Consider the following 72089-nt stretch of genomic DNA (forward strand, 5'->3'; position numbering starts at 1 on the left):
AGCCGCTGAAGCTGGGTAAAGTTTTTTTTTCATCGTGGTAGTTCTCTTGCATTTTGATTGTGGTACGAGAAACACGCGGTTTTCCATTTTGATTTGATTAATAAACACAACGTAGGAATTATTCGAGAAACTAGAAGCGATAGTTTCCAGAGGCAGTTCGTGAACGAAACAATAGTTTTTGGATTTAAAGGCTGCGAACAGTTGATGACTATTAAAATATGTCGAAACCATTTTATAAGTTCTGTTTCTATTTGCAAAATATCGCTAAATTTTTCTATGTTTGAAAAAGCCCGACGACAAACATTTCCCCTCGTACTATTTCCACCCATCTACCTTGGTTCATGTACTTTAACACCAAATTCCTTGTAAATCTTTTCCAATACAATTTGTTTCGACTATTGTACATGTTTTTATAATTTGTAGTAAGCTTCCGTATTTTTAACTTCAATTCTGTACGAAATGAGAGGCAAGCATTCGAAAAATCTCATCCAACAGTGCAGTGTAGTGGTATATAATTCATAAGATAAATTCTCAGGATTTGGAATAAATCCATTTTCTAAGTGCTCTACACTGTTCATTTTTTTGGTTTTGCACCATATACACAACATGTTTGCGTATACATAGTGTCGGTTAAATATGCCAAAAAATTTCCATCAATTCAACTCATGTAAAATGAATAATTTACCGTCACATAACTTGCTTCATTTAGCTGAATTGTATAAGGAACTAACCTGGTAATTTGGCTTTTGATTTAATCTACTGTTTGCAGTGGCGGATCAAGGATACTAGAGGCCCTAAGCGGTAGCAATTTTGAGGCCCCCAAAAACAAAAAAGTGTATGTTGTTTTTGGGATCAATCAAAATTGGAGCGCGAAGAGCTTTTTTTATTACTATTGCTATATTACTACAATACCACATATTCTACATTCGTAATTTCTCATTATCGCATTATCTCAAAGCAAATTTATACCACATACAATGTTATATTTCATTATTACAAATAATCCTAAGCGATACAGGAATAATAAACTTTATATTTAAAATTTCTTTGTGAAATATGCTTTTTTCTGGACTTTTTTCTTGCAAAGTCATCTATTATAGTTGAAGAATCAATAGAATCCATTAGCTCTTGCTCTATGTAAAGAATGGTCAAATTGTTAAGCTTTTCTTCTCCAATTGTGCTTCGCAAATAATTTTTCACTCTTTTTAAAACTGAAAATGAACGTTCACCTGATGCGTTGGACAAAGGTAATGTTAAAAATATCTTAATTAATATTTCTACGTTTGGAAAAGTACATGGCATATTTCTAGCTATTTTATATATGTCCATTATATTTACATTTTTGTTATAATTAGTTCTACTCTCATCTTCTCGTATTAATTCAGTAAAGTGTTTCAATTCTGCCTCTAATGTAGGGCCATCAATATCATTTTTATACACATATTTTTAAAGTATTCTAAAGCCTTGCTCTTGTCTTCCAAAGAAATGTGACGATCGAAAAAAAATCTAAAAGGTTCTAAAGCTTCCTTGCATCTTTGGGCACGCGTGGATAGTCCTTGTCTTAGGTTGTCGCATATTACATTGAAAGTATTGATTTTAAAATTCCGTTCAAATGATTGTTCGATTGCATTATCTTTGTCATATAGATTTATTTTACGGCGTTTCACAGAACGTTCTTCCTCGTCAGCCGCTATTTGAGTATACAAATTAAATGCTTCCTGTTCGATGATGTCAAATTCATCACGAAATGTCTGTAAAAATTGATCTAGCGATTTAAGTAACTTCGAACCTTTGAATAATTCACATTCTACAGATTGTAGCGATTTACTAGTAGCATTGAATCGCTGCAAAATATTGTTTCAGAGAATGGTCATTAGGATTGTTTCATATTTTTCCATTTCTGATATAAATGATTTTGCTTCTGTTTTTGTCACATTATTTTCGTCTTCAGAATTTACGATTACTTTTAATGATTTTAAAATACTATTGAAACCATTTCTTAATGCCAATACTGCATCAGCTCTGGCTGACCACCTCGTATCTGAAATTTTTTAAAGTGTTACTGGTTGACTATTCTTATCGTTTTTTAAATTGATCATTAAAAGATTCCAACGATGTGTTGACACAGCAAAAAAAGAAAATAATTTTTGTACAAGCATGAAAAAATGAACTGCAGTTGTACCGCTGTCCGCTACACAATTACCAACTAAATTTAAAGAGTGGTTTGCACAAGGTATAAATAGAGCACTTGCAGAATGTTTTCGTATGCGCGCTTGCAAGCCTGTGTATTTACCTGCCATACTCGCTGCATTATCAAACGATTGTCCACGACAATTCTTAATGTCGAATCCAAAGGATTGTAATGTTTTTAAAACTTGCTGTTCTAAATAGTTGTGTTTTTCTATTGGAATAAAACCCAAAAATCTTTCTTCAATATTAGGTGGAATCGCATACGGATTTGTTTATTTAACCATGGTTTAATCTGCCGTCTAGCGTTCATTTTGGATGAACCGCGTTCATTTGTCATTCATTTGTGTCAAATTAAACCATGGTTTAAAACTAAACAAACGATTGTCACGCACCCTAGGGTTCTGCGGGTAAAAGTTTCGAGCAGTATAATAAACCATGGTTTCTGGCATCGCATACGCTCTGACTTCAGCGTTGACGATGGTTTATTATATGATGTGTCTAGGGTAGTTGTTTAATAAACAAATCTTCCGCGCAAGATATTTTATTGCAAAATATCAATAAGGAAGTCGATATTTTTGTGGAACTAGGCACAATAATATACATTCTTAACATTGGAATGGATGAAAAAGGTTTAATAAAAAAGTAAAAATACAAATAAATACCGGTTGCAAACGAGTGTTTAAAGAACATTCGGCAATTTAACACCTAAGTTACTATGGTTAGGACTAGTCAACGTGCATCTTTTACATATTTATTAGCTAATCGAAAGCACGTGAGTTTTTTTTTTAAACAGTTGGATGGATTATGGGGGTAAACCAAATAGGGTATTCCCAGTCTTCAGCGAACCGGACCATATCCGGTTGTATGAACGAAGGCAAAAAATGGCGTATTCCATCTAATTTTTCTAAAAAAAAGAGGAAACGGAAAATTGAGAGATATGTACGTAATATATTTTAGCATTTTCTTATAATTTGAATGCAGTTTCCAGTTGAGCCAAATGCCTTGCTTCGATACGAATCAGTCGATATAATTTTCTACGATATGGAAATCCACTAGAATAGTTTCTGTGTCATGAATTAGTGGCAGATGATTTATTTTGCATTAATTCCCGTTGTAAAATTTCCCACCACTTGTACACAAACCGAAGCAAATGGCAGAATGGCCAATGTTTATTCGAATTACACAAGGTAAAAGATTTCACAGGTTTGTGTTTTCCATATCGTGTTGTTATTTTTTCATTTGTAGTTAATGAAAATGTACCAATGCCAAGAAAACAACTAGAGAAAATTTTAAACAATAAAGAAAAACAAAGAAGTTGTTTTTATTATTAAAAATTGATTTGAAAACGTTCAGAATAACATTTTAAATTGTTTGTAATCAAAGCGCAAAGTAGGCTTTGTATCAAAATTGCATCCAATGGTTTAACATTTAACCATGGTCAATTGAAACAGTACGCGATACCAAATTCGAGCGGCTAAAATAGACCATCGCTTGATTTAAGCCATGGTTAAAAATTAAACAAATTCGTATGCGATTCCACCTATTGTTCGATTCGGATACATATCGCACGACAAAAGTCAGTTGATCAAGATGTGCAATATCTGGCGTAGAATCAATTATAATGCTGTAGTATTGAGCTAATTTTATCTCTTCAATAATTTTCATTCTAACTGAGTTTCCAAGAAGATCAACAAAATCGTCGCATATTTGATGTGATAAATAATTTACGTGACCTTTTCCCTGACTTGCATACTTGTCAATGTGTTGTCTTAAGAATTGATCATACTCGCTTAAATAATCTAAGCAAGATAGATAATTTCCTTTGTGTTTTGAATCAAGGTCCTCATTATGGCCACGAAATCCTAGTCCTAACCGACTTAATAATTTTATTGTTGATAATATTCGCTTCAGCACTTCTCGCCAGTATCTTGTTTCTGTTTCCTTTTGTTGTTCTAATACAGTATCAATCCGGTTTAGTGTTTGAGATCGTTTATATAAAATACACATCGAACTCATGTGTTCCTTGGATGATTCATGTTTGGAAAGAAGAAGAGTGATTGAACGCTAATTGTTCAAACCATGAATATATGTTGAATTTAAATTTAAAAACATTTTGCACGGATAGCAATATACTTTTTTACTCGTTTTCGAAAACTTTAGCTATACACGTTTTTCAACCATTCCATTCGGCTTTTTTCTATAAAAATGGTTTTCTGTCAAGCCTCTTGAATAAACCACCCCTTTATCACTGTAGACAGATTTGATATTCTTGATGCTACCTAAGTTTTTAGGCTTATTTTGCAATACGTAATCAATTGCTTCTGCTGATAATATTCTTGGCCATAAAGCTATGTCCTTTAGATAGCAAAAATCGCTCTCAGCTTGTTTATCTTGAAGCATTATTCCCATATCACTTGCATTGAACTGCTCACCCACTTTATTTGCATCGACGAAATGTGTAGTTTCTTCACTTTCTTGCGCCCGTGTTAATCCAGATGTAATTTTAACACATATTCCTAATTAATCAAACAAAAATGTAAATAAATATGTGAATAATACACTATGTTCATTAGAATCTCTACAGCTGGTGCTCGTGGGTTGTGTGTTTTGGCTGTTTTGGTTGACGTCGTTGTTGTTAGGTTGCTGTAGATTTGTTTTCAAATAAGTCTTCACTAAAAACTTTTACAAAGAGTTTTCCTGGGTTTTGATAAACTCCTGGGTTTTTTTAATTTTTCGACGCTTTTCAGAACCACTTTCGAAACGCTTCATTTTTTGATCAAAAACGACAAATAGTCGTTCCTATTATAATTGAGTAATAACGAGCACGTCTTTAAGTAAACTGACAAGTTGCAAGCTCACGACACGACTGAGCGTTGTTGCGAATGATTTAGGTTTTTGAGAATCATATCGAACGGAACCGCTCGTTGGCATAACGAAACAAATTTGCAGAGTTGGAGAGAAGTGAAATAGCTTTAATTTCATTTTAACTTTCAATAACATGAGTCGATGGCTTGACTTCGGATTCACACGAATTAGCCCTGAATGTGTTCCATAAGCGTATCAAAGTTGCTTTCAACTTCGCTCGCTTACCGTGTGTTTCCGATGAATACAAGTGTTTTATAAGTGTTCTGTTTTCATATTGTCATCTCAGTAGGCAGTGCTGTTTTTTCACTAGCTCTCTTTACTTTGTTTCGTAGTCTCATGTTCACGTTTCGTTTATTGTTCGTAATAAAAATCGGATAGTAAAGACAATGTGATATGTTTTGTTGGTGATAGCAGCTTGAAAAATTTAGGTACAATCGCTACTTCGAGGCCCCCTATCAGCTCGAGGCCCCCCGCGGCCGCTTACTTTGCGTACCGCTTGATCCGCCCCTGACTGTTTTTATAACCTTTTCTTTTGAATCTTTCGCAAACTTGATCACAATTGGCCTGCAAAACCTAACACTTTGGGATATCAAGTTTTTCCAGATGATATCTGAATCGTCACTAATGAACGAAAGACGGATTGGCGTTAATGCCGATACTAGTAATTCACTGTCTGATGCAGTATTTTCTCCATGAAACGGTTGATTGTAAATGCTGTGTCCACTAGATCAATCAATGCCCTACGAGCACAATAATACGACACAAAGAAGATGAAAAGTGCCGCATGATTTCTGCTTTTTGTATTTCAATTATTCTATACGCAGTTTGATTGATGCTTACGGTTTGATGCTTACTTTACTTTCAATGAACTCTAGCGCATACTTAATGTTTTCCTTGCAAGAAGCATTGTTTTTCAAAACGTTTATGATATCAAAACGTATACGATATGTAAGGGTGCAAACAGAACAAAGTGTTAGTGTAGGGTACATTATTCCGAGCAATTTTGGCTATAAAAAGATGGATTTGAGAGCTGTAGAACAAGTAAAAGCGACCTGATACATTCAAAGCCAACCAAACCAAATTTTATTCTTTGCCAGTGACTTGGCTTGTCTTTCCCCTTTTACGTGATGGTCAACCACTACCGTGCTTCACATTTTTCATTTAATGAGAATTTCAAATATTTCTTACCACACATGATGCTGCATATGGCATAATGGAGACGCCTAGTAGGTGATAAACTATAAGCTTCACATGCTAAGTTCAAAAACACAGGTAAAGTTCGCGCGTATATGCAAAAAAAATATCATTTATTGTTACAAAACATTCTAGACTATAAGTGGGTATGCAAAATATTACAATCTTTTCCAATCCTTAGCGATGGCGTAAGGTTAAAAACAGAAAATTGAAAAATGTTCTAGGAGTTTTGCAAAACAATTCTTTATATTTTGTGACATTCAATTTCAATTTACTTAAACCGTCAACAATTTTAAAGCAGGTTAATATACCTTTCCAAAACTGTGCTTGAAATTCGATTCCGGCCATTATTATAGGAGTTACAGACCTTCAGAGTTGATGAATTTTTTTCAATTTTTCACGCAATATTTTCACAAATCTTGACTTTGACATGCTGTTTCTCAGAATCTGGAAGAACAAAGGCTCTAGTTTTTGGGTCATTTCTTAGTTTCATCTTGTAGTTTAAGAAAACATATTTCATTTTTCTGAAATCCATAAATGAATTTTTGATTTTTATCCCGGCTTTGCTCCATCGTGCGCTGATGATCTAGGGACTTACAGGGATCCAGATCAATTGTGCCTGCAGTGGACGGGAGATGGAGTGAGACAGGACGTACACTCCGTTGGATTGAAGGCGAGTGTTTCGGGAGTGTTGCCATCAGCAATGACGCATGCACTGCCGAAAGTCCTCATGGTGCAAAGCGTTTCACTTCGTAGGCGGTCCGTTTACGTTGAAGGGTCGCCGAAACAATGGAAACACACAGCGGTTTATGATCGAGCGACGCTCGATGACGGTAACTGCCGCTTAGGCACGGTAGTTACTAAAAAAGAAGGAGAATTAGAGTTGGTTGCGGAAGGGCCCCGGCTGAGTTGTACGATGTACGGACCCACACAGTTGAGCCCTACCAGTTCTCCGCGATGCTTCTACAGCATCTGCTGCAACTAGTGTTGGGTCGTGTGCTACTGTGCTACCCAACACACACAGCACAGTAAAGTGTGGCATCACACACGAAACAGAAAATAATGGTAGTACCACAGTAAAGTTTTACCAAATAATACAGTCATAACGTTATACCAATAATTTGTTTTAACCGTTCTTTGGTTCCTTGGTGTACCAATTCCATAACTACCATAGGATACGAATACATTTTCCAGTATTTCTAATTTTGAACATCGTTATTACATATTCCTAATATTTGAGGATATTTTAATTGGGAGGACGGAAACGATACGAACTGTCAGATTTCTCGTCGCGGTCCCATACAAAAGGTAAACAACATCTTTGAAAAAAGCGAAAAAATGGCTAGCCGCGTCGTTTCGTTTCCGCGCATCGTCTCGACACGTAGGTGGTGTCGTTTTGGATCGTTGAGACGGCCAGCCTTTTTTTCGCTTTTTTCAAAGTGTTGTTTACCTTTTGTATGGGACCGCGACGAGAAATCTGACAGTTCGTATCGTTTCCGTCCTCCCAATTAAAATACCCTCAATTATTAGGGCTTCTTACGATTCTCGAACAACTCGCTCATCACACGGAAACCGCCGACTCGAACGTTAGAGAAAATTGCATTAAGGCTGATTCGCACGTCGGCAAGTGGCAAGTTGCCGCGTACCTACCCCGTGCGAATCAGGACCTAGCAAGTAGCAAGTGGCAAGCAGCTACTTGCCACTGGAATAGAACCGAGTCTATTTTTCGGGCAAGTAGCTGGCTGTATTGGTTGACAACTCGTGAGTTACAGGTTGTCAAACAAAAACTGTTTCATTTTCGCCATTTTTAGAGGATAATTTACAACCTATGTTACAGAAATGTTATTTTATTGCATCAATGTGTCGTGATCTCCACGAAACATTTCTATATTTTTATTCTAAACTCCAAATTCGACAATATTTTACTCGCTTCTTTTCTTTTTTTTTTTTAATCTCATCCGCTCAATTCAACTTCTATCACAAGACTGCTCTTCGTTTGTTCTCGTTTCAATATATACTTTTTCTTCCTTTGTTCCAAACGAAGATCTATCTCCGCTCTAGTAGGCTACAGTTCCAAATTGTCATAGCCATCTAACTTGCGAATAATTTCACTCATTCATTCGTTTGTTTCGATCAATTATTTAATTTCTATGTTATCTCGGCTCAATCCCTACATCCTTCACTACCTCTACTCTTAATCAAAAACGTGATACATAACTGTATCCTTGTATCTAATCCGTATTTTACATTTTCTTTGGGATCTTGTTTGTTGATTACTGCTGATATGCTCGTTATCTTCTGCTGGGTCAACCGCTTTTCCATTGGTCTCTGAGCCGCTTCCTTGACTTGGCTCCTGAACATTCTCTCGATCCGGGGCGCGTTTCTCGTCTCTTACATTTCTGGTTATTTTAGCTCCTGCTTCGCTTATTATAACCTCTTTTGCCCCATCTCTTGCCAAAACCGTATATCTCTCGCTGGAAAATGTTGGATGGGTTTTTGTCCTTTGCGGAATTGCAAGCACCACTGTATCTCCGGCTGTTATATCGGACTCTCTTGCTCCGCGATGTTTGTCTGCGAATTTTTTACTAATTAATTTAGAAACGGCATCAGTCTCCTTAATGTCTGAACGATCGAGTGGCTCCTTACTCTCCCATAGGCAAGGAAAAGTTCCGCGGAATCGCCATCCGACTAGAAGCTCGAAAGGCGTAACTCCCAAACGCGAATGGTGTTTCTGGGTGTTATGAATGTTTATATACTCCTCTAATGCGTTTCTCCAATTTCTACCTTCCTCTTTTGCAGCCGCCATAGCCTTAATAACACCTTGATTTTGTCGTTCTACTGCTCCGTTCGATTGTGCGCTCAGAGGAGAATTTCCATCCAAGAGATACTCATGTTGCCGGCGTTTAAAGAATATAACAGGTGCTTTTCGTTGTCTTCGTCAATCTTCTTGTGATTTGCTCATCAATCTTGACAAAGCATCCGCAACATTTAGGTGACCTGGAACTCTTTTAACATTGAAATGATAAGGAAGTATCCTAAGGGCCCATGCTTCTGCACGTGTCACCGCTCGTCTGCCCATACGATGTGTTCCATTAAATATAAATTCGTTCGCTTCGGAGTCGGTTCGAATAACGAAAAATTAGTCATCATTTAGAAACGATGTATAACAACTGTATTCGCAGGGTTGTATTCCATTCAGCAATACATGCGAACTTTTCCTTCCTGGAAATATCCTCAAACATTAAAGAATTCACTCAGATAAGAACTTATTAAAGGAGATCTTCCACCTCATTGTAACTGTGTCGTTCCTCTCAGGGAACTTCATCGAGAATTCTACTCAGATAAGCACCTTGTAAAGGAGGTCTTCCACCTCATTGTAACTGTGCCGTTCCTCACAGGGAACTTCATCGAGGCTTCCACTCGGAGAAGCACTTAGTAAAGGAGGTCTTCCACCTCATTGTAACTGTGCCGTTCCTCTCAGGGAACTTCATCGAGAATTTCACTCAGATAAGCACCTTGTAAAGGAGGTTGTTGGAACCGCTGTAATGTATCGGTCCAACGAAGCTGTCAGAACGGAAACGTCGCCGCGATGGCGATGTTTTGGAAATATATAAAAAGGATCGAAGGATGCGCCTTCGTCCTCTTAGTAAATCGTAAGCGAGAAAGCCAGACAATTTTTTGGCTATTGCGATTACAATAAAAAGGTGTTTTCACAAAGGCAAGAAAAGCTGGATATTTTATATTCTCGCTCCACGTAGAGCCCGTTAAAGATTGTCTTTAACAGAGGTGTACCACCTCGTTGTATCTGTGCTGTTCCTCTCAGGGAACTTCATCGAGGATTCCACTCGGAGAAGCACTTAGTAAAGGAGGTCTTCCACCTCATTGTAACTGTGCCGTTCCTCTCAGGGAACTTCATCGAGAATTCCACTCAGATAAGCACCTAGTAAAAGAGGTCTTCCAGCTCGTTGTATTTGTGCTGTTCCTCTCAGGGAACTTCATCGAGGATTCCACTCGGATAAGTACTTATTAAAGGAGGTCTTCCACCTCATTGTAACTGTGCCGTTTGTCTCAGGGAACTTCATCGAGGATTCCACTCGGATAAGTACTTATTAAAGGAGGTCTTCCACCTCATTGTATCTGTGCTGTTCCTCTCAGGGAACTTCATCGAGGATTCCACTCGGAGAAGCAATTAGTAAAGGAGGTCTTCCACCTCATTGTAACTATGCCGTTCCTCTCAGGAAACTTCATCGAGAATTCCACTCAGATAAGCACCTTGTAAAGGAGGACTTCCACCTCATTGTAACTGTGTTGTTCCTCTCAGGGAACTTCATCGAGGATTCCACTTAGATAAACACTTAGAAAAGAATACCTTAAACTCGGGGAATCTTTTCATTTCCAAAGAATTTCCTTAATACTAAGTCTTCCATTATGAGAAAAATAACTTCAAAAACTAATCATATTCCGTTATAAAAGCCTAAACTCCAAATTCGACAATATTTTACTCGCTTCTTTTCTGTTTTTTTTTAATCTCATCCGCTCTTCGCTCTTCGTTTGTTCTCGTTTCAATATATACTTTTTCTTCCTTTGTTCCAAACGAAGATCTATCTCCGCTCTAGTAGGCTACAGTTCCAAATTGTCATAGCCATCTAACTTGCGAATAATTTCACTCATTCATTCGTTTGTTTCGATCAATTATTTAATTTCTATCTTATCTCGGCTCAATCCCTACACAATGATCGAGCTTTTTATTTATTGAAGATCAAATCATGGTAAATTTAATTTCAAAATTTTTTGTTTACTTGTGTTAGTGGTTTAGTTACCGGCAAGTGGTTGCTACAGTGCGAACGGCTACTTGCCACTTGTCTGCTTACTTGCCACTTACACTTGCCGACGTGCGAATCAGCCTTTATGGCCACTTGTTCGAGTCGATGAAAGTTTCATCGATTTTTTTTTTCAAGCGCAACTGTCAAAGTGGTGTGAATCGACTGTTGCATTTTGTAAACCAAGGTTACTAAACACTAGACAGGTTGCGACAGAGCAGTTTTGCTCGGAACCATTTTGGATATCTTGTTTACAATTTGTCTGTCAAAATAACGGTGGTGTTGTTGTGGTTTGCAGGAAGGATGGAGATAATTTAGTGGCTCGCATAAAAATGCTTCTCTTTTAATCTTCTTTTGGTTTGCCGTATTAGCTGTGATAAGCGTAAGATGTGAGAAAAAACATTGCTCTAAATCGTCGAATCGGAGGAAGGACCCAATGTGTACAATGAGTTGATCTTGAAGAATGAAAAGAGCTTCATCCATTTGTACGTCCCCAAAAAACCGTTTACAGGCACACCGGTACTCAATTGCAAACTACGATAGGGAAAATCAGGAACTCATCGCGTTTGCAATGTTGAACGATGGCGAGGTCTGCCTAATGAAGGACATGCTCGAGAGTAAACTGCTACACCCGAACAAGTGGAACAAGTATCTCTACACCTGCCTTTGTGAGTTGATGCCGATGAAGCAGCTTGTATGAGACGGTGTTCGAGATCGGTTAACAGTTTATCAAAATCAATTACATGTGGCCTCTTCCCGCGATATGGATAGCCAGATAATTTGTAAAGGAAATTTTCAAGGGCAAAAAAATAGTCGATAAACCTTCAAATTGATGATAACACAAAGATGCGCAAGGAAGGTCATACGCTAATGCCCCATTTAAAGACGTGCAGCAGAATAATGCTAAAATCAAGCAACGGAGCTATTGGCGGAGTTTAGAAAAACTGGAAAATATCTGTATTCGTCGGTGATACGGCACTGAGCACTATACATTAACAATGGTACACAGTCATTCTAAGATTAAGACTACAATCTAGGACTAATAATAATACAGGATTAACACTATATCTATAACAGTATAATATAATACTATTATTATTATGTAATATATTGAATTATGTTGTAATTTTTTTCATTTTTTTGACCGCTTTAGTGTTAGCCTGACCAAACTTTCTTTTGGTGTTATATTTAAAAGTATTAGCTGTTTTTAAGTTTATGTAACGCATTCTTACTATCACTCGTTGTTTAGCATAAGAACGAATTATTTCTATTGGCAGTCCTTCAAAGTGTTTTTGTATCCTTCTAGTAATTTGCTGCACTATGCCTGAACCTTTCATTAAGCTTCCGTCAGGATTCATTTTAAGAAATATTTTTTCCATCTTTTTTCCCCAATTTAAAAATTCGTCTGATGGTTCAAACAACCCACCGCACGATAGGTGCTGCACAAATGTTGGGGGTTGACAATAGGTATGGTCTAATTTAGTTTTAAATGTATGTTCCCCCAGATTCAAATTGGAAAACTTAGATTGGTGTTTTTTTGCAATATACCCAAGTATATAAGCCAATCCGTCAGCTTCTTGTTCAGGCAATTCTATGCTAGTTTCACTAATTGAACTAAGTGAACTTCCGTCTGGTATTGAGAAATTATTTACATCTTCCATTGCTTCCACATTTGGCAAAATAGGAATAATTTCGGCTTCACAAAACATGGAGGCTGAGATAAAGAAATCGTTGCTTCCAACATCACATGCAGTGCTCTCTGTTGTTGTAATGAACTCATCTTGCTCAGTATTCTTAGCCTCAACGGTTGTTGTCTGGTTTAGCAAAATACTGGGTGATTTCCCTAAAACCATTATTCGTATTCTATACACACAACTGAGAGGAGAAGGATGATCGTAAACTCCCCCAATTTGTCGCAATTGAGAGAAAAAATTCTCTAATACATCCTGATTTAGCTGAAAAAAAAAACAAAAACATGAGTTCAGATGTTACAAAATATTTCAGAATTAAAATATGAATTACCTTATGCGTAGAGATGAAAGTAACAGCGTGTTTAGTTTTCATATCAGCATAAACCATTTGAAGAGATTTTATCTGCATCAGAATAGAACGTTGAAAAACTTGCATCGTATTTTTCCTTGGAATGCTCATTTTTGATACAGTTTCATACATATCTGTAAGAGCTTGCACTTGATTGTCGCTACCAATGAACGATTTTTTAAAATCCAATTTCGCGTAGGGGGTATACGAATTGGATATACTGAACCATAAATCAACTTTTTCAACGAAATGGCACCATCATCTTCTGGGAAATATCGTCGAAGAGCTATAGCGGTAGTCCGAGACAACAATTCTGCTGCTCGACGAACATTTTGACGCTCTTGGGGAGTCATATCGACATGTGATGTGGTAAGCTTGAACAAAGGAGTCATTTCGGACTCGTTTCTCTTTGCTATCAGACGGAGAAGATTACTTGCTTCAATTTTTCTACCATTATACTCAAATCCGTGATCCAGAAGCCAGTTTCTTAACAATTTTAAAAGATGCGGTGTATCTGGGATCACATAGACATTCTGTTTAATTTTTGGATGGATAAAATATGGCCTTTCAATGTCATCCCGTGCTCCTAGCTCTTTCCAACATCCTAAGTTTGTTTGACAATTAGCCTGAGCCTAGAAATTATATCAAATAATATTTCCTTAGTCATTTTTTGATCAAAAGCAATAAAGATGGGTTGCTTCCAATTCTTAAATAACCCTCGGATCATTACTACCTGCAGGTAGTTAAAAGGACCCACCACTTCATCTGCTGATGGATCGTATTCTAATATCCTAGAAACCTTCATTTCATCGAATGATAAGACACACTCTCGTTCCCTAGGCTCTAATGTCTGCGCAAAAAATCCTATAAAAGTTAATATATCTTCCAAAAAACCTTGTTTCATGTCTAATTTGCTAGCATATCGTTGTAATGTTCTTATGGATGGTAGAGGATAATTTAAGTCTGCTAGAATGTAACGGTAGGCCCTTTGACTGAAATATTTTAGTGTGAATGCCGCCGAAAGTTCTTGCTTAGTCCATTTGACTGTTTTCTTAATATTCAAAATTAAATCTATTTGATTTGATGACAATGTCCCTTTAAGATTTTTTTTCATGTTTTCTACAAAATGCGCTCGTGGCCATTCTGCCTTAATATTTTTAGTTGTATTTTCTAGTTCTTCTAGCAGCCTAATGTGATTTTTTTCTTTCTCGTGAAATTCTTTTAATCTTTCACTTAACTTATTATTAATATCGACCAGTTGCTTATTTCTCTGGTCCATTTCCTCAAGTCTATTTTCTAACCGTAATATTGTTATTGCGTGTGAATTACACTTTGAGCATTGGTTTGAGGTAGATGGAGTGGCTGAAATCACATTTTAACATGTATTAGCATGGTTAATATTAGTGCGGCGGATAGGTTTCCCAAAATATTACCTTCCAGTTGCTGCAAAAAAGATCCTTGTATATTTTCATACTGGTTCTCCTTGTCGACAAAAGGGTGAAAAACATCATTAGCATTTTCGTCTAACAGGATGGAAGGAATTGCTGGAAGGACATTTTGATTGCATAAGTTTCACTAAAAGTAGTTTAATTATCTCACCTTCAGGATTGAGCCAATTAGATCCATGCTTAACTGCCTGCGTACTACCTAATTGGTAATTGGCTTCAATAAAATGTTGAGAGCACACCACATTATTTGAAGATGGTATCCAACCCATTTCCTTTCCACAAAAACTTATCCATTTTTGTCTAATTGGTTCAGTTGTGGGAAATTTATGGAACCATATTATTTTATTAAATTTTTTCACATTATATCTATTGTTTTTACAAGATTTCACACAACACTTGAAATTAGAAGACATGGTTTTCGTTGTTACTACCGAAACAAATGGAACAATTTTTAATCAACTCAATAGATTTCGAGTTCTTTTAACGCCGGCTCTCGTGAAACTGTGAATCTGTCCCACCAGTAACTTTAATAATCTGGTAAAAGCCTTCTTTGATTGAAAATAGCAGCGCTTATGATTTTTCGCTGGCAGCGCTAACAGTTTATTTAAATATTAAAAAAAAAAAATCTTCGTTATTCCAACCCGGACGTAAACAAACCATTCCAACTTGTTTGTCAAATTTTTCATTCATTTTTTTATCTTCAATCGGTAAAAATGTTCTATTTGTCGCAACCTGTCTAGTGTTTAGTAACCTTGTTGTAAACAATGAAAAATCGGAATGTATCGGAATGTACTGTGGGAACTCCCATGAGGTCTCTTCGATTGAACTTTTTGGCACTTTCCGTAGCACTAGACTTACGGATAAAAATTTGTCGAATTCGAGTCCTGTTGGAGAACCTTAATGCAATTTTTCCCAAATTGTTCGAAAGATTACTTTGATCGACAAAAAAGTTCTCGAACGGGAGCCGAACGAAAACTCGAAGATGAGGCATAGTGCAAATGTGACGTTCGAGTCGGAAATTCTCGAACGTTCGAGTCTCGTAATAGGCCCTATTATTTGTATAAAAAACTGCCTCCATACGAAAAAAGGCTACAATTGAAGTGCGATAGCACAAAAATACTTGAAATGAAAACGACAAGAATCTAAAATTTCAAAAACAGGATTTTCGAATAGATCAGCTTTTAAAAACTAATAATTTTTTATAAGGAACACATTTCAAACATTGGCTTTAATTACTAATGGATTATATATTAAGTTTAAGCTACAACCCTTATCGAGCATGCATAATATCAAGCAAAATTATGCACCTTATCCATGTTGTTCGTTAGAAACTTTGTACTAATTTTGTGTTGTTCGATTCTGGGATACTTTTGCATCCTTTTGTGATTTTTTTACGCGCAGAGGTACAACGAAAGTGGCACACACTTTGAATCGAACATTTTGACCACAATGATCATTTTGAATCTAAAAGGGGGGCTGATTAAACAGAGACATTGTATGACTGTATGACACTTTACTACGCTACCACAAATGCACAACACAGTAAATTGTGTGTGGTACCACAGTACGGCACATCGAAAAGTGTTACTTGACCCAACACTAGTTATATACCATGTTACTGAGTCGCGGGCTAAGCCCAGCCGACTGTAGTTTTTGGCATAGAATATCGACACATACTGAGTCGAAGGTCCACTTCATGTGGATCAGTTTGATCCTCAACATGTCCAGGCCTGGAACGGAATCACGGCTAGAAAGAAGGGCGAGGGAGAGTTCGACCATTGTGAATCGTGAGTCCATGATGGGGTCACAGCCAGGCGCATGTTGTGTGAAGATTTACGCTGGAGCGGAATCTGGTAAAACACTTAGTCTTCCTCTTCGCACGATCACTTGCTTTTTTTCATTCACTACCGTTGTTCTTCACAATTTTCTTTTTCGTCTGTTCTCCTCGGCTGTCCATGATCGAATCTTTGCCTCGTGGTCTGGGGACACTCCTGGCAACTCTCCCTCTTGACAGCCGATCATCTCCTTCCGCCAGCTGTCAAGGACCCCCAGCCATCTAATTCTCCTTATCTTGGCCATACAGGCCCGCTAATTTAAACGCTACACACCCTCACACAAAGCGAAAGATTTTTGTGAGCACTTGGCTCACAAAAAACTTCACCCTTATTTCCTTAAGGAAGCGGCGGAGAGCTCGAAATCCTCTTCGGGAATCACGTCTAGCTTATTCCATCCCTAGAGCCTAATGCCCACTCTCCTACTTTCTACATGGCTCTGACGACAGCTACTCCTGCCCAATCATACTCCTCTAGCCATTGGCTAAACGGCAGCAACTCCTGCCCAATCATTCTCCTCTTACCATTTCTAAACAGCAGCGACTCCTGCCAAATCATGCTCCTCTAACCTTTCACTAAACGGCAGCAACTCCTGCCAAATTTCTTCACCTAAAGACAGCGATTCCTGTCAAATCTTCATTACATAACGGCAGCGACTCCTGCCAAATTTGGACGTCTTCCCTTCCGATACCTTCCCTGACTTCGTTACCGCTCTCCGCTCACCACCGTTGTGACGGCCTAAGCTCAACCAAAGCGAATCTGATCTGGCTTGATCACCAAGCCAGGAGATCTCTAAATCCAAATATCATGATTCTATGTCTATACAAATTAACCATAACCTACCATATTGTTTAAAAGAACTATTCCTAACCATCACCATAAATGTACAGCTATATTACAACCTATTTACACTCCTGCGATATCACCATGGTTTGGCCATGTGTTTTGTTTTCTCTTGGTTCTTTTAACAGCCGCTGCTGTCTCCATAGCATGCTAGTCTACTTTCATGTATTTTTCGTGGTACCGCCCCCGCTTACCACTCACCACGTCTTCCAACGTATACAAATTTGTGCCATTAACCTCCCTGACGTTGTAATGACATAATATTTCTACGCGTGAACTTCCGGCATCACGGTTGCCTTGATATATTACATACTTTATTCACTCCTATTTCTTATGATAATATATCTACACGTGAACTTTCTGCATCACGGTTGCCATGATATATTTCATATTCTCCTTCACATCACTTTCTTATGATAATATGTCTACACGTGAACTTTCGGCATCACGGTTGCCATGATATATTATCTTCCATCTATCACTTCAATTAACAGCTTCACTGCTGACTGTAGAATGCCCTTTACTCGTAGTGGAATTCACTGATCACTATGTACCTATAAGAAACCCATCGTTCTTCCTTCTCGAGACTTTGTCCCGAAATAAAACACAAGTGTGGTTTCGTTTCTATAGTTGCCTAAACTGATCGAACTGTGCCTCTTGTCTATTCTTCACTATAACTTCTTTGCTGTCTGTAACTCCATCTTTGAACGGGGACGGAACTGAGCCTGAGCTCAGTACTAAACTGAGATTTCACTGTATCGAAGTTTCTGCGGAAACTGAGTGTCGTGATCTTAGACTTCTGCTCAACTGAGACTTGTTCGATCAGTCTTTGGCCCTTTATTTATAGTACAATTTCTTCCTTAAGTTTAACATTTCCTTTTGAATTATTTCTAATGGGTTCCCATGGTTCATGTCTGAATTTCTAAGAATTTTGATAAAGAAAATAATATTGAATTTAACACATTAACATGCGCTGTCTGGCTAACTTCATGTTTACTCAATTATGATTGGTTAGTTTGGTTAATATGATCCTACACGTGCCTATCATGATTGAACATGTTCGTTCGCCTAATTTGGGGTTCATTATTTTACCTGAAAGTGTGGGAATCGTTACATTGTATTTGATGTGTTTCTAAACGTTCTTTTGCCCTTGAACTTAATATGTTGTTTATTGGCGCGATTGCATGTGCACCCGAAATCGTGAGAATTATCTCGTGGTGTCATATTGAGACGAGTCGTATGCTACCTAAGGGCGTATGCACTTGAAAGCGTGGGAACACGCATTCCCAACTACGCATGCATTGCTTCTTTAACATTTGGTTTATTGCGCAAAGTTGTTTTGATTTTTTCGTGGTTGAATTTGTTAGCGGTTAACAATATCAGGTTCCAATATGCGTACATGCCTGTTTGGCTTTGATTGTGATTACGTTGCATCTTTGCGTTTTATCTTGCCTTTCAATTGTGTTGCATGCCATATTGCATTCTACTTAGAACTTGCTTGGAAGATTAAGCTCTGCAATGGAGCTTGAAATGTTAATTGTTTTAAGCTTATCTTAATCTGCACTTTTGGTAATTGCGCCTGCGTGTATGCTTGGTACAGCACAACGTGAAATTCGTGTCCCGAATCCGCTGCTGGGTCGTCCTAGGTCTTGCACTGGTTTTGGGCACCTCGATGTAATTGCTTCAGCTCGTCGTATTCCTTGTGGTGGTGGTGATTAACCGGCTGGGTTAACTCACGCTTGCACCAATTTCGCCATGTCTTCCGTCTGCTGGGCCGCCGCAATCAGTGCATACGCCACGTTCATATTCTTTTTCAGGACGAAAAGCTTTTCTGTCTCGCTCATCGCTGGCTGTGCATTACGGAAGAGCGTTGAAATTTCCTGGTAAAAAATACCGAATAGCTCATTTTTGCGTTGCGCGCGGTGGTAAGCCTCGACCCGGAGCGCGAACGCGTAACTCGCCGGCAAAAACTCCTGGCGTATTAGCGCCTTAAATCCCTGCCACGAGTTTAATTTGCCACTCAAGTACGTGTTGGTGTACCACTTTTGCGCGTCAACGGTCAGCAAGTGCTTCACGTTTTTTAATAACGTGCTATCTTCCACGTCCTCCGATTTCGTGAATACTTCTGTCCTTTCCAAAAAGGTGTTTGGCACCGCCGCATTTCTCTCTCCTTTGTATCGTCACGGCCAGTTGTGGATCGCCTTGGGTGCTCTGGTGTGTTCGGCCGTATCTCGGTTCCGAAGCCCTCTTATCAGTTGCATCAGCTCGCTTTCATTGTTTTTGTTCTCTGCGATCCCGTGCGGTGTCCTGTATGCTGGTGGTGCTTCCGATACACCGAACGGTGCGGCTGCCTCGTTGACTCTCTTCAAAACGGTTGCTTGTATGGGTCGCAGCTGACTCTCGAAGTGCGTTGATGACAAGCCTCCCGTGTAGCTCATATCGTTGAGCGGATTCCCATCTGCCCCCGATGACGCCGGCCCCTCCTCAATGACACCATTCGCTACCATCTCGTTACTGCTTTTCCTTCGCTTGCAAGCCACGTCATCGATGTCCTCTATGGCGTATTTCACCTGCCGAGACATTGCCGCATGATTTTGTTGTTAGTCTGGCGGAGGTTCGATTGATGCCAAACGGTCCCTCCTGCAGTGGAACAAACGTGCGCGTGCCTCTACAAGTACCGTTTTGTCACCTTTTCTGCACGCTTCTTCGATGCGTGGACATGACTTTTCTAAGTTGTGGTGACACACCTCCAGATCGATTGCCGGATCCACGAAATGGCTCGCACTTTCGTACACCCGACCCTTTTCTGCATCATCTTTTATTATCGATCTCAAGCGCACCGCGCTGGCCCTTCGCGGGAGGCTTTTGAGGTCCGGCACGCCTCGGAGCGCCAGCTCGTATTCAATTTCCTCGTCGGTCAACCACGTGGGATCCATGAGCTTTCAATTTATTGTTTTTTTTCCACTATCTTTGTCACCCTGATTCACGTTAGTTGTCCAGACTTTTTTTTTGCTTTTACGTTGGGCGCCAATATAACACTTAGTCTTCCTCTTCGCACGATCACTTGCTTTTATTCATTCACTACCGTTGTTCTTCACAATTTTCTTTTTCGTCTGTTCTCCTCGGCTGTCCATGATCGAATATTTGCCTCGTGGTCTGGGGACACTCCTGTCAACTCTCCCTCTTGACAGCCGCTCATCTCCTTCCGCCAGCTGTCAAGGACCCCCAGCCATCTAATTCTCCTTTTCTTGGCCATACAGGGTCTGGCTCGCTAATTTAAACGCTGCACTGGACAAACCCTTCGTGCGAAGGGCTCTAGCCAATCATCGTTATAACATTCGCTCGCATTTGTTACGTTCCTATTTCGCATCCTTCTGGCCGATTGCCATAGCGAGTTTAGTGACGTAGTGGGGTTGAGACCATCTACGTATCTTCGCCAATAGCTCCTCTTTTTTGCTTTTAGCAAGTTTTTCATTTGTTCTCCAAGGCTTTATATGTACCATATAGGGCCATGGAGCTGGTATCTCTGAATAAAACATATGTCTCTCGCTTCGCTTGCGAAGCTGCTTCACAGCCTCTGTACCACCAAGGTTTGATTGTTTTTTTTTGTATTTAGTACCTTGGTGGCGATTCCTTGTTTGGGCTGCAAGTGCACACTCGTTAATAAAAGAAACGAGATTGTTCTACTCCTCTTTCTAGGAGATGAATTGAGTATTTGTTGAAGTTTTTACTGGCCATAGATTGCTACTCGAAATGGCCTGAAATTGTACCAACGACACGTATTTCAGCTGCTGCAACTGTAGAGATTTTACGAGGATTGTGGATTCCCGCCTCGGTATGTCGAGATGTGTTGTGAATGACAACGGAAGGCAATTCATCAGTTCTACATTCGCAGATTTCTGCATTAGCAACGAGATTGAACACATCAGGACTGCACCACCCGCAGTCAAACGGGCAGCAGAACGATCCGTCGACACATTCAAGAGAGCGCTTAAGAAAATTAAGGAAGGGAAGACGACGTTACAAGAAGCTCTAGACGTGTTTTTGCATATACCTATATAGGAGTACGCCCCATAAGCTTTTGGAAGAACATAAATCACCGGCATGGTTGATGTTCAGACGTAGAATACGTACGTGCCTCGAGCTACTCAGAATACCTCCAAAGTTTAAGCCTGTTTGTGATCATACCCATCCAAGAAGACGTTATAACGATGGTGACCTCGTGTTTGCCAAGGAGTACAAGCAGAACACGTGGAAATGGACCGCTGGAGAGATTGAAGAACGTATAGAAAAGATGATGTACAAAGTTTTGAAGTCAACTGGTAGAAATCAGATTTCACATATTGACCAGTTGAGACCACGATTAGCCGACAGCATCAAACTCCTTGAACAAAATCGAGATAGTCAGCAACCTTCGATGGCTTTGGATATATTGCTAGAGGCCTGGGACCTCAATTAATCCAAAACAGCGCTACCATGCACCATCAAATCCTGGTAGGGAATCGTCTTCGTTATCACCGGCAACGTCGTCGTCATCATCATCATCACCGTCGTCACCGTCATTATCGTCGTCTCCTTGTTTGTTAACGTTTTCGTTTTCGTCCTCAGTGTTATCTCATTCTCGCACACCAGAAGAGTGTCCAGACACCGAGGTCTGCTAACTCCCCTGGATTTGCAACGGCAGATAGTAGATCACCATCTCCGGTACGGACGCTACGCCGATCTTTGCGAGTTCGAAGGCCGCCGCTGTGGATGGACCAGTATCGGCAGAATTAAAGAGGGGGGATGTTAGTAGCCGCATCTCGTCGACCCAGCGGCTAGCAGAGAGCGATGGATCGACTGCCACTCCCACTGACAGGAGGCTGTCAGTGCGGAAGTATCCTGCGGTGTGTGGAGGTGGAGAAAATATCTCTTCTTGTCGGCATCTCGAATGGAGCGGACGTGCCGTCGTGACGGTCCGCTAGTTTTAGTCCGTTATTTAGTTATCTTGTATTTAATGTGTTAGGATAATAAAGTATTGTACTTATCCCCAAAATACAAACGATAGGTTTCATATAGCAGCACCCTAAACGTCGGGTGTTTCCTACATTATGGCGATGTAACACATTGGCGATCTTGTCAGGTTTTGCTTTTCCCAGCAAAATACAAAAGATAGGTTTCATATAGCAGCACCCTAAACGTCGGGTGTTGCCTACATTATGGCGATGTAACACATTGGCGATCTTTTCAGGTTTTGCTTTTCCCAGCAAAATAATTTATCGAATTGTCTTTTTTTTATATTCGGCTTGTGGGAAACACCCGAAGTATGTCCCAGTAAAAGAGAAGTGACTGAAGGCACGTGCATGTTGAAATTTGAGGAGCGCTGGCGCTCCGCTCGTTTGCCTCTTTCAAGGTTAGCTGTGGATTCGTAGTGGTATGAGTTGGGCTAATTGCATGGTTAACACGTGCAGCTCAGCCCGATTTTGAATTGCCCGAGACGATCGCGTATAAGCGCATCTCAGGAGTTGTGGCGGCTACGTCACATGCGGGAATACAACCCATGGGCATAAACTCCCAAACATAATCAAAAGACACCTTCTAAGTGTCATGCAATAAAGTCCCTCTCTTCCAGTCGAAACAGCAAAGGAGTAAGTCCATCGAAAAAAATCCGAAACTTCATCAGAACCGCGAAGCGACATCGCCACACTGGTGACCCAGACGAAGAAAAGTGATACAATGCACCTTGATAGCGAATGCGAATCGAAAGCAAAAGTAGCCGTTGGCTGCGAATCAAAGGGAGAAGAACCTGTCGTTGTGGCAAAAATTAATTTCCCTACCTTTGACGAAGACGACATCGAAACATGGTCTCTATGCCTTGAAGCATAATTTTGCGTGAATCTAGTAAACTACGACAAACAAAACTACAATGCGATCGTCGTAGCACTGGGTTCACGGGCAAAACATTTCCACGGAGCGATCGCACGGTGCAACACAACAGAATCAAGCGATCGGTACAGCTACATGCGAAAAGCAGTGATCGAATACTTCAAACCATGGGAAAACGAGCGCCTTACCAGCCTCCTCCCAGGTGTTTCCTTAGGGGATAGGAAACCAAGCGCCCTTTTGTGTGAGATGCGTAGGATGGAAGGGGACGGATGTTCGGAGGAAGTATTGTCCAACTTATGGCTGCGCGCATTGCCAACCAAGCTCAAAACTAGACGAAGAGGCACAACATCCCAGAGGCCCCGCGAAATGAAGTTGCATCCATCGAGAAACAAGAATGCAATAAAAAGTCGCTTAGAACAGCGCATCGAAGAGCTGGCGGACAAAATTGAAACCATTTTACCAATCGATCGCGACTTGAGGCAGAGTCGATTGCGTCGCACCAGCAAACGCATGAGAGACCAGCACGGGACCGTAAATGGTCATCGAACCGACGCACCACGGCTCCATCGCGATCGAGCCACCAAGCACCACGTTGGATATGTTGGTTTCATTACCGCTACGGTGCACAAGAACAAAAATGCGAGAAGGAGAAAATCGGCGATTCCACAACTCAATGCATTTTTTTTTCGAAGAACGCCTCCCAATACACAAACGAAACAAATAACAAAACTCGATGCTGATAATCATCAGATTCTTTCACAACCAAACGCGTTTAATGAGCAACCAAATGATCACATACCACCCATCAGCGCCACATTCATCCCAGCGCAAACCGTTGCGTTCAAATTTAGTTGCATCCAAATTATTTTGTTTGCAACTTGCAAGCTACTTGTCGGGCATAAAAAAGATCGCCGGGTCACCTTCGCCCGGTCAGCTGATAGGGAGGAATGACCGCGATCGGCTAGCGATCGTCGGTCGGGCGGATGAGAACCGGAGGAGAAATAACATAAATAGGAGCCAAGAGGGAAGAGGGCTTCACTCTTGGCTCAGAAACGATAAAAAAAGCGAAATTTTTTTTAACTCCTCCCGCCCGCAATTTTGCAAGTTATAAGAAATCGCTTGATTTGTTGAAGTCTTTTTATCCGAAATCGGCCCAAGAGGTTGCAAGAGCTGCAACACCAGCGACAAGCTGAAACACACACACACATTCACCGAATACACATCCAAGGCGATAAATCTGATAACCGCTACATGATCGACACTGGAACAGACGTTTTCGTAATCCCGCCGTCCACGCGCGAACGAACCGCCCAAAAAGCAGATCACTATATGCTGCAAACGGAAGCACCATCCGCACGTATGGAACAAAACGCCTCGTCCTGGACTCCGAAGGGCATTCACGTGGAATTTTATAATTACTGACGTTACCACTTCCATCATTTGTGCAGATTTCCGGCGAAATGTCGATCTGTTGGTTGATGTAAAGCGCGGAAAGTTAATAGACAATACAACTGAGCCAAGTATCACCACACGATTTCACTGAAATCGTCGAACAATACAAACACATCACAACACACAAGCAAAACAGTTTCACATCAAATAATCACCACAGACCCACCGGATAATTCCATTATCTGATGGAACACGGTATTTGCCAGCCGTCTAAAAGCCGCTGGGCAAGCCCACTGCATATGGCCAAAATACCAAAAGGAGCATGGCGCCCTTGCGGCGATTGCCGAAATCTCAACGTCGTTACTATTCCCGATCGCTACCCTGTCCCACACATACAGTCCCCAAACGCAAAACTCGCCTCATCGAACTTTGTCATAGGTGCAGCATTACACCAGATTGGCTAAAACGGTCCAGAGCCACTTGCCTTTTTCTCCAAAAAGCTTTGTAACTCGCTTACGAAGGCAAGCTCCGACTAGCGTGAGCTGTATGCAATATACGAGTCTGTGAAGCATTTCAAGGACCTTCTCGACGCACGTGAATTCTGCATTTATACCGATCACAAACCATTAGTCACGGCGTTCTTGCAACGACCAGAACGGGCAAACCCCACCCAGCAGCGCAGACTCAGTTTCAACAGTGAATATTCGACGGATATCCGACACGTGCCTGGAGAGCAGAACAAAGTCACCGATATGCTAAGTCATGTAGAATCTATCAGCACCGAACCCATAGATTTCGAACGTATGGCACTAGCAGAAAGAACAGATAACGAAACACGAAACGAATTCATAAAAAAACCCACCTGTAGTGATACCGGCACCGACATACCGTAAGCCGATACGCTGCAAGGACACTCTAGTGTCCTTTAGTTTGACATTTGGCGTAGCTGGTGCAAGTAGGATAGCACAGAAAGGCTAAGACACACACACACACAGATAGGAGTGTACGCTTGTGCAAGTGGAAGTGGTATACGGTGCGTAGTGCCGGGGAAGTTTTTTCGGAAACAAAGCGCGCTTGGCTAGCAGGTCGGCGCGTACTTAGTGACCGGGCGAGTGCCCCAGTGTGCGTGAAGTCAGGATCACCTGATCATCGTGCACCAATCTCGTCTACAAGTGGTGGTTGGGAAGCTTCTGCCCGCGGTCATCCTGTTATGTCGCATGCAGGATGAGTGCGAATGAGGGCAGCAATAATCCTCTGGGTGCGGCGATGAAGGACATTGGTGCTTTCTTCGATAGAAGCAGTAAAATTCAGCGAACGCCACCTGCGGATGCGGAGAGCAAGGCGAGAGCAGAGGAGACTGCGTCGAGCACTCAGGCGGTAACGCATACGCCAATTGCTAGACCGCCAACGGAGGAGGGGAAGGTGGATGCGAAGGGAACTGATGATGGTAGGCTGGTGGAAGCGCTGGAACCAGCGAAGGCCCTTCATGAGTTTGTGAAGGATCGAAACAATGTCCATAAGGACATTAAGAGAATGACGGTGAAAATTGTGGCGGCGATAACAGCGAACCAGCGAGAACGCGTGACGGCCTATACAGTGGGAACAAATGTGCGTGTAGTGGAGATGGGGGCTAGCAGTAGCGATGGGTCAACTGCTCCGAACCCAACTCCGGCCAACTCAGCAAAGAGATCCCGCGCGATAAGATCTCCCGAATAGGCAAATGGGGGTCAAAAGAAACCGAAAGGTGATGAGGTGCCGGTCGTGTCGAGGGAAGGAAGCTGGTAAACCCAAAAAGCAGAAGGGAAAAGCCCAAGAAGCCCAAAATGGTCGATCCAGAAGAAAATGTGAAAAAAGTTAGTCGCAGCGGAGACGCGATCCTGGTTGGGGCTAATGAGGCGGCGTCGTATGCGGATATTCTGCGAAGAATGAAGTGCGACCCGGAGCTAAGAAGCCTAGGGGAAAGTGTTTATCGAGTGAGGCGCACCCGAAAAAACGAGTTGCTGATAGAGCTCAACAGAGGCGTGCAAGCGGCGGAATTGAAATGCCACGAGGCTTTACAAAAGTCGGTGGGGGATAGCGGGCAAGTAAAGATGCTCAGCCAAGTAGAGACAATTGAGTGTCGGTACGTTCGATAAGGTGACCTCGGCTGAGGATATTGAGGAGGCCCTAAAAAGGCAGACAGGCATTGGGGAGGAGGCACGGATGCAGGTTAAGACGCGGATGGCTTTTGGTGGCATGCAAACGGCCTCCATCAAAGTGGCATCTAGTATTGCGCCCAAGATCCTGGCGGTGGGGAAGATTAGAGTAGGGTGGACCGTATGCCCTCTGCGCTTGGTCCCAAAACACAAGGAGTGTTTCAAATGTTGGGGATCCGGACATCAACAATGGAGTTGCAAGTGGTCGGACCGATCGAACACGTGCATGCGGTGTGGAGAAGTCGGTCATAGAGCTAAGGGCTGCAACAAGGAGCAGAAATGCGTCCTCTGCCCGCCCAATGCGCGCAACCACCGCATGAGAGGACCGGATTGCAAGGCGCGCTGGTAACGGCTAAGCACCAGGAGGTGATCCAGCTCAACCTCAACCACTGCGAGGTTGCTCAGCAGATACTGTGGCAGACGATGGTAGATGCGAAAGTGGACGTGGCTCTACTTTCGGAGCCGTATGAGGTGCCTGTTGGGGACAGAACCGGAAAAGCAGCGATTCTGGCAGGGGGTAGGTACCCAATTCAGGACGTGATATGTAGCGACCACGAAGGGTTTGTCATTGCTATGGTAAACTCGGTGGTGTGCTGTAGTGTTTACGCTCCCCCCAGTTGGTCGCTGGAAAGGTTCGACGAGCTCCTCAACACATTGTCGCTGGAGCTAGTAGGAAGAGGAACAGTGATAGTCGGGGGCGACTTCAACGCTTGGTCGGTGGAGTGGGGCAGCAAGTCTACAAACCAGCGAGGATCGAGTGTGGCAGAGTGCTTTGTGATGCTGGATCTTCAGCTGCTCAATGACGGCGGTGCAAGCAGATTCCGGCGGAACGGTAGATCATCCGTGGTGGACGTGACCTTCTGCAGCCAGCGGTTTGCAGCAGGAGCGGATTGGAGGGTGTTGGAGGACGATACCCTCAGTGACCACCAAGCCATTCGCTTCTCGGTGGGACATACTCGTGGTCCATCAGAAGGCGGATATGGGGTCACGGGAGGATGGAGGACGCAGTGTTTTCACTCCGACACCTTCCTGGCAGCGCTAAGCCTAGGTAGCTTCGGTATCACACCAACCAGTGACTGGTGGACGACCTTTCGGGTGCGTGTGATGCTACTATGCCAAGGAGGATGCCATGCAGCTCAAATCGTCGGCCGAAGTACTGGTGGACCCAAGCCATCAAGGAACTACGGACGGCGTGTACCACGGCCCGTAGGAAGCAGCTGAGAGCCCGCTCCGAAGCACGTCGGGAGGAGCTGAAGCTGGTGTACAAAGCTGCCAGATCGGCACTGAAAAGGGAGATCAAAGCCAGCAAAAGGCGGTGCTTCCTCTATCTCTGTCGCGAAGCCGAGAGAAATGTGTGGGGCAACGCGTACAGGGTCGTTATGGACAAACTGAAGGGCCAGCACCCACCGGAAAGGTGCCCAAACAGACTTCGTACCATCATAGAGGAGCTGTTTCCGCAGCACGATCTCACGACCCGTGTCCTATCGTCGTCACCAACTGAGGAGCTGTCTGCGGGGGTGGTGCCGGTGACCAAAGAGGAATGTGGGGCTGAAGGCTGCGGTGCAGGCGTATCTGGAAGTGTTCAGGACGTCGTTTCAGCGACTTCTGGAAACGGGAGAGTTTCCGGCTGTATGGAAGAGGCAGAAGCTAGTCCTTCTGCCGAAGCCAGGGAAAGGTGTGGGCGGCCCTCCCTCTTTCAGACCTTTGGGGCTGCTGGACACTGGAGGACGGACGAAAAGGACTGGAGATCGTTGCTGCGGAATAGTCACCATCGACGTTAAGAATACCTTCAACAGTGCCAGCTGGGACGCGATCGGCTTAGCTCTGCGGAGGCACAACGTACACGAGTACCTGTGCAGGATCCTCGCGAGTTACCTCAGCCAGCGTCGCCTAGTCTACGACTCAGAGCGGGGCCAGGAGTCCATGGCCATAACTGCAGGTGTTCCACAGGGCTCCATTCTGGGGCCTACCCTCTAGAACATTATGTATGACGGGCTGCTGGAACTCGATCTCCCTAAAGGCAGAGAACTCATCGGCTTCGCCGATGACATCGCCTTGACTGTGCTTGGGAAGGACGCAGCCGAAGTGGAGATCCTTGCGGCCAAGGCCTGTAGTAGGATAGAGTCGTGGATGAGGCAGCACAGGCTCGGAATTGCTCACCACAAAACCGAGTATCTACTGGTGAGCAGCCACAAGCACAGGCAGTCTTCGTCTATCTGGATGGGTGATTCCCAGATCATCGCGCAGCGGCAGCTGAAGTACCTGGGAGTGATGCTGGACGACCGGCTTTCCTTCAAGGCACACGTCGAGTATGCCTGTGAGAGGGCAACGCGATCTGCAGCAGCTATCTCGCGCATCATGCTGAACACCGCAGGACCCAGAAGCAGTAAACGCCGCCTTCTAGCGACGGTGGCTACGTCAGCGTTACGGTACGCGGCACCAGTGTGGGCAGATGCCCTGAGCGCTACAACGTACCAGGAGAGGATTGGAAGGGTGCATAGGCTACTTGCAATACGGGTGAGCTGTGCATACCGGACGATATCCTTGGATGCAGTCGCGGTGATTGCAGGGATGGTGCCCACGTGGTTGTTGGTGGAGGAAGACGCTGAGTGCTATCGACGGAAGGCGGCAGGAGGTGGCAGCTCCAGTGCGGTGGGACCAGCGGTTCAGCAGAAGACGATGCGGAAATGGCAAAGCAGATGGGACAGTTCTGGCAGGGGACGATGGACACACACCCTTATCCCAGACCTCGCGCCTTGGGTAGGGAGGAAACACGGAGAGATCATCTTTTACATTACGCAGTTTCTCTCCGGTCATGGGTGCTTCAAGTCCTACCTGCACCGGTTCGATCATGCCAGCGCTCCGTGGTGTTGTTGGTGTAGCAAGATGGTGGAGGACGCAGAACATGTCCTGTTTGCTTGCCCGCGTTTCCGCGAGGAACGCGTCGAGATGGTGCAGTGGGAGGCAGTTGGTGCTGGAATGCGGGCGATGGCAACGAAGCTGCAGATCAGGTGGAGAGAGGAGCAGAGGCAGGCCCGTGTTGGGCATTGACGACGGATTGGACCACTAACCAATCGCTAGCCGTGTGCGGGAGCACAACCCCCCCTGGAAGTAAAGCCTTGCGGCAGTTCCCAGGGAATGTGGTCGAGGAGAGGTTTTAGTGGGTAAAAGCCCCACACTACCCTAGTGTGTGGGGTGTCTTCCTGAAGATTTCCTCTTCGCGTAACAAATTAAAAAAAAAACACACACACACACACACACACACAGATCTGATCTGATTCGTAATCAAGAAGGACGCCGTTCCAACGGCTCCAGTGAGAAACGATAATTTCCCGGTGTTTTGTGTCACAACACTAAGTTCAATTCAACGCGCGCGGGAGTGAATAGTGATCGCCGGTGCGTGGTGTTTTTGAAAGTGTTTTGGTGAAGGTACGTAGCGAAAAAAACAAAAAGACGCTTTGACGGTGGCTGCAAAGTGGAGCGCGTTGAGTGAGAAAGTGTAGTGTGTGCGTGTGTGTGCAGGCAGGACCTTTGACGTTTACTAGCCCCATCTACAAGTGGTGATTGAGAACTCAAAGCGCCTTGTCATCCCGGCGGGATGCTTGCGAGATGAACGCCAGTGGACACACAAATCCGCTTGGCACACCGATGAAAGATCTTGGAGCCTTCTTCGGAAGGAGCTCCAAAATACAGAGGACGCCACCAAGCGACGCCGCAAGCGTTGTTGTCGCGGAAGATGCTTCATCGAGCACTTGCGCATTAGCAGCAACGCCAGTGAACAGGCTCACTGTGGAGAAGGGGAGAAGTGCCGGGGACGGTAAAAACGGGAGTAAGCTCGCGGAAGCGCTGGAAACAGCAAAAGCTCTCCATGAGTTCACTAAAGACAGGAACAATGTGCACAAGGACATTAAAAGGATGTCCGTGAAGATTTTGGCCGCTTTGACGGCGTACGAAAGGGAGAATCCACCAACCGAGCCACTAGAGGTGGGTGTCGGCCAGGAGTTAGTGGAGATGGGTGATACTGGCAGGGACGGATCGGTTGCTCCGAATCCGACTCCGATCGGTACGGTAAAGAGATCTAGTGCGTTGAGATCTCCCCAAGATGACGCGACAAATGAAGCCAGCAAGAAGCCGAAAAGTGGGGGAGAGTCGGTAGCGTCAGGCGAGGGTTGGCAAATTCAGAACAGCCGGAAGAACAAGAAGAAAACCGTCACAGTGCTGGAGAAAGGAGAGAGAAAAGGAGTAGTGAAGCACAGGGGTGACGCAATATTAGTGGATGCGGACGCGGAAAAGTCTTACGCGGACATCTTACGACGGGTGAAGTGTGATCCGGAGCTGAAAAGCTTAGGTGAAAGCGTGTACCGGGTGAGGCGCACCCAGAAAAATGGACTCCTCATCGAGCTGAAAAAAGGGGTTCATGCGTCGGACCTGACATGCCAGGATGCGCTTAAGAGGTCAGTTGGGGGCGCTGGACAAGTGAAGCTTCTAAGCCAGTCGGAAACGATTGAGTGCAGAAACCTCGACGAGGTGACATCGGCCCAGGAGCTGGAACAGGTTATCAAATCGCAGCTAGGCCTAGAAGAGGTCCAAATGGAAATAAAAATGAGAGCGGCGTACGGTGGAATGCAGAAGGCTACGATCAAAATGGGAGCAGATTTCGCTGCCAAACTCCTGGACGTGAGCAAGATCAGAGTAGGATGGACGATATGCCCACTGCGCTTGGTCGAAAAGCCAAAGCAGTGTTTCAAGTGTTGGGGAGCAGGACACCAGCAATGGAACTGCAAGGGACCGGACCGCTCGAACACCTGCATGTGGTGTGGTGAAGTTGGGCACCGAGCAGGAGGCTGCAACAAGGAGCAGAAATGCGTCCTCTGTCCACCAGATAGGTGCAACCATCGCATGGGAGGACCGGGCTGCAAGGCGCGCTGGTAACTGGGAAATCCATGGAGGTGATCCAGCTGAACCTCAACCATTGCGAGCTGGCTCAGCAGGTGCTGTGGCAAACGTTGGTAGAGGCGAATGTGGACGTGGCGCTACTTTCAGAGCCATACCAGGTGCCCGTTGGTGACCAAAGCTGGGTGGTAGACAAGACGGGGAAAGCATCAATCCTAGCTGGGGGTAAGTACCCCATCCAGAGTGTCATCTGCAGTGATCACGAGGGCTTCGTCATAGCCGTGATAAACTCGATAGTGTGCTGCAGCGTTTACGCTCCCCCCAGTTGGTCGCCCGCAAAGTTCGAAGAGCTTCTCAACACGCTGTCGATGGAGCTAGCTGGTAGAGGAGCAGTGGTCGTCGGGGGCGACTTCAATGCTTGGTCGGTGGAGTGGGGTAGCAACTCCACAAACCAGCGAGGAACGAGTGTTGCAGAGTTTTTCGATGCTGGATCTGCAGCTGCTCAACGACGGCGAAACAAGTACTTTTCGGAGAAATGGCAGGTCATCTATAGTGGACGTGACCTTCTGCAGTCAACGGCTGGCAACAGGAGCAGATTGGAGAGTGCTAGAGGACGATACCCTCAGTGACCACCAAGCCATTCGCTTCTCGGTGGGACATACTCGTGGTCCATCAGAAGGCGGATATGGGGTCACGGGAGGATGGAGGACGCAGTGCTTCCACTCGGACACGTTCCTGGCGGCTCTAAGCCTCGGAGGCTTTGGCATCGCACCAACCAGTGCCGCTAAACTGGTAGACGTCCTATCGGACGCGTGTGATGCCACAATGCCGAGGAGGAGGCCACCCAACTCGTAACGTTGGCCGAAGTACTGGTGGAACCAAGCCATCAAGGAGCTAAGGACGGCGTGCACCACGGCCCGTAGGAAGCAGCTGAGAGCCCGCTCCGAAGCGCGTCGGGAGGAGCTGAAGCTGGTGTACCAAGCTGCCAGATCGGCCCTGAAAAGGGAGATCAAAGCCAGCAAAAGGCGGTGCTTCCTCGACCTCTGTCGCGAAGCCTGGAGAAATGTGTGGGGCAACGCGTACAGGGTCGTTATGGATAAACTGAAGGGCCAGCACCCGCCGGAAAGGTGCCCAACCAGACTTCGTGCCATCATAGAGGAGCTGTTTCCGCAGCACGATCTCACGACTCGTGTCCTATCGTCTTCACCAGCTGAGGAGCTGTCTGCGGGGGTAGTGCCGGTGACCATCGAGGAGTTGCTGGACGCGGTTAGGCTGCTGAAGCTGGACAAAGCTCCGGGACCGGACGGAATTCCGAATGTGGCGCTGAAAGCTACGGTGCAGGCGTATCCGGAAGTGTTCAGGGAGTCGTTTCAGCGGCTGCTGGAAACGGGGGAGTTCCCGGCTATATGGAAGAGGCAGAAGTTAGTGCTTCTGCCGAGGCCAGGGAAAGGCATGGGCGGCCCTCCCTCATTCAGACCTCTGGGGCTGCTGGAGAGAGTCATATTGAATCGCCTCAGCGTTTGCACTGAGGGTCAAAATGGACTCTCCGACCGGCAGTTCGGCTTCCGCAAGAGGAGATCAACGGTGGACGCAATCCTTGCGGTAGTGGGGAAGGCGAGAGCAGTGTACGAGAAGAAGAGGACTGGAGATCGTTGCTGCGGAATCGTCACCATCGACGTTAAGAACGCTTTTAACAGTGCCAGCTGGGACGCGATCGGCTTAGCTCTGCGCAGGCACAACGTACCCGAGTACTTGTGCAGGATCCTCGCGAGCTACCTCAGCCAGCGTCGCCTAGTCTACGACTCAGAGCGGGGCCAGGAGTCCATGGCCATAACTGCAGGTGTTCCAGGAAACTGCAGGTTTCCATGCGGCCGAGGCCTGTAGTAGGATAGAGTCGTGGATGAGGCAGCACAGGCTCGGGATTGCTCACCACAAAACCGAGTACCTACTGGTGAGCAGCCACAAGCAGAGGCAAGTTTCGTCCATCTGAATGGGTGATTCCCTGATTAGCGCCCAGCGGCAGCTGAAGTATCTGGGAGTCATGCTCGACGACCGGCTTTCCTTCAAAGCGCATATCGAATATGCTTGTGAGAGGGCAACGCGGACTGCAGCAGCTATCTCGCGCATCATGCTGAACACCGATGGGCTCAGAAGCAGGAAACGCCGCCTTCTAGCGACGGTGGCTACGTCGGCGTTACGGTACGCGGCACCAGTGTGGGCAGACGCCCTGAGCGCCACAACGTACCAGGAGAGGATTGGAAGGGTGCATAGGCTACTTGCTATACGGGTAACCTGTGCATACCGGACGATATCCTTGGATGCAGTCACGGTGATTGCAGGGATGGTGCCCACGTGGTTGTTGGTGGAGGAAGACGCTGAGTGCTATCGACGGAAGGCGGCAGGAGGTGGCAGCTCCAGTGCGGTGAGACCAGCGGTTCAGCAGGAGACGAAGTGGCAAAGCAGATGGGACAGTTCTGGAAGGGGACGATGGACACACACCCTTATCCCAGACCTCGCGTCGTGGGTAGGGAGGAAACACGGAGAGATTGACTTTTACATCACGCAGTTTCTCTCCGGCCATGGGTGTTTTAAGTCCTACCTGCACCGATTCGAGCATGCCAGCGCCCCGTGGAGTTCCTGGTGCAGCAAGATGGTGGAGGACGCAGAACATGTCCTGTTTGTTTGTCCGCGTTTCCGCGAGGAACGCGTCGAGATGGTGCAGAGCTGCGGAGTGGTGCTGACGGCGAGAAACCTCACGCAAGTGATGTGTGCTTCGGAGGAAAACTGGGTGGCAGTTGGTGCTGGAATGCGGGCGATTGCGACGAAGCTGCAGATAAGGTGGAGAGAGGAGCAGAGGCAGGCCCGTGTTGGGCATTGACGACGGATTGGAGCCACTAACCAATCGCTAGCCGTGTGCTTGAGCACAACCCCCCCTGGAAGTAAAGCCTTGCGGCAGTTCCCAGGGGATGTGGTCGAGGAGAGGTTTTAGTGGGTAAAAGCCCCACACTGCCATCTTCCTGAAGATTTCCTCTTCGCGTAACAAATTACAAAAAAACACACACACACACACACACACACACACACACACACACACACACACAGGGTTGAGTACGTTCACTCGTTTAGGAAGGACGCTGTTTAATCGGCTCCGGTTGAAAACGTTCCTCTCACCGCGAATTCGGTATCGAGACCGATATATTTTTTGTTTTGATCGCGCGCGAGAGATAGGAGTGTGCGCTTGTACAAGTGGAAGTGTTGTACGGTGTGTAGTGCTTAGAAGTGTTTTCGAAAACAAAGCGCGCTTGGCCAGCAGGTCGGCGCGTACTTAGTGAGCGGGCGAGTGTCCTAGTGTGCGTGAAGGCAGGATCACCTGTTCATCGTGCACCAATCCCGTCTACAAGTGGTGGTTGGGAAGCTTCTGTCCGCGGTCATCCTGTTATGTCGCATACAGGATGAGTGCGAACGAGGGCAGCAATAATCCTCTGCGCGTGGCGATGAAGGACATTGGTGCTTTCTTTGATAGAAGCTCCAAAATCCAGCGAACGCCACCTGCGGACGTGGAAAGTAAAACGGGAAGTAAAATGGCCGAGGAGGCTGCGTCGAGCACCCAGGCGGTAACGCCGGTGGCTAGACCCCCAATGGAACAGGGGAAAAATGATAGAAAGGGCAATGAGAGGCTTGTGGAAGCGCTGGAGACGGCAAAAGCTCTCCACGAGTTCGCAAAGGACAGAAACAACGTCCACAAAGACATAAAAAGAATGGCTGTGGCGGCGCTAACTGCTTTTCAACGCGAATCCGTAGTGACCGAGCAGATAGAGGGAGGCGCCAAAGGAAGCACAGTGGGAATGGGTGCTACCAGCGGAGATGGATCTGTTGCTCCGACTCCAGATCCGACCTCGATCGGCACGGTCAAGTGAGGGCGGGCACTAAGATCTCCCGAGGAGGAGACGGAAAACAGCATGAGGCCCAAAGGTGGGGACCAGGTGGAGGCGGCAGAGGGGTGGCAAACCCAAAATATCCGCAAAAAGAAGGGAAAAACGATCTCAGTGTTGGGAAAAGAAGTGCGAAAAAATCCAAGTGTAGTGAGTCACAAAACTGACGCCATCCTTGTGGACGCAAAAGAGGCGGTGTCGTACGCGGACATTTTGCGTCGTGTGAAGTGCGACCCTGAACTGAAAAGCTTATGGGAGAATGTGTACCGGGTGAGGCGCACCCAGAAAAAAGAGCTCCTCATCGAGCTGAAGAGAGGGGTGCTTGCATCGGACCTCAAGTGCCAGAAAGCGCTGCAAAGGTCGGTGGGGGACGCTGGGCAGGTAAAAATGCTAAGCCAATCCCAAACCATCGAGTGCCGCAACATCAACGAGGTGACTTCGGCCGAGGATATTGTGGAGGCTCTGAAATCCCAGGTAGGCATTGAGGACACAAAGGTGCAAGTGAAGCTGCGTATGGAGGTATGCAAAAGGTCACCATCAAAGTGGCCTCTAGCATTGCTCCCAAGATCCTGGCGGCAGGAAAAATTAGAGTTGGGTGGACCGTATGCCCTCTGCGCTTGGTCCCAAAGCCCAAGGAGTGCTTCAAGTGCTGGGGACTTGGCCACCAACAGTGGAGCTGCAAGGGCCCGGATCGTTCGAACACCTGCATGCGGTGTGGAGAAGTTGGACATCGAGCAGGGGGTTGCAGAAAGGAGCCGAAAAGTGTTCTATGTCCGGCAGATAGGTGCAACCATCGTATGGTAGGACCGGAAAGCAAGCCGCGCTCGTAACGGAGAAGCACAGGGAGGTGATCCAGCTCAACCTCAACCATTGCGAGGTGGCTCAGCAGGTGTTGTGGCAAACGCTGGTGGAAGAGAAAGTGGATGTGGCGCTGCTATCGGAGCCGTACCAGGTGCCCGTGGATGATCCTAGCTGGGTCGTGGACAGGACGGGAAAGGCAGCAATTCTGGCCGGGGGTAGGTACCCTATCCAGAGTGTCGCCTGCAGTGAGCACGAGGGGTTCGTCGTAGCCGTGATTAACTCGGTCGTGTGCTGCAGTGTTTACGCTCTCCCTAGCTGGCCGGTCGGGAAATTCGAGGAGTTCCTGGACAAGCTATCGATGGAGTTAGCTGGGAGGGGATCAGTAGTGGTCGAAGGCGACTTCAATGCTTGGTCGGTGGAGTGGGGCAGTAAGACCACAAACCAGCGAAGATCAAGTGTTGCAGAGTGCTTCGGGATGCTGGACCTCCAGCTGCTCAACTACGGCGGAGCAAGTACCTTCTGGAGAAATGGCAGATCATCTATAGTGGACGTGACCTTCTGCAGTCAACGGCTGGCAACAGTAGCAGATTGGAGAGTGCTAGAGGACGATACCCTCAGTGACCTCCAAGCCATTCGCTTCTCGGTGGGACATACTCGTGGTCCATCAGAAAGCGGATATGGGGTCACGGGAGTCGGCTTATGTTTGGCGTGATCTGTGCAGCAGAAATTTTTCAGCGGGAAGTGTCTCGAATCTTGAAGGAGGTGAGGAGTAAAATCATCTACATTGATGATATGCTGCTGTTTGCAGAAACGTTGAAAGATTTACGTTGAATACGTCCAACTGTGAGTTCGGCTAAACTCGCATTAAATCCTTATGACACGTGTTTGATGAATCCGGCTTCAACATCAATGACTCAAAAATCAGGGACATGAGTAATATCCGTTACCCGCACTCGCCATCAGAACTGAAGAGTTTCTTGGATTTAACCGACTTCAAGGCAGCCTTTGACTGCTTGTCACATAGGCTGCTCCTCGCCAAGCTTCAGCGGATGGGTTTCGGTGGGTCTCTCCTTCTCTGGCTTGAGTCCTTTCTGTCAAATCGGACTTATAGGATCAGAGTCGGCGGGGCTCTCTCTGATCCTTTCGTGGGGCAGTCGGGTGTTCCTCAGGGGAGCGTCTTGAGTCCCCTCCTTTCCGCACTTTTCATCGCCGATTGTGCCAGGGTTCTGCCACCTGATGGATGCCTGATGTACGCGGATGACGTCAAGTTATTTCTTCCTGTATCCTCGTCTAATGATCTCCCTTCCCTCCAGCGTTTTGCTGATGCCTTTTCCTCCTGGTGTATTGCCAACGGCCTCGTCTTGTGCGTGCCAAAATGTTGTGTTATCACGTTTAGCCGCTCCTCGGACAAATTTATACACAACTATGTCTTGAATGGCTGCCGCTTCCGCGTGTGTCTGTCGTGAAAGACCTCGGTGTGTTACTTGATTACTGGCTATCTTTTGCGCCGCAGCTCGATTCGGTAATCGAGCGAGCGAATAAGATCCTGGGCCTAATAATCCGCATGGCTTCCGAGATTCGGGATCCTTCATGTCTGCGTGCGTTGTATTGCTGCTGGGTGCGTCCCATCCTGGACTATGGATGCGTCATCTGGTCTCCCGCTGGTGTCACTGCTCTGGATAGGCTGGAGAGGGTGCAGAGGAAGTTCTCTCGTATTGCCGTGAGGCGTCTTTTGAACGACCTCAGCGCTACCTTACCTCCCTATACTGTCCGGTGCCAACTTCTGGGGCTAGACAGTCTTAAGGACCGGCATAACTGTTGAGGAAGCAATCATAGTATCCTTAGCTTGCGTTGAAGTGATTGAGTCTTAAGCTAGCAGCGAGTAGAAGCAGTCGTTATCTTCAGTTAATAAAAGAGATTCCAAACCACACATTCACATATTCAACTGGTTATGGGCCCAGAACGTCCGGAAATGGAGGAATCTCGTGTTCGTGTATATCTTTTCGACGGGACAAATTTTTCAAATTGGAGCTTTCGGATTGAAGCCTTCCTGGAAGAATTGGGATTGCTTCATTGTATTGAGAAAACTTTAGAAGAAGAAGATTTCTACCCGGAAGTAGCCGAAGATTCAGCGGCTGTAAAAAAGGAAAAGGAGGAAAAACGGGCCAAGCGGAAGAAGGAAGACGCTAAGTGTAAGTCCGTCCTTATCCATAAAATAGCGGACTCGCAGCTTGAGTATATTCGCGGGAAAACATCACCCAAGGCAATTTGGACTACACTGCAGAACACTTTCGAAAGGAAAGGAATTTCAGGGATATTTTATCTATTGAAAAAGCTGGCAGGAATGAAGTACGACGGAGGACAATCGATGGAAGAATATATTTTGGAATTTGAAAAGACCATTCGGGAATTGGAGTCGGCGAACATAAAATTCGACAAACCAGTGGTAGTATTCTTTCTGCTCCAGTCAATGTCTACTGCGTACGAAAATCTCATCACGGTACTTGAGACGTTACCAGCAGAACAGTGTACTTTGGAATTTGTAAAGTCGCGGTTGCTAAGTGAAGAAACTAAGCGAAAATACGGTGAAGCTAGACCGGAATCGAGCACAGCATTTGCTGGAAATACTGGAAAAACTGGAAAGTTTCAGTTCAAGTGTCACGGTTGTGGAAAAATTGGACACAAGCGAGTTAATTGTCAAGAATTATCGAAAAAGGAAAACAGCAGTAAAAATTGGAACAAACCGAGGAAAAATAGTAAGATATACACAGCGGATACAGGCAATGAAATTGCATTTTTATCATGTAATGCTACACCAACTGAAGGAAGAATTCGCTGGATCCTAGACAGTGGAGCATCGGAGCACATGGTAAATGATAAAACATATCTTGAAAATTTACGGAAATTGGAAACACCAATCATGGTCCATTTAGGGGTCCGCGACAGCCGAGCGGTAGCGCCGGTTAGAAAATCGGTCCATGAGCGCCGGGGCTCACCACCTCGAAGGCGTGGGTTCGAATCCCAACCGAGACCGGACCCTCCCCTGTACGAGAGGACTGACTATCCACGTACAACAGGGAAACAAGTCTCGTAAGCCCTTAACGGGCAGGCATGACCAAGAGGTCGTTACGCCAAGAAGAAGAATCATGGTCCATGTAGCGAAGTCAGGAGTATCACTTTCAAGCAACCTGGTCGGCGAAGTGAAAGTAGTATGCTCTGTAAATGATAAAAATCAAGTGTGCAGAATATACAACGTCTTGTATGTTCCTGAACTCTCCGCCAACTTACTATCGGTAAGACAATTAACAGAAAAAGGAAATGAAGTAGTTTTTGGAAAAGAAAATGCGCGAATAACACGTCAAACGGAAGTAATTGGTTTTGCAAAGAAGAAGGGTCGGTTATACGAAATAGAAATGATTGTTCCGAAAATCGTATCTGCATTGTCCGTAGACCAAGGAAGCAACATAACATTATGGCATCGACGGTATGGACACATTGGAAATGCTGGACTGGAAAAGCTTGTACGAGGCGAAATGGTTGAAGGAATCGATATTAGTGGAATTTTGAAATCGGAAAAAGAAGTTTGTTCTTGCTGTATGATGGGAAAACAATCCAAGCTACCGTTTAAAAAATCAACTGAACATCGAACTTCTCGTCCGTTGCAGTTGGTTCACACTGATGTCTGCGGCCCTTTTACACCAGCTTCATGGGATGGAAAGAAGTATTTCATCACTTTTATTGATGATTATACACATCTGACAATAGCATTCATACTAAAGTCAAAAGAAGATGTCGTGGATGTTTTTAAAAAATATGTAGCGATGGTCACGGCACACTTTGGCTGTCGAATCAGCAAATTAAGAAGTGATAACGGCGGAGAATACATAAATGCTCGATTTATGCAATTCTGTGAGGAAGCTGGAATTTTGATGGAGTCGACAGTGCCATATACGCCACAGCAGAATGGCGTTGCAGAACGAATGAATAGGACTATCATGGAACGTGCCCGGTCAATGTTAGATGATTCAGATTTCAAACGATCAATGTGGAATGAGGCAGTTTTGACTGTAGTATATTTGATCAATCGCAGTCCAACTTCAGCGCTACAAAACAACAAAACGCCGTACGAAATGTGGTTCGGAGAGAAACCAAATGTATCTCGTCTGAAAATTTTCGGAAGTAAGGCATTTTGTCACATACCAAAGCAAAAGCGAACGAAGCTTGATGCCAAAAGCCAAATTGGTTATATGGTCAGGTATGGAAGCAACGCATATCGAGTATGGGATCCTGTGAAAAAGAAGATCTTTATGGCTCGAGATGTGGTTTTTCAAGAATCGAAAAGCAAAGTTCAAGTGTTCACTGAGGATCACCTAGTGAATGATCATGTGGAATCACGAAAATTGGAAATAGTACCGGAACAATCTAGCGTGGAATCACTTGAAAAGGAGATCTCGGAAACACAGAAAGATTCGATTCAGGACAGAAGGGATTTCTTGGAAACGGAAAATCAAGAAGTGGAACTTCGAGAGACGGAAGAAGAATACAATAGCGCGGAACAAGTCGACGATTCACTTCGGCGAAGCGATCGGAATCGTAAGGTGCCTGAACGCTATAGTGATGAAAAGTTTGCAGCTTTTGCATTACATGCGGAAAATTACGTAGACGCATTACCGGAAAACATCAACGGTTTGCGAGAACGTGATGATTGGCCACACTGGAAGCGTGCAATTGAGGATGAGATGCAAGCCCTCAAGAAAAACGAGACGTGGAATTTAGTGGATCTACCAGTCGGTGCAAAGGCAGTGCCCTGCAAATGGGTATTTAAAATTAAATATGCTGATGATGGATCCATTAACAAATACAAAGCGCGACTTGTGGCTAAAGGTTGTTCTCAAAGAGAAGGTTACGACTATCAGGAAACTTATGCCCCCGTGGTGCGAATGACAACTGTAAGAACCTTATTGGCAGTGGCAGTTAAACAAAATCTACATTTGCACCAGATGGATGTACGTACTGCTTTTCTCAACGGAAAATTATCGGAAACTGTTTATATGCGGCAGCCACCAGGATTTGAGAGGGGGAAAAAGGTATGTCGTTTGCGCAAATCCTTGTATGGACTAAAGCAGGCGCCGCGTGCATGGAACGAACGTTTCAATTCATTTGTGCTAAATCAAGGATATCGGCGGTCACTTTATGACAGTTGTCTTTACACTAGAATTGTTAATGGTGTATGCATTTATATGGTATTGTACGTCGATGATATCATTCTGGCATCCAGTTCAATGGAGGAAATTTTGAATTTAAAACAGCTTTTGAAAAATGAGTTCGAGATGGACGATATGGAGGAGTTAAAGAATTTTCTCGGCATACGAATATTACGAAATATAAATAAGGGAATATTGAAATTAAATCAGACAGCTTATATTTCGGCATTATTGCAAAGGTTCGGAATGGAGAATTGTAAACCGGCATCAACTCCTATGGAATCGAATATCAAGGTGAAAAAGAAAAAGGATAGTGAACCAGCAACAGAAAAACCGTATCGGGAACTTATTGGATGTTTGATGTACCTGATGCTAACGTCGCGCCCCGATATAAGTATAGCAATCAATATTTTAAGCCGTTTCCAGAGTGGTGCTACTGATGTACACTGGAATTATCTGAAACGTGTGTTACGATATTTGCAAGGAACGAAGAATTATTGTTTGGAATACCATCGTGAAGCTCGAGTCGAACCAATCGGAGGGTTTGCTGATGCAGATTGGGGTAGTGACATGGACGATCGTCGTTCAACCAGTGGTTATTTGTTTCAAGTGTACGGAAATACGATCTCTTGGACTACACGAAAACAAACAACAGTGGCTTTATCCTCCACAGAGGCTGAGTACGTATCATTGAGTCAGTCATCGTGTGAAGCAATTTGGTTGAGGAATCTGCTAAGCGAATTTGGAATAGTCATAAATGTTCCATTGGTAATCTACGAGGACAATCAGTCATGTATATGCATAGCAGAGGAGCCTCGTGACCAGAAAAGAATGAAGCATTTGGATATAAGGTACAACTTCATAAGAGAATGTATTGAAAATGGTACCTTCAGTGTGAAGTACATACCAACCAGCGAACAAGTAGCAGATATGCTTACAAAGAGTCTTTCGGCAGGAAATTTTAAAAGACATAGATTAACTTTGGGTGTTCGAAATCCGGAAACTGTCGAAAGATCTGTGCTTGTTAAAGAGGCTATGATTGAGAGGGGGTGTTGAGGAAGCAATCATAGTATCCTTAGCTTGCGTTGAAGTGATTGAGTCTTAAGCTAGCAGCGAGTAGAAGCAGTCGTTATCTTCAGTTAATAAAAGAGATTCCAAACCACACATTCACATATTCAACTATAACCGCGCGCGTTCTCTGTTTATTGCTAACATCCTCCTTTCCAACATTGACGTTCCTTCCCTGCTTGCGGCTATTCCCTTTTACGTTCCTTTTTATCAACTCCGTGAGCGTCCTCCTCTCTTTATCCCCACCCGCCGCACGCAGTTTGCGCAGAACGACCCATGGTTGCGTGCCCTGCGTGCCTTCAATGCCGTGAGTGATCGGTTTGACTTCAACATGTCCCTTGCCAGCTTTCGCTCCCACCTTGTGTCCCATACGTCATGATCCTTCTTCGTCTCCTTCTCCGCTACGTTATCCTTCCTTGTTCCCCACTTTTGTTCCAATTGTATAGCCCTCGGGGCAAACAATTTATGTACAATAAAATGTAAAAATTTAACCTAATTCTTTAATCCGTATGTCAAAAACACTGCGGACATTTTCGCTCCATTGCACGGTGGAGCGAAGCCGGGATAAAAATCAAAAATTCATATTTGGATTTCAGAAAAATGAAATATGTTTTCTTAAACTACAAGATGAAACTAAGAAATGACCCAAAAACTAGAGCCTCTGTTCTTCCGGGTTCTGAGAAACAGCCCGTCAAAGTCAAGATTTGTGAAAATATTGCGTGAAAAATTGAAAAAAAATCCATCAACTTTGAAGGTCTGTAACTCCTATAATAATGGACGGAATCGAATTTCAAGCACAGTTTTGGAAAGGTTTATTATCATGCTTTAAAATTGTTGATAGTTTAAGTAAATTGAAATTGATTGTCACAAAATATTAAGCAATGTTTCGCAAAACTCCTGGAAAATTTTTCAATTTTCTGTTTTTAACCTTACGCCATCGCTAAGGATTGTGAAAGATTGTAATATGATGCATACCCACTTATAGCCTAGAATGTTTTGTAACAATAAATGATAGTTTTTTTTGCGCATACGCGCGCATCTTTACGTTATTCTGTACGTTACATGTGAAGCTTATAGTTTATCACCTACTAAGCGTCTCCATCACGCCATATGCAGCATCATGTGTGGTAAGAAATATATGAAATTTTCATTCAGTGAAATATAGGTCGATGATCGTATCTTAAAAATGTGTAGCAGGGTAGTGGTTGAACATCACGTAAAAGGGGAAAGACAAGCCAAGTCAATAACAAAGAGTAAAATTTGGTTTGGTTTGCTTTGAATGCATTAGGTCGCTTTTTCTTGTTCTACAGCTACAGTTCATACACGTCCGTAAAATGTTACGAGAATTCAATATTAAAGACATTTTTAGATTACAGCTCTTCAAATAGTAACAGACCCTTGCCAATTCAAAACCAAGAATATGATGGTACAAGCTCAGAATAGTTCAGAAGTTATGTCCACGTTGGAGAGCCCCGCTACACGACCCACAAACTCAAAAAGTTTTCGGCGAGAAGAGGGGAACAACCGAGAAGTTTACGTCAAAAACTTTTCAGCTCCGTGAGCTGAAAACTGCACCCGAGAAGTTTTTGGCTGCTAACCGAAAACTCAAATGCGTCAGAAGAAGAAGACGAAAAAGAAATAAATGTAAACATAACAAATCTCAAAAACAAAATAAACGAACATATGGTGATAAATTTACGTGTTTCTTTTGTAGTTACGGTAATATTTTGTCATTTTATAGCTATAATTTTTAATTTGAGATTTATTTCCCTGTGATGAAACTTTTTTTTAATTTCAGAGACTTTGACCTCCTCGGTCATTCGTCTCTGCCTGTGATGAAACTAAATTACATTTCCGTTGGATTTTAAGGTTACTAGGCAGGTTTTTTTTTCGGCAATGTGGCACCCGGTGCAAATGCATAAGGGGATTATGTGATGGATGCTGGATAACAACAAAGGGCTCCCGAGATAAAGGGTTTGGCAAACCGGAGAGCGGGAAGTCACTCGAATGATAAGCGGCACCACGTAAGGATCAAGTGGGAAAGAAGCACAACAAATAACCGCGAAATACTAAAAAAGTAAAGTGACTTTCGTGCTCAAACTGTGTGTGCGATTGTATTTTTTTTATTGTTAATATATGTGGTTTTGAATTCTCCAGCTAATTTCATCTAAAAATATTCATCCGGAATTCGCTGGTAAACAAGGCAAGATGAGCGGAACCGAATCAAAGAGATTGTACGCGCGTCAGGTGAGAACGGACATATTTTATGAAAAATATGAACGGTTAGTGTAAGATTACGGTTCTTACATATATATTATTTATTTTAGGACGTAGAACAAAGCCTCCGCTTGATATCGGCAGTGGAGAAACGGCCGGTCGTTTATAATAAAAAACTAAAAAATTATAAAAATAAGGTATCGTAGAACGACGCTTGGTCAAGCATCGCTGTGGAGGTCGATATGCCGGTAGCAGAAGCCAAGCGTTTGTGGCAAAATCTGCTGGGGAGCTACCGTTCGTATCGATCAAAAGTTCGGCAATCCACACAGACGGGGGCTGGTAAGTTGATGTTTGTTAACGTGTTTGCCATCGATTGCTCCAATAGCATGTGGAAAGTTCCAACGATCCTCAAACTGTTTTGAAACCTCTAACCATTGTGATTTTGTAGAAGGAAACTGTAAAAAAGAAAATAAAACTTAACTTAATTGTTAGAAACACTTTTGATTCTAACGCCAGCTGCCAATTCGGCTGAGAACAGACAGCCCGATAGCATAAAGATAAGAAAGGGAACTTCGTCGATCAGCTGACGCGTCGGCTGTCGGGAGAATCGATGACCCTTGGCGTCGGCCATCGGCGCCAGAAAAGGATAAATAGGGCATGTTTGGGCGCAATCAGGGATTGTGCAAATAGGAACCGTAATAAAGACTAATTTTTTGGTTTTTTCCGCTTCCGAAATTCCTATTAAATTTATTATTTTTCATATTCCTTTGCACATGTTAGAACACTTTCTAACATTAATAACTTATTTACATTTAGAAAACTGTTTGCTCAAGTTGATTCCCACACAACACGAAGTCGTATTAAGTTGAAGAAATTGAATCACATATTAGTATTTTTCGAATCGGAATCGCAGTAAGCATAGACAATGTACGAGCAATGTATATTCTTTGTTCCATATGATGCCGATTAAGAATGTAATACGATTTTCTTCATGCATACGTATAGATAAACGAGCAATGTCCGGCTGATGTATATCGTAAGTCGTATATGATGCCGACTTAGAAAATATACGACTAAACATATACATTTTGAACAATGTACGGTTAGCGCCTCCACTTTTGTACGTATAAGCATTATTTTAGCATCATTTACGATTCAATCATATTGCATAGAAGTACGATTATTTCAAGTTGATATTCGATTTACATGCATATGTGTTGTGTGGGTTATCAATTTGCTATTAATATTTGTAAATATTTGTTTTTTTTTCTTTTCAGCTTGACGAGCACGATGAGGACCTCGCTCTGCACTCCCTCAATCCTTCTGCTCCTCCTGCTAATCCGACTCCAACATCCCCTCCTGATAGCTATGACGACCACTGCTACATGTTGCCAATAGATCCCCCCCAGTCCCTTTCCGATAATCTCTCTCCTTGTCCTGGACCATCAAACCGTTTATCTTCCTTACCTTCAAGCTTTCCTTCCACGTCCTTAGACGATACACCTTCACCTTCCATTCCTGCCCGAACCCCCGCAAACCCTCAAAGAAAACGGCGAAGGATCAATGAGGGTAGTGAAGTGAGCGAGGTCCTCAACAAGCTAATGCAGGCGACCGTGGCCAACGTAAACTCGCCGGAAAACACTTTCGGTCGCTGGGTCGCTGAATTCCTCAGACGATTCACGCCTGAGGAACAACAGGAGGTGACGTCGAGGATTCAGCGAGCCATGCTGGAGGCCGAGGACGATGTGAAGGCCAAAGGCAAGCGATGTGATTGTTATGTGTATTGTGTTTAATGTTATAAATGTTGTTTACCTCTAATTCCTACGTTGTGTTTTTTTTTTAATTGTAAACGTGTTCTTCTGCTGATGATGATGATAATAAAATAAAATGAATGTTGAAATTAAATGAACTGAAACAATTGATTGTTAGGCTATCTTATTGAAAGAAAACCAAATTTCAACACATTTTATCTCTATATAATTTTTAGCTGAAAATAATATATTTACCTTCACATATGACCGTAGAGCTTTAGTAAGGCAGGAGCAAGTTTCCTTGACTATATTGCTTATAGAGGAACGAGACACCTACAATAAAAAAAGAATGTTGAATTTTGTTTTGATCAAACGCGGTTAACTCACCCGAAACAAATACTGCAAACTACTGAATGTTTCTCCAGTTGCCAAGTAGCGCAGCGTTATAAGCAACCGTTCTTGGGCTGTTATGGAGTCGCGCATATTTGTGTTCATTCTATTTATTTCTGGGCGTATCATGTCAAGGAGAACATCAAAATCTTCCTTCTTCATGCGAAGAAAGTTAATCATGGTTTCATTTGCTTGCTCTGCTACAATATTGTCAAGCAAACGGTTGCCATCTTCTTGCCGCCGGAAAAAAATTGGACGCATCCACCACCTACGCACAATACGCCTGTTGCGTTGCCTGTTGCGTTGTTGAGAGTTTTGGGTACTTAACTCGATGACCCTGGATAGGGTTGTTAGCCACTCTTCACTCATCAACAGATTATCCATATTTAACTTTTTCTGTTAACTGAAGATGATATCTTGTTTGCTTCGAAGGCAGCTTTTTGAGCTAACTGATCACAAAAACAAAAACAGCAGAGACTGACACATGCATAGACTGTCAGAAACTTTTCGCTTGCATTGACTGGCGACAGAATTGGTACCACAAAACGCGGCTACACGAACCGAGAAGATTTTGACGTAAACTTATACGGTTTTTGAGTTCTCGGTTGGAGTTTTCGGTTCGTGTAGCGGCCCTAGGATGCTTTAAATATCAATTATTTTCCAGATGACAATATTTGGAATGAAAGTTTTTTGTAAATTTAGTTTGTTTTATATCAAACTAAATAAAATCTTTAAGTCTATATATAAACATTCTTCCGTGGAAACTAACGCGTAACGCTAAGGCCGGAACGACTGCAGCAAAAATGAGGCAGCATGCGCAGGGGAACACGTGCCGGTGAGAAGCGCGGTAGTGTAAATCAGAGATACGGATTCTGCAGTTCTCGCAGCCTCCTTGCTCACTTCACTGTATTGTATCGCTGTGCTCTCTCAGTGCAATGCCGCTCACGATATGAAAGAGCGAGCGTATGCAGACCAGAGGTGTGCCACTTGCGCTTCGCACTAATCGGTAGATGAGTACAATGCGACGCTCTTAGATAATGGTTTGCAAGCACTGCTTTATGCTCTCTCGATGAACCTTAGCGTAAAGTTTCGAAGGCATGCCGTTTGCGGTATGAAAGAGTGTGCATATGTAAATCAGTACTGCGCGCCTGAGCTACACACTGACTGGTACAGCAATTGATAGCGACTCTAATTTGTAAAGAAAAACAAATGTACGTATCCATTCGCGCATACTTTTGAATGGAAGGATTCGCAAAAGAAAATCATGGTTACGGATGAAGTTCCTACTTGAAAAAGGGACACATGCAAAACCTATTCGTTTTAAGAAAACATGCCAAACGCTATTCCGGTATGGGTTAAAGAAGCTGCAATAATGCGACACCAACCACGGTTATTACGAACTAGATAAGCACGTTAAGCGGTCCCGTGGGGTCGACAGTGTTCTTTCCCGTAAGCCGGCGTCGGTCTGCTCGGACCGACAGAACGCCGTTAAGTAGGCCGGCGTTTCTACGAATCGCTGGCAGAACGGAAAGCAGTGCAATTTGTGTGTTAAACTGCCAAGATCTACAATTATATTGAAATCATATTTTTCAAAATGCAAGCTGATCAACATACACTGTGTATGCAATACACATGTAACACAATCGAAAAACCTACACTTAAAATATTTACTACTGATCAGTTTATGGTAAATAAGTTAATGCGCCAAAAACACAATCCCCAACATGATACCCCCCATCTTCCATGGACAAAGGGAAAGTGAGAGTTCTGCCAAGATAGATTGTTTTTGGCATGACAAATGGTTCAAACCTAACATTTTGTTACCAATCGGATTTACAAAATCATGAAAAGGAAAACATAGAATATGTTGCATTCGATTCGACCATACTTAGGTGTCCATAAGAACCCGTAGGTCTCTTCATCTTCACAGTCTAATCTCTGAATGAATGGTCCGTTCTATGAAATGCCTTTATGGTACGTGAATTCATTTAGGCAGTATATGCAGCAATAACAGTAATGTGCTTTTCTACGCGAAAGTAATGACGAAAACTTTCGATCTGCTATGTACTGCACAATGATTTTTAATAAAACTTCAAGAACGCTATCAACTTTCTTTTGATAAGTTCATCAAGCATTAAAACCGTTTTTGGCCAAAACAATGAAGCAATCGCGTTTGATGAAACTACCTGTTCTATCCGAGAGTGTATCAGCTCGATGTATTTCGTTCCAACAAACTTTAAAAAACAGGATTTAAGTTTCCTGTCAATAATTGCGAAAAATTGAAGCTTTAATCAGAAATTGTTCCGACCACAAACAGTGCTACGAATCCGTAAAGTGCAACAGAATCAGAAGCAAATGGCCGAATGAAAAGTGGCTAAACCGTTCCGTTCTTCGATTCAGAAGGTTATTGGGGAGTGTCAATCTTGCTCAAAGATTCCATATTGTGTAGCTTTTGAGAGATTTTGTAGTCGTAGCGATCCTGGATGTTGCAACATAACATCGATTCCTTAATAATTTTCATTCAAAATTTGTGGGTAACTCTATCACACACGATAGATTCCAGTCACTTTGAAGTTCGAACAGGGCAGTAGTTGATCGTGTAGCACATAAAAGAACGGATACACATGTAAACATTATTAGTTTTGTTAGTTATGATCACCTTTCTGGCCCTTGGTCGCAAGTCCACCTGATATTGTTTTACGATAAAATTTACAACATCGTTTTTGTTGTGTAATGAATGATATCGAGTGAGAATAATCTGGTATTCTTTACCTTCACTTCGATCGCGCAGTTATCGTGTTTTTTAGTTTCCAGGTATTTTTAAGCTATCGACAAAATGCATTCTTCATACTGTATATGTTTATATCCAACATATTTACTGTAGCAGTATTGAATTCTCGACACGGCTAGCCATGAGCAGAACGAAACAATAATCGTGGTACCAACCTAGCAAAGATTACCAAAATTTGCCATTTTATTATATTTAAATTATTGATACCCCAATAGACTCTACACGGGCCCGTGTAACCGGGCCGTTTTACCTAGTTAGTATAAAAAAAAGATTGAAAAAATAATGCACCCGTAGAAAAATCCAAAAATATGAGGTTTTTGCAGCGTCACCTGGCGGGATTGTCCAGAAACATCATAATTCCGTGAAATATAATAGTATTACACGATATTACAATGAAAAAATTGCAAAACATTTGATTCTGAATTTTATCCCGGCAATTTGCTCTTTTCGCTCCATAGTGCATTGTGGACGGCTCTCTCCTAGAAATCCGCGACGTGGGCACGAGAACAAGCAGAAGCGTTTGAGCTAGTTAAAGATCGTATGATGCATTGCACAGTGTCGCTTGGATATTTTTCAGGAAAGACAAAACGGTGCTGTCCCTGGTGGCAAAATCAGCGTGCTTCCTCGTTCTGTCCAATTGACATTTGATACCAACAGAACGAGAAAGCATGCTGATTTTGCCACCAGGAAGCCGGACCCAACGCACTAGGAGCGGTGCTAGTCCTGGAACATAAAGGGAAACCCCCTCCCCCCCACCCCCCCACCCACCACCCCGCCGCATAATAAGCTTTGTGTAGCGAAAAGAAGTATGCGCAAAACCAGCGAGAAGCTTTGGCTGCGGATTTTACCTACTTCTTGTTAGGAAGGCACTCAAATCTACGTACCGATGCTGGAAGTATAACATTTATACTAAATCGAGCTCGGGAAACAGCAGAACAGGTAGTTCTGCTGTGAACGAGATTTATTCACACATACATATATATATATTCAACCATTCGAAAAAGTCACCGTTCACAAATTGTATCCACGCTGTAAACCAATTATTTTATCTATCAATTACAGATATTCAATAGAACTGTTAAATCGTTTAAATGGTGGCTTGACGAAAGCACTGGACTGTCAAATGCAGGCAGTAGCAAATCGAGAAGCGAAAGAGAACGTTATTGAAACACGGGATCGTTATTTTGAAAACATTTGCTCTTCCAAAAGAAAAAGCTACGACGAAAAAGCCTTAATGGCCTGTATTAAGGTCGTAGAAAGTAAAGAAATGAGTTTGCGCGACGCCTTCCAGCGATTCAAAATACCGCGGTCGACTTGTCGGTATCGCTTAAGTTCTCAGTGGCAGTTAGGAAGTATTCAGGGACCGAAATCTATACTGACCCAAGAGGAGAGAACGACATAGCAAACTGGATAGTCCATCTTCTAAATAAGATTGCAAAATCTTTAAGCGCAAATACGAGGGCGAGGGCATTTAAAAATGATCGTCCAGATGGGTAAATACATATTTTGTATACAATTTGCATATTGCAACAGCAAATATGATTTACTATTATTTATTTTTTAGGACGAGCATGGCTGACAGCGTTTTTGAGAAGGAACCCCAAGATTTCATTTCAAAAACCAGAGGCGGTTTCATCTGCACGTGCCCGTGTGAGTGAAGCATATATCAGATGATGGTTTAAATCAGTGGAGAAATGGTTTACCGATAATAATTTAGTAGGTATTTTGAAAGATCCAACTAGAGTTTTTAATGGTGACTTGCTATAAAAGGATCACGCAGTGTGTATGAGGTAGAAAGTGCCCCAGGAAAACAAAATATAACGGTCATCTTTTCATTTGCTGCAAGTGGGTTTGTTGTAGATCCTCATGTAATTTCTTCGGAATTACGTAATTCAAGGATTTCCGTTCTCATGGTGTATTGGCCAAAGTGAACGTGGCTGGATGGACTTGCATAATTTTCGAGAATACATCACAAAAGTGTTCCACCCTGCTTTAGTAAAGTGAAGTGTGTAATTTCCACTATTTTTTTTTTTTTTTTGTTGATGGTCATGTCACCCACAAATCTGTAGAAGTTGCTAATCTTTGTCAATCGTTGGGCATCATATTAATATCCTTGTATCCAAATACTACCCACATTACACAACCTGCTGACGTAGCCGTTTTCAAACCTTTGAAAGATGCTTGGCGAACTGCTTTAGAAAACTGGAGTTACAACCTCCTTAGTGAAAATTTTAACCTAAAATATTTTATGCAATTTAAAAGGAAGCTATTAAAAATGGCAGGGGAACGTTACTTCCGCAAGCGCTTGTATGCGAGGGACTCCGGGTACCCATTCGCCGACCATACGTGCCAAGGGTGGCCGCTTGCGCCAGGTGCAGTCGGATCGGACACGCCGAGCCAATTTGCACGCGCGAGTTGGTGTGCGGGAAATGCAGAGGTGCGCACCGGACAACGGATTGCAGGGCTCAGACGCAAAAATGCTCGCATTGCAAGGACGAGTGGCATGAGGTTGCGGTGTGCCCGGTGTACCGTAAACTGCAGAAGGAGCAGGCCAAGACGGTCGCGGAGCGAGCCCGCGGTTCATTCGCGCTGAGGTCGGCAGGTCCTGTAAACCAGTATACGGTACTGGCAGAAGACCCGATGGCGGACGTACCCCGTCCGGCTGCGCCCAGGCGACCAAGAGCTCGAGCAGAAGCCCAAGAGAACCTTATAAAAAGATACAAAGGATGGTCATAACAGCGAAAAATCGGCCTGTAAAAACCAAAAAGCGCCCCGTGGTAAAAAAATCTGACCCCTCCCCCTGAGACCCCACCACGTGGCGCCGCTCTTTCGTCCAATCCTTCCATGAATCCCCGGGAGGAGCCAAAGAATATCAGATCACCTCGGACCAGAGTGCATGCCGAAAAGCTTCCCAAATAACCTTTTGCGTGCTTTAACCTCGCGATGAGTTGATATCCGTTCAAAAACCGAGGGTTATCCGTTCAACGGATAGTTGTGACAATAGCAGCGGCATCCGTGCAATTTTTGAGAGGTGAGCGCGCGAGAGCCCCAGACCCGAGAGTTACTTCCGAGAGATTTTTTCTTTCGTTTCTACGCGCGGCTGTGACGTCACAGCCCTTGCGCGAATGAATACACTGGACGAAATTTGTTGTTGCGTTTTCACCTTTTTATTTCTCGATTTCTTGTGAATCCAATAACACCGAAAAGTAAGTTAACATCGATAATCCATCAAGAACAGCATACACACTATACAATAAACTATTTCGTATGAAATATACACACTTCACTGCAGAGCTTACCTGCTAGTTGAGGAAGTTTTTTGCTCAGCTTCTATCGGTCAGGTGCGTTGCTCCGGAACTTATCATTCTGCGTAAAAAGATGTCTCCAACTAGCTAGAATCGTAGGTTGAATAGTTGATAGTTGATTGAATACCAGATATACTACCCTGCAATAGATGAAATGTAAAAATTATATGTAATTACCGCCGAAAAACTTTAGCGAACTTACCGTGTTGCTTTGTTTACGTCGATCTGGCAAAATCGCTCTACGCATGTGATGAACGCAGCGAAGGAGTAAAAAATATTCACGTCTCCATCGTTCTAATGGAGAAATGCAAGCTCATGCTTGAAGCGACGGAGCACGCAGCGACAGATGCACGCAGCGACGGATGCACGCAGTGACTGAGACAAACGCACAACGCGATGTGCCGCAATGGAAAAATGTTGAGCTCGGTGCGCTCCTCGTGTACGGGAGCGAGCGCAATGCAGGGTGCGCGCGTTCGATCATCCAAATAAGATCTCTCCATCGAAAAATCCGAGAGTGGGATCGAAAAATTTGGCTAAGTCCGCGAGCGACGGATCTTCGCCACTATCGCGGCATCTGCGCACGGCAATCATCGAGGGTGGCATCGCAAAAATCAGCTAAGTCCGAGAGAGCTGGTTTTTTTTGTATGGAGTTTTCTCTGGCATGCTCAATTTTCAAAAAGAACCCATCCCAGGCTGGTTGGGTTGCGTTTCCGTCGCTGGCACAAAGGGACTCGAGTGCTCCTCTCCCCTCCCTTACCGAGATCCGTGAGTTCCTCCTCGCCTCCCTAAGACTCCCGCAACCCCTGCAAATGATCGCGTCTTTGGCCCTCCCGTTCCTATCGGGGTTGATCAAACAGTGGCTGGTTCAATTCAAAGATAGCCATACTACGAGGGCTGACAATAAAGTAAGGTCTCCAATTTTTTTTTTCATAGAAAATGACATTTATTTACAAAAAGCGATACACCGTTGGAAAGGCCAAGGTCTTGGCTACTTTTCTACATAATCGCCATTTTTTTCCAACACCTTGCGCATCCGCACGATGAACTTGTCTATGCCGGCAGAATACCACTCTCCGTCCGCCTCGCGCAGCCAGGTGTTGACCTCTTTCTGAACCTCCGCGTCACTTTCAAACTTCTTCCCTCCGAGATGTTTTTTCAGGGCGGGGAACATGTGGTAGTCACTTGGGGCCACGTCGGGACTATAGGGAGGGTGATCGATGATGTCCCAGTCAAATTTCTTGAGCAGGTCAAGGGTAACGTTTGCTGTGTGCGGGCGCGCGTTGTCGGGGTGAAATTTCACTCCTTTGCTCAGCAATCCCGGGCGTTTGTTTTTTATGGGACGACGAAGCTTTTCCAGGGTCTCACAGTACCTTGCTGCATTGATAGTGGTTCTCCTTGGCATGAAATCCACCAACAATACCCCGTGGCGATCCCAAAACACCGTAGCCATCACCTTGCCGGCTGACAGTGTCGCCTTAAACTTTTTGGGTTTCGGAGAATCGCTATGGCGCCATTGTTTGGACGACTCCTTTGTTTCGGGTGTGTAGTGATGAGCCCACGTTTCATCCCCCGTAACAAACCATTCCAAAAAATCATCGCCTTCCTCTTCAAAACGGGCCACAACTTTGGTCGCACATTCCACGCGCCGCTTCATGTGGTCTTCGGTCAGCTGTTTCGGCACCAATCGGGCAGAAACTTTGTGATACTGCAAGTTGTTCACAAGGATATGACGGATTGTTTCGCTGCTACACACTCCACCAAGCTTGTCTTCCAAGTCCCTAATTGTCGCACGGCGGTTTTTGAGCATTTCTGCCTCCACTGCTTGAACAATCGCATCCGAGACCGACGGTCGGCCACTTCTCTCCTCGTCGTGAACATTAGTGCGCCGGGAATTGAACTCGCGGCTCCACTTACGCACGTTTTTTATGTCCATACACTTTTTCCCGTAAACTTCAACTAGTTGACGATGGATTTCAGTAGGTGTCACCTTTTTCGCACTCAAAAAACGTATTACAGAACGCAATTCGCACTTGGACGCTGACGCGAGGGGTACCTCCATCGTTGACGGCTGCTCAGCCAAGACTGAGCGGTCGGGGAAGCCTCACCCAGCAGCAAAGTGGTAGTGGGAGAACCAAGGAACACGGCGGTGTTACCAGATTTCGCCTAGCGCGTGATCCGGCGAAGTTGCAGCGTTGGAGACCTTACTTTATTGTCAGCCCTCGTACAATGGAACTGTAGAAGTTTACTTGGTAAACTGGACCTTTTTAAAGTGACAGTGAGTGAGCACAATTGCGACGTGTTTGCCCTCTGCGAAACCTGGCTGTCGGACAACATAAACCTATTGTTCCCGGGATACAACATAATCCGTCAAGATCGACTAACACGAGGTGGGGAGGGGGTGCTTATAGGCATTAAAAGGAGTCACGCCTTTTCCAGAATTCAGACCCCGGGACTAAGTCTCATCGAAAGTGTCGCAATACAGGCTAAACTAGGAGATCTTGACGTGACCATAGCCTCGATTTATATCCCACCGATAGCCAAGGATGAAAAATCGCGGATTGTAGAGATCAAAAATGATCTTGAAAATCTCGCAGCGACGTTGCCTGCGCCGCTTTTGATCCTGGGAGATTTCAACTCCCATGGAATCGACTGGGGCGGAGAGAAAGATGACATCCGAGCTCCTATTATCCATGATTTCTGCGGCACGCATGGTTTTTCGATCCTTAACCCAGGAGAAGCAACTAGGATAGCCACACCAAGATGTAGGGCGAGTGCACCTGTCTCTATGTACATCAGCTATGGATTTTGGCTGGAAGGTGATCCAGGACCCTATCGGTAGCGACCACTTACCGATAGAAATTTCTTATGTCAAAGGAGGTTGCCCAGTACCACCCGTCAACCGCGACGTGACGAAGAACATCGACTGGGCGAGATACGGCGAACTGGTGGCCGCTTCGCTTTCTCGTCGGACAGACGATTTATCTCCTCTAGAGGAGTACCAAAACCTCGTTGAGTGCATCAACGAGTGCGCCCTTGCCGCCCAAACAAGGAGCTCCCACCAAGTAAGGGTATTCCGCAAACCTCCCACTCCTTGGTGGGACAACGAGTGCCAAGCGGCCTACAATAAGAGGATAAGAGCATACATTGAATATCGCAACACCGGCTCCCGGACCTTATATGAAAACTATAAGACGCAGGAGAAATGGTGCAAAAACTATCTTAAAGCAAAGAAAAAAGGTGGTTGGCGGAAGTACGTCAACAACCTAACCCCCAATACCTCGCTAAGTTCGCTTTGGAGAATGGCCAAGAGGATGCGTAATAGCAATACTACAAATGAGAGCGAGAGTTTCTCCGGCGATTGGCTCGTACCCTTCGCGTACAATCTATGTCCCGACTTCGCTCCTGCACAAAGTTTCCATCAAAATGTGCCTGGTGGTGAGCCCAGCATGGACTCACCATTCACGATGGTGGAACTTTCACTTGCTCTCCTTTCGAGCAAAAATTGCACACCGGGTTTGGGCCAGGTTAGAAGCACATGCCAGATCTGGGGAGGAAGCGTTTGTTGAGAATATTCAACAATCTGCTAGATCTCAACATCGTCCCTCCGGAATGGAGAGAGGTGAAAGTAGTCACGAGGTTGAAGTCTGGCAAACCGGCATCAAACCACGAGTCATATCGGCCGATAGCAATGCTCTCGTGCCTTAGAAAACTACTAGAAAGAATGATGCTGTTCCGGCTTGAAGATTGGCTTGAATCAAATGGGTTGCTTTCGGAAACTCAGTTTGGGTTCCGCAAAGGAAAAGGAACTAATGACTGCCTAGCGTTGCTTGTCACGGAAATTGAACTGGCTCGGGCTCGCAAGCTAAATATGAGGGCGATATTTTTAGACATTCAGGGGGCGTTCGATGCAGTTTCACCACTCATACTGTGCCAAAAATTAGAATACTCGGGCCTGGGAGCGAAGTTCAATAACTTGCTTTTTAATCTTTTGTCCGAAAGTGATGACTTTCGATAACGGCCACGTGAAACTAAAACGGACTAGCTTTCATGGACTCGCCCAAGGATCTTGTTTGAGCCCCCTGTTGAATCGATGTCGTTTACGTAAAAGTTATATAACAGGGGGCTCAAACAAGATCCTTGGGCGAGTCCATGAAAGCTATGTCTCGCCCCGAACTGCACCATAAGACAATTGGCAGACGACGCAGTTATATCTTTTACTAGCCGAGACTCCTCCGTGATGCAGGATGCGTTGCAAACCACGTTGGACAATCTTTGCACGTGTTCCGAAAACCTAGGGATCGAGTTCTCTGCAACGAAAACGGAAATGGTCGTCATCTCATTTTTTAGCAACACGCAAAACAACAGAGACGCCGGTCTTTATGCACCAAAGCCCGATGTCCTCCTGTACAATAAAAAGATCAAAATTTCCGACAGTTTCCAATACCTAGGGGTCTGGTTCAACTCTAGGCTCAACTGGAATAAGCATTGCTCGCATCTTATTCAAAAATGCGCTAAACGTATTCACTTCCTCAGGACAGTCGTAGCCTTCTGGTGGGGAGCACACCCAACAGATATCCTGCGGCTGTATAAGACAACGGTACTATCCGTATTGGAATTTGGAAGCATTTGCTTTCACTGGGCAGCCAATACGTTGATTTTGAAACTGGAAAGAGTGCAGTACCGTTGTCTCAGACTCGCACTAGGGAGCATGAAATCTACTCACAACATGTCCCTAGAAGTGATGTGCGGAGTGATGCCGCTAAAACTCCGTTCCGTTCCGCTTCAGTTTCAAATCCCTTGATCATAGAAAATTTTAAAGCACTCATAGAGGCAGGTTCGAAGAGCAAAATCGCGAAGGTGTATGATGATTTTGTTGCCCTACAGGCCATTCCTAGCGCCACACAAGCAAAAAACCGTGTTGATTTTCCTGAGTCCTACAGTTCCCTTTTAGTTACAGAGTCCTCGATGAGTCAGGAAATCAAGACCTTCCCAAAACATCTTCGCTGGAAGAATGTGCCCAGCCTCTTTAAGAACAAGTATAGCCACGTACCTACAAAAAAACCAGTATTACACTGATGGGTCATCCTCAGAGGAGGGCACAGGCTTCGGGGTCTTTAGTGCGACCTCCGAAGCCTTCTATAAATTGTGTCAACCGTGCAGCGTGTACACTGCCGAACTTGCCGCAAGCTTCTACGCACTCTTGCTTATAAGTGCTAACCCGCCGGACCACTATTTTATTTTCACAGGTAGTCTAAGCGCCATCGAAGCACTTAGGTCCGTGAAAGCCCTAAAGAGCCACGACTACTTTGTGAAGAAAATTATTGAGACCCTAGTCTCCATATTTGACAAGGCCTTTCGCATATCACTTATTTGGATACCCTCTCACTGTGGAACGCCCTAATAACAAAAAAGTCTGTTAGAGCATGTTGGCTCTAACAATACGGCAATGTCCGTGATACCCCAATAAATAAAATAAAATAAAATATTAAAAACGACATACGATCAACTAGCGTTACAAATATATTTCGTGCGTGTGGGCTTCATCCCTTTGGTCCCGATAATGTCGATTTTAAAATGTTTTTATGCATTCACCTTCCCGGATGTCGCAAAATATGAATCGGATAGAGATAAACGATAGAAGATTAGTAATGAAAGAGTGTGCTAGCAATACCCGCCTTTTTCGCTCCCAGATTATGACTGTGCGTTGGCGATCCCGTTCTGGCCCACTTGAACTGATAGCGTGCTGGTCTCCTTCAGCAGCCCTCCCGGGAGAGCGCTGTGTGACATTGAGAGATCGCATGTTGTGTTCCCTCGCAGCAGTGCTGTAGAACGAGAGCACTTCTTCAGTGCTCATAGCAAATGTTAAAACAGAATCCAGTCCTACTCTTACTCCTTGATAATTGGTACTCAGACATCGCGATCCTGTTCACAGCAAAGCAAAACGAGTTGCGCCAGATCCTTCAGTAACAGGCAGTGGATTTCTACTCCTTCCTTAAGTTTGATAATGAATTATATATATAAAAGAATCATTCCTGTTTTCCCAGTTCATGTAATATGTCAAATATATATGTGTAATAATATCATATATATATATGTGTAATAATATCAAATAAAAAATGATGTATGTTAAATGACATATGCATTTATGTATCAGTTTTTCGTTTTTGTCGTTATTCGCATAGCATCGTAGATGGCGATCAAACTGAGAGCAATCTCGATGACCAGACCCCAGCTTACGAAGAGGACCAGCTACGGGTTGAATGGATCGACGAGGATTTTTTAACGGAGGAATACAGTGACTAGACCCCAGCTTACGAACAGGACCTGCTACGGGTTGACCGGATCGACGGGGATTTTTTAACGGAGGAATACAGTGACCAGACCCCAGCTTACGAAGAGGACCAGCTACGGGTTGAACGGATCAACGAGGAATTTTTAACGGAGGAATACAGTTACCAGACCCCAGCTTACGAAGAGGACCAGCTACGGTTTGAACGGATCGACGAGGATTTTTTAACGGAGCACAACAAGCAAAATATTTCACTGAACGATTACTTTACATTGCCTCCCGCACCTTGCAGAAGCAATAAGCATAAAAATTTTCAAATGCCGAACTTTCCAGTATTATCGGCTGGCGAAAGGCTGGAAGAGATAAAACAAAAAGAAAATGAAAAACTACGACTGGCGCAGGAGCGTCAAACCAAAGCGGAACAACGCCAAAAACCAAAGTGCTCCAGGAAGCGGAAAACCTTGCAAAAAGATAAGAAAGGATGCAAGCAAAAACAAACAAGTTAAAAACAAACCAAAATACAAATTCTAGTGAAGTTTCAAAGAAATACAATTTAATATAATTCTAACAAACTACAACAACATTTTTTATTTGGGCAATGGGCTGCGGTAACATTTTAAGGGATCAAAAACTTCTATATAAGAAAGGATGGAGCGTATTGTATTTACTACATACGCAATGTATTTACAGGCAGGCCCCGGTTTTCGTCGGCCTCGGTTTTCGTCGTTTGACTAATCGTTCGAAGCTGGTTTATAGTAACGTGCTTTGTTCTTTACTCATACGATTCAATGCATTTTGCAAGACAGAAGATCCAAACATGGACTCATAAACGAGTGGTGTAGGTTTTCTGCTTCAGACTACTTTGCCAATCAAAAATGTCTTCCAATTGAAGCACTGAACGTATCATTGTAAACCTACACGGCATGGAAACCCAGGAAGTAAAACGAAGTACAAAACGATTGATGGCCATTGATTGAATGATAAAACACACAAACTTTGTTATAGTTTGAAGAACACCTTCATATCAACCACTGAAAATTCAGACAAGAAGAATGTACACAACCAAAGTTTATTTGTGTCCCTCAAGTCTTGAGTAGGTATTATAAACGTAAGAACTTTAGTCCGCTAGCCTCGGTTTTCGTCGCTGTCAGAGACCCGTTTGGTGACGAAAACCAAGGCCAGCCTGTACTTCGAAAAGCTTATTCTAATTTTCGTCAATCAAAAATTATTTGCCAGGATTCAGTGCCCAAACCCGAACAAACCAATTAACAATTTATCATTCTGTAAGTATGGCATCTATGAAAGTAACTGTCAGCATATACGTCACTGGCGCCATTACTCTTGCAAAAATGGGGAAATATTAAAAATGAAAATTAGGCATTTAATCTCCCTTATGTAATGAAAAAAAGGCAGAAAACAGTATCTAAAATATTTTAAAGGACATTCAAACTATAAAATGCATGAAATAAGCATTTTTCAGGTGGGCCAAAACTGGTACACAGGTGGGCCAAAATAGAAACAAAGTGGGCCAAAATAGCGACAAAAAGTGTGTTCGGAAATTGATAATTTTTCAGTGATAACATGAAATAAACTCATAAATATGAATTTTAATGCATGTTCACATAGCTACTCTAAATTACCATACCACGTTTATCGTTATATTATCGGTACGAAATCGGAATGCAACGATTTCTTTTGTGGTGACTCTTACCTAAGGGGGCCAAAATTAGTACATTTACCCTACTTATTCATCAACCCCTGGTCACGACGGCCAAGGGTTCAATATCCCAGTCTCCCGAACACGTGCTTTTTCGATAAGCTTGTCGGCCGGGTTTTATTAAAAGCTCGGCGGCCGAGAAATCCGGCATTACCCGCCGTAAAAGGTGTCGGTTTTCAAGCGCTTCGGCGTGTCCCTTTAAAAAAGTTCTTATTAGAAGCCAAAAAATTGATTCTCCCCAGCCTAAAATTTTCGGCCACTGGCTCGGATCTTTCGCTCTAATCTCGCATTCGCTCTTGCTTCCACTCGTACGTGGGTAGACAACACGCGATGAGAGTGTGTGCGGTGCACGGCGAGCTGAGAGCGTGTGCGTTTCAACGCGTAGAACTTGCACCGCGCCACACACACACACGCTGCGTCCCCACGCACCGCGTCCATAAGCGTATGTTATTTTCTATTCTTCATGCACCTCTGGATGTCCATCATTTAGGTTTTGCTCTAATTTGTTATCTTTTTGCTACTTGTAATTCTGTTGCAGATCGATGAACATAAATCCATAATATATGTATAACATGCTCGGATATTTGAATTTTAGTTAGTTACACATTTTAACTTTTGAGCGGATTCAAGGTGGAGAGAACGGGATTAGAACCATCCTGTACGAGTAAAAACTTTCGTATTGTTTCGAACTAACATTTTGTGGAAGACCGCAAGATCGTTCCAGCTACCGTTCGTGTGTAAGGACTTTAAATCATCTTCATAAGGTCCCAGATGAGCCATCGGCATCAGAAAGTTACGAGATGATGCGCAAACGATTTTTCAAATAAAAATATATCGGTAAAAAAAAACCCTATTTTGTGGAAAAATGCACGATCCTCAATTCATAGTGGTCAAAACACATTAAAGAATGAACGTTCTTCATTCGCAATGCGTTCACGAAGCGAACGGCACATCACATAGCATCGATTAATATTTGGTGTATAACGTGTCCGTTTTCGAGGCAAGGAATAGCCCAGACATTACCGACTATTTACTTTCAGATCCCAGGCATGGCATTGAACGGAACATCGAGACTTGAGTCGAGCGTTGGATTCAACAGCGCACCATAACCACGACGCATGATTCGCGAGTGAACGGAGAGCACGTCTATTCCCTAGCAATGCAGAGTCAAGACTGTTGGAAGAGAAGCAAAAATACGTGTAACGGAGAAATAATACGCGAGGCAAACACAGAGGGCGAGCAACCCACACGTAAAAGTGGCAACGCTGCGAAGAGAATCAATTTTTTGGCTTCTAATAAGAACTTTTTTAAAGGGACACGCCGAAGCGCTTGAAAACCGACACCTTTTACGGCGGGTAATGCCGGATTTCTCGGCCGCCGAGCTTTTAATAAAACCCGGCCGACAAGCTTATCGAAAAAGCACGTGTTCGGGAGACTGGGTCTTGGCAGCGTTGTCACTTTTACGTGTGGGTTGCTCGCCCTCTGTGTTTGCCTCGCGTATTATTTCTCCGTTACACGTATTTTTGCTTCTCTTCCAACAGTCTTGACTCTGCATTGCTAGGGAATAGACGTGCTCTCCATTCACTCGCGAATCATGCGTCGTGGTTATGGTGCGCTGTTGAATCCAACGCTCGACTCAAGTCTCGATGTTCCGTTCAATGCCATGCCTGGGATCTGAAAGTAAATAGTCGGTAATGTCTGGGCTATTCCTTGCCTCGAAAACGGACACGTTATACACCAAATATTAATCGATGCTATGTGATGTGCCGTTCGCTTCGTGAACGCATTGCGAATGAAGAACGTTCATTCTTTAATGTGTTTTGACCACTATGAATTGAGGATCGTGCATTTTTCCACAAAATAGGGTTTTTTTTTACCGATATATTTTTATTTGAAAAATCGTTTGCGCATCATCTCGTAACTTTCTGATGCCGATGGCTCATCTGGGACCTTATGAAGATGATTTAAAGTCCTTACACACGAACGGTAGCTGGAACGATCTTGCGGTCTTCCACAAAATGTTAGTTCGAAACAATACGAAAGTTTTTACTCGTACAGGATGGTTCTAATCCCGTTCTCTCCACCTTGAATCCGCTCAAAAGTTAAAATGTGTAACTAACTAAAATTCAAATATCCGAGCATGTTATACATATATTATGGATTTATGTTCATCGATCTGCAACAGAATTACAAGTAGCAAAAAGATAACAAATTAGAGCAAAACCTAAATGATGGACATCCAGAGGTGCATGAAGAATAGAAAATAACATACGCTTATGGACGCGGTGCGTGGGGACGCAGCGTGTGTGTGTGTGGCGTGGTGCAAGTTCTACGCGTTGAAACGCACACGCTCTCAGCTCGCCGTGCACCGCACACACTCTCATCGCGTGTTGTCTACCCACGTACGAGTGGAAGCAAGAGCGAATGCGAGATTAGAGCGAAAGATCCGAGCCAGTGGCCGAAAATTTTAGGCTGGGATGGTTCTCCCCGATCCAAGCACGAGCAACACGACAAGTATGCTTGGAGTCGTTGTCGTGTTGGAAAAGCCATCGCCGGTTTGCCAAGGTTTCCTGGGCATAGGGATGCATGACTGATCGTAGGATTTCGACGTAGCCTGCCCCGGTCAGCATTCCGTCTATCCGGTGTAGCGGACCTACGCCTTCACCCGAGAAGCAGCCCCAAACCATCACTGACTGACTGTGGCGAGCTGTTGGTAGACAGTACCGAGGGTTCAGTTTCTGGTTTTGGGGCCGTCTCACGTAAGTCATGCCGTCGGAACCAAGAAGGTTGACCTTGACTTCGTCACTAAACAGCACATTCCGCCACTGGTCTACACCCTAGTGACGGTACTGCCTAGCAAACGCAAGTCTGGCCTGCCGGTGCTGTAGCGTAAGCTTCGGCTTCTTGGCTGAACGATAAGCACGTAGACCGGCATCCAACAGCCGGTTGGTCACCGTGCGTGGTGTGACCGACAAGTTGAGGTCCTTTGTAATCCGCGTTGCTGGAGTAAACGGCGCAGACCTTGCCGCGTTCACAATGGCTCGGTCCGTGCGTGGCGTTGTCTTCCGAGGCCTTCCGCTGCTCCAGCGAGGCTCGGTGGAACCACGCTTAGCGTAACGCTTGAGCATGCGGCACACAACAGACGGCGGAATGTCGAGCGAAAGATAAATCTGCGCGTGTGACGCAACAGGCGAGACAAGTCATTGCATGACAGTGCACTGATATTAAATCACTATACTCACGTTAGTTTGTCCCTGCTCCGACATCCGGACGACATGGCCAATCTCCATAGCTGAATACACCTTGCGCGGCATTTCGGATCACAACACTTTATCACTTGCAAAGAAAACTTGAGATAAACAAACGTGGAATAGCGTTTACCTACTGGGATAACGAAGCCGATGCAGTCGACCCGAGCGCAGCTTCGTGCGTTCGGCAGATTGGAATCTCAAGGCCGCGACAAGGCTGCCGCGCTGTGATTGGCTCTCGCGCAGCAGGTGCAACTAACGGTACTGTGTTACATGCGCGAGGTGAGATGTGCTCGTTTTAAGCATCTCTAATCGCTAGCGCGAGGCTCGAATGCAAAGTTTTGAAATCAAAATTGCGTGATCTGTGGCGCTGTGCCGCGCAGGATCGAACACGTTCGTAGGCAAGCACTTTTTATCGCTTGAACGTTTATCGGTGTAAAATCAAAGCGGCGCGGGACCGTGATCGTATTGTTTACGTTAGTTCTTACGTAGTTAAAGGTTATGAAACTATTTTAGAATGTAGGTAACATAGGTTACACAATGTTTAGAAACTTATATTGATTAAACATTCACCAAAGATATGTTTAAATAATTGTTTAAGTGTTTAAAGTCAAAAAAATATTTAAAATGATATTGCCTTTTCCATATTTGCTATGATTATTTATGCAACTGTAGCCCCTATCTCTCTCTGGGAAAAAAACACAAACGCAAGACCTTGCGTAAAGCTGTGACTAGCGATTCAGGGGGTGTACAAGTGGTAATAAAAGTTTTAAGAGAACTTGATTGGGAGCAGTCTTAATAACGACAGAATTTCTTTTACGCTTCGCTTTGACTATCGTCTAGAACAGGGGTCACCAAACTACGGCCCGCGCACGATGGAGCGAAGCCGGGAAAAAATCAAAAATTCATTTTTGGATTTCAGAAAAATGATATATGAGGTGGAATCGCATACGGATTTGTTTATTTAACCATGGTTTAATCTGCCGTCTAGCGTTCATTTTGGATGAACCGCATTCATTTGTCATTCATTTGTGTCAAATTAAACCATGGTTTAAAACTAAACAAACCATCCCCACCAACATTTCGCTATGGAAAATGACCGCTGCTTTTCTGTGAAGTTATCGGCTACTTTTCCTATTAAAGCAGCTCCGTTCATTTCAGATGCAGCACCGGAGTTCATGAAATAATTGAAGCGTATGAAATAATTAATGAAATAATTCAACAAATTTAAGCTTTGTTTTGAACCTTTGCAAAAAAATGTGAAAAAATTCAAAAAACATTTCAGAACTCTTGTTCCATTTGTTTCTTTGTCTTCTGTTCTGTTCTGCCTTTCTCGTTCTGCTGCCTCGCTCCCCTCTGCGGTCCTCTTGTAACCTCCTGATGTGTTCTGCTCGCCTGGTAGCAGGTGTTCCGCCGTTCCTTCGGCTTTGGGAGTTGATATGTTGCCTGAGGGTGAAAGATGTATATATTTTGACTTTGTTATTAAAGTTTTTACTTACCATTTGATTCTGCCAGTCCGAAGCGTGTGGGGTGTTAATCTCGAATTGTTCCAGTAGTCCACCGAGAATCTTGTACACCCTCGGGTTTAACTAGGGTTTTCTTTGACCGCTTTGGTGTTTGCGTGATAGTACACGGACGCGTCGCTTGATACACACATGTGTATAACGCACGCGCGTTGACCTTGTAAAAAGAACCGCTAACAAGAACCAGCTGATTCTTGTTTTGCCACACTGGTGTGGCGACAACCGATCGCACCGTATGATTATCTTTGTTATATTTTCGCGCAGCATTAAATATACATATGCGCATGGAATTTCTTTGTGTTTTCATAACAGTTGTTCTTCACATTTTTAACATGTAATAAAAGGTACTAAAATATGACCGCAAAATGTTTGATTTAAATTTCTATAAAAACAGTGTACTGCCGGCGTCATTAACAGTGACCAAGCGATTAAGTTGCATGCTTTTGTGTAACATGTGCTTTTTACGGTAAGAACATGCAAAACGAAAGTGGATGCGGAGCAAAGAACAATACGAATGATCAAAGATGTACTTTTTCCTCCACGAGGAACTTTGCTTCATACCTAGCTTGCAATATATTACAGATAAGAAATTATTTGGATATATGGCCTTAGCAGCCGGTCCTTTAACATTAATAGAGGTCTATGTCACCAGATTAGCTTGCGAACGCCCAGGAAGCTGGATTCAATAGCCCTACTGGTGTAAATCCTCGACGAAGAAGAAGAAGAAGAAGATAAGAAATTACTTTTACAAAGATAGGCCATGCCAAAATCTGGTTAAAAATATTTGCACAGCTACCCATATCCACTACTTACTGCAAGTTGCAATGATTTTTTTCAGATTTCGATGTCACATCGCATTTTTCATTGCTTAACATTTGATTGTTTCATGAGATTACTTCTTTTGGAAACTAGTAAAGATCTACACACAGATCTATACACCGATTGGAGACAGTATTCGTAAGTAACGGATAAAAATCTAGCTCTTATCAAAAGCTAGTTTTGTGTGCAAAATACGTTCCAACATCTTCTTCCGCCGGAAACATAATCGTTTCCCAGCATAAGGTGAAATCATGTATTGACAGTTCAAAAGAGAGCAGGTTAATGACACTCCTTAGTCAAAATGCATTCGTTTTTTTTAATGCTGGTTACCCTAATATAAATACATGAACTCGTGTAGCAACTGCTCAGGTGGATAGAAAATTAATCACTGCCGGACAAAGATTACCGTTACTTTGTAATTAACATTTGAACTGAGAAACACGGCCTTAAAGTTTGCATTAAAAAATAGACAAATTTTCGTTGACGATAAGAAAAAAGTCAACCAAGTATATTGAATCAAGTAAATTTTATTGAAGATTACATATTTTTAGTACTTTCAAAATAACTTCCGACGGCCAGTTGGCCTTGGCCGAAACTTTTGCCATAGCCAACCAAACCAACCATTTGGGAATGTTTTCAGTTGTTGTAAATGTTTTTTTTCGATTTGTTGTAGTTGATAGGCATGAGCAAGGTGAGCAGTGTGGGATATTTCAATTATATTTGACCCGTTCAACTCCTCCGATCCTCTTTACGATTTACTGTGGCTAGGTATGTCCAAACCACTGAATCGTACTCTTTATCGTGTTTTCTGATAAAGTTGATTTATTCCGGAAGACACTGCACATTATACACTTATAACAGCGACTTTGGGCAAATCCTTCTCGCTGGTTTTAAGTCCCGATATGCCGTTCTTTGGGAGTTTAGGGACCACAAAACACTTTAAATATACTGTAACAAGCTTCAAAAGTAATATAAAGTACTAGGCTTTTTTACTACTTGTCGCCATCTGGTTTTACATAATCGTTGGTCACGTGGTCCTCTATTAAGCTGGATGTTTAACACACAATCAAACCTAGATTGTTGTTTTCAAACTTGTTCTTAATTCAAACGAAATGCTACTCTTTGATTTGCTTTTAACAGAAAGTTGCTAACGTGTTCCGTTTTTTCATGAAAAGTCGTTAAAATTTGTCTCATTTTTTAAATGCCAACGTTATTGTAATATTAAAGAAATGCAAACGTTCGTCACTCATCAAGATTTGATCGGTATAAGGACAGTCTATGTCGATTATTTAAAAAATAAAACGCCCCACTTTTGGACATCTTTCACGCCCGAAGGTAAAACTCGAAAAAGAATTCTATATTTCAAATATCAAATGGCGAACATGAATCCTTAACATCAAACACCTCGCTATAATTGGCGTTCGAGATCATTGATTCAAATGATCAATGTATCGCTGGGATATATTTTCGATGTTTTGAATATAATGGACACACTTTGTGAATAGCCGAACATATGTTAGTTTGATTGATTGATTTGATGTTAGTTAAGGGGTCCGCGACAGCCAAGCGGTAGCGCCGTTTAGAAAATCGGCCCATGAGCGCCGGAGCTCACCACCTCGACGGCGTGGGTTCGAATCCCAACCGAGACCCGACCCTACCCTGTACGAGAGGACTGACTATCCACGTACAACAGGGAAACAAGTCTCGTAAGCCCTTAACGGGTAGGCATGAGGTCGTTACGCCAAGAAGAAGAAGAAGAAGATGTTAGTTTGATATGCATTCGTTTATTGCCGTATTATTGTTTATTGGTTGTTAGTTTGATATGCCCTTCTTATAACATATCTTGAGCCAGCAACTAGCAAACTTTTAATTTGTTTTTCTAGCGCTGAAATTGCTGATATACATGTGCATGTGCATGCGCAAACAGATCATTCCGAGCTAACAGATAAATGTCATCAATAAATTGAATAATATTTGTCTATTTTCTCGTTGTCATTATAAGTATGTAACAATTATACGATTTTGTAATAAAGTACATGAAAACTTTCCCACATATAGAAATTCTGTCGAAGGATTCTTTATTCTATCTAGTGTTGCCTTGAAGAGACCGCTCGAGAATGCTTCGAATGCTTTTGAAATCATACATCTTTGATCAAATAAAAAACAATCATTTCTGAGGCAATTGAGATGATATAAATATTATTGCATAGGTATTTAGTGCGACTATCTTTTGTCTGAATGATGCACTTGGCTAGGAATAACCATTAAGGAGCTATTTTTGTTTTATTTCTTCTCTTTATAGTGCATCGATGATAGATTTGAAAGCGTCAATGTTGTTTACATTGGAAAATGTTCTACCGTTGGTGGCAGCGCCGGTGCCATCCAAAGTTCAAAAATACACTTTCCGTTCAAACTGTAACGGTTTATGCTTTCCATCCGTCGCTTTGTTTCATTCTTCATGCAAAGTTTCACTCAAGAGCGGGTTGAAAAATTTCGGCGCTGCAGCGCGAATGCGACGGGGCATAAGTCAGTCGCTGCGTCTCGCTCCGATCCACGAGGATAGGCCTGAGTTCATTCAAAATTGGTAGTAGGGATTGTCACGCACTCTAGGGTTCTGCGGGTAAAAGTTTCGAGCAGTATAATAAACCATGGTTTCTGGCATCGCATACGCTCTGACTTCAGCGTTGACGATGGTTTATTATATGATGTGTCTGGGGTAGTTGTTTAATAAACAAATCTTCCGCGCAAGATATTTTATTGTAAAATATCAATACGGAAGTCGATATTTTTGTGGAACTAGGCAAAAGAATATACATTTTTTAAAATGGAGTGGATGAAAAGCTTTAATAAAATAATTTAATAAAAAAATACAAATAAATACCGGTTATGTCACCGATGGGCAAACGAGTGTTTAAAGAACATTCGGCAAATTTCATAACACGTAACCACTTTTTTCAACGATACCAATAAAATTTAATTGTATTTAAGGGGCTTCATCTTATTGGATGGTGAGCCGGTTGTATGAACAAAGGCGAGAAATGGTTCGAAAACATTTTCAGGAATTTTGTGATACAAATCAGAGGAAACGAACTAGTGTGAATACCTAACCACTTTTCCCATTGATATAAATAAAATTTAGTTGTATTTAAGGGGCTTCACCAAATTGGGTAATTCTGCCCTTCCGCAAACCGAATCACTTCCGGTTGTATGAACGAAAGAGAGCAATGACGTATTGCACAAAAATTTCTTCAGGAATTTTATGATACAAACCAGAGGAAACGAACGAGTGCGAGCAAGGTACGTTATATTTTTTGGCACAATCTTCTTAGAATTTTAATGCAGCTTGCAGCCTAGCCGTGTACTTTGTTTCGACTAGGTAAAACGGCCTGGGTACAGGGCTAAGCAATGAAACCATTCTCTCAAGCTCTTACATTGAAATTTTGCAAGCAGTCTTGTAAGATGGTAATTGTTCCTGCCAGACGCTAATGAGAACATAAATTTAGCCGAATGTAGAACAGGCGATGTTTTGGGGCTATGTTGATAGTTTTTGCAATTTCAAATATTTCCATTGCTTTCGCATAGCAAGATCTATGCTCTTAATAACTTCAATATTTGCTTACATGAAAAGATCTAGAGACGTATCTCTTGCAAATATTCCAGTTAAGGGTGTGAAGATAAACCGACTAACATAATAAATACGTGAAAATGTAAATTTATAATAGTTTTGCTATTTGCAGACCTCTTCGATAGATTGCACTTAATGTTGCAATTATCTTTTTTAAAACTTCACTCAACAAACCATTTCCATTTGTTTGTTTCGATTGTGAGTCCTTATCCTGGCCAGTTCTACTTCCGTTATGCAAACTTTCATAGCGGACCCATTCCCACACTAATTTCATTGCAAGAGTCCCTTTGGCACTCTTATCAAGAAATGTTTTTCAAGTTTTAAAATCAAATTTGAAGAGCTGGGAAGTATTTCCACAACAGTCGATTTGATTTGCAATCTTTCTCCTGGTAGCGAACCTACAGGATGCATAAAGGAGTTGGGAAACGATTTGAGGGAATGGAACAATTGTTCTTGACAGTGAAACCATGGTGTTTTGTCTTTAAAAATTCGGATTGTTTAAATTGTGAAGCAAAGACATGCGCCATTTTATTGCCAAACAGAAACTTTTCCGGCTAATTTCGTTAAATGATTACGATAAAAGTACCCAGCTGTACGACTGTAACGATGCTGTTGTGTTAACCGTATGCTGGAGAACGTTATCTTGCACCACCATCACGCGTAGGTTGCAATGAGAAGTGCTGAAAAGTATTTTGCGATGCGCAGAAAAATTTTCTTAACATAACTCTGAAAGAACGTAATTGTTTCATTCCCTTCCTTTTACACATTTTGAATAAAAGAAATTGTGTAGCATGTTCACGCTTTGCTTTGTTTTATTTTTCGGCAAAGTAACCATCGAAAAGCAAAGTAGCCATCGATTACCAAAAAATCGTTCAACGTTCATCAAATCGTTCAAACAATCAGAGCGCTAGAAAAATGTCCCCTTCCTTATAGTATCCATAGCAACAGCATAGCGCGTGGGGAGACCTTACGCATTAGCACAGTGCATCTCGCTTTCGCGCCCGTTTCGCTAGTTCAGCTGTGCTATTGCTATCCAATGCCATCTTGATACGTATCAGTCGAACCAATCTTGTCAACCAGTGCAGTTAGAATCAGAAATCGGAAGCAAACATGTAAGTAAGAACCCATAAGTTTAAAAATTGTTGGCTTTAATATGTTTTTTCCATAGGCAACAATCAGGGCAGAGAGCCACCAAAACTCAACAGCAAAAATTGTTGGAGCTGATGGAACAGAATCCAGAAATTGCGACTGGTACATCAAAAAGTAAAGCTACCAGTTTTTGGGACGATGCGCAATGCTTTGCAATTAAACGCCATGGGACCACCATTCAAGACGGGCAAGGACTGGCTACAGGTGAGTATATTTAGTTCTCATTTTGGAAAATGAGGTTCAATTTACTTATACCATATTTATTATTCTTTCATAGACATGGATCCAGAAAAAGTATAACACCAAACGGAAGCTGACCGAAAACAAAAAACAGCAAAACTTGACTGGAGGAGGAGTAGCAAAATTACACGCAATCGATGAAGGCGACGAACGCGTGTTGGCTGTGGCAAATTTGGAGAAAAGTGTCACGGCGGTACCCGAATCCATTTGTCTAGGAGTCCCCAACGTAGATCAAACGGAACAGCAGCCAGGGCCATCAAAACGTCGAATTGAAACCACCAATTTGAACCAACCACCGCAAAAGAAAACAGTGACCTGTACCGATACAAATGTTGACGGTCCAATTTTAATAGATTTAGAATCCGACAGCAGCCTCCCACAACAACCTATTGCCGATGACTTTCCAGAACAGCAGGGAAACAGGAGACCACAGCCTGATTTTA

The 72089-nt window shown here is 43.7% G+C and overlaps 1 protein-coding gene across 1 annotated transcript; it reads right to left on the reverse strand.

The window, feature by feature from the left end:
• Positions 1 to 45104: 45104 nt before the first annotated feature.
• Positions 45105 to 47324, reverse strand: LOC131293865 (uncharacterized). Its single transcript, XM_058321914.1, has 3 exons — positions 46938 to 47324; positions 46806 to 46883; positions 45105 to 45254 (listed from the first exon to the last, which is right to left on the reverse strand). Exons 1-3 carry the CDS (start codon positions 47322 to 47324, stop codon positions 45105 to 45107), a joined length of 615 nt encoding a protein of 204 aa, XP_058177897.1.
• Between the last annotated feature and the right edge of the window lie 24765 nt (positions 47325 to 72089).

Source organism: Anopheles ziemanni, chromosome 2, assembly GCF_943734765.1.
Source record: "Anopheles ziemanni chromosome 2, idAnoZiCoDA_A2_x.2, whole genome shotgun sequence".
Lineage (NCBI taxonomy): Eukaryota > Metazoa > Arthropoda > Insecta > Diptera > Culicidae > Anopheles > Anopheles ziemanni.

Excerpts from the sequence above, each read along its gene's own strand:
- LOC131293865 (XM_058321914.1), bottom strand. The coding sequence starts at position 47,324 with ATGGATAATCTGTTGATGAGTGAAGAGTGGCTAACAACCCTATCCAGG. Across the intron at positions 46,884-46,937 it reads GTTTGCAGTATTTGTTTCGG|GTGTCTCGTTCCTCTATAAG; the intron begins GTGAGTTAACCG and ends TTTTTATTGTAG. Across the intron at positions 45,255-46,805 it reads CTCTACGGTCATATGTGAAG|TTTCCTTCTACAAAATCACA; the intron begins GTAAATATATTA and ends TCTTTTTTACAG.